This window comes from Lolium rigidum, chromosome 3 (assembly GCF_022539505.1).
Source record: "Lolium rigidum isolate FL_2022 chromosome 3, APGP_CSIRO_Lrig_0.1, whole genome shotgun sequence".
In the NCBI taxonomy this organism is placed as follows: Eukaryota; Viridiplantae; Streptophyta; class Magnoliopsida; order Poales; family Poaceae; genus Lolium; species Lolium rigidum.
The window spans coordinates 368033613-368105311 of record NC_061510.1 but is presented as its reverse complement, the minus strand read 5'-3'; the positions used below and the strand labels follow the sequence as shown (position 1 = coordinate 368105311).

Genomic DNA, 71699 nt, shown 5'->3' with positions numbered 1-71699 from the left:
GCCGTACCGCAAATTCCACAACTCGCTTTCCCATGCCACCAACGACCGCCGGGTGTGGCGTCAGCACATCCAAGCGGCGATAGAGAAGGGGCGGCTAATTTTCAACCAAGTACGCCATGAAGGTCGACACCCAACCCTTCCCCGCCGTTAACATGGTAGGAATCACCTACCCCGAAGGTTGCCAGCCCAGGCCCCTCGTTCAAGCATCAACATGGTAGGGCCCGGAAACCACTCGGCAAAGATAGAGATGAGGGCAGCTGCTCTCACAGCAAGGATACGGATGAGGCCGCCCCATGCGATCGGCTCCGTCATGATGGCAAGCGCTACGTCACAGAGGGAGAGGTGAAGAATATAAGATATCAGCGACCCCTCTCTGATCACCTCCTCAACAAATATGTGAATCAGTATGGTCAACGCCGGCGACCCTATTACAGTGATAGAGAAGATCGTTTGGCTAGAGAAGCCAGAAGATATCGTCGGGAGGATCACGATGAGGAGGAGCATGAGCGCTATGCCACGGAAGCATCAAGGGAGCAAGACGACAACGCCGTGCATTGGGACCGCCCCTTCTTCGTACACTCGCTGGGATTCAGGAATGAGCCGATTGCCCACAATCGGCAATTGCCCGTAATGCAATAAGAAAAAGAAGGAGGCAGCCAACGTGTCCGTGTTCGAGCGCTTAGGGCCTCTCCCACCACAAAGCAAACGTGCTTGAGTCACCTCGTTGGGCAGATCTTGAAGATTCGAAGACGAGGGAGAAGTGGAAGAAGACAGGTACCACCGGCCAAGGTGGTGCCCCGACGGACTCAGCCGTTCCCAGAAGCGCAGGGTTCAGCGATTGCGCGGCCTGGAGGAAGCCGAAAGGTTGTACCTGCATACGCTAAGAAAGGCACGGCCCGATCTGGCTGCAAAGGTTCAGCGAACCCTGGACGAGGAAGGTCAGCCACGAAGAAAAGAGTGGCGCCCCGAACAGAGAAAAGCCGATGATGAAACATCGGCTGGCACAAACATGGTACTCGTCTTGCCGACAGAGCGTAGCGCTCCACGACTCTACGGAGCACACAAGGTGGACGACAGCAGGCGCATCAAGTCAGAGGTTGGGTTGGTTTCATCCAGCCTGACAAAGTAGCAAGATCAAACCAATGGGCAAACCAGGAGAGGCTGATCCTTGTGATCGGCCCCGAAAAATTTACGAAGGGAACTTACAAAACCTTCAACGAACAAGCAACGTGGAGGCCGATTCCAGCAATCGGCCAAAATTATCCTCACCTACCTTTCTGCTCGGGTTCAACATGTTATCCAACGTAGCCGATACCATCAATTTTCTTGACAGAATCGGCTCGGGGGGGCACCCAGGTATATGGAAATATGAGGGTATACAACAGAAGCATCTCATCTTTTGTTGACGGGTATTGAGATATGGGGGCCGATGCACAGGTCGGCTGTAAAAAAAAAAAATTCAAAAAGTGAAAATTCGAAAATTTTCGAACACAGCCGATGCAGCAGGCATCGACTTAAGGACATGAAAGCCGATGCAGGGCCATCGACTCAAGGGAGATTTCTTCAAGAACAATGTCAGGAGCAGCATGGGCGCGTGGATCAGATCAATGATCAGATCAATGTCAGGGAGCCTGTCTGGCCGGCAGGGACTGAAGAAACTCGGGGGGCAGCTCACCTTGAAGGTTCTCCGTTTTTTGGGAAGCCGATGTATACTTAAATCGGCTAGCTCGGCATAAGGAGTTCCCTCAGACATGATCGAGCCTAGGTCCATACAGCTCTCTTTACCCGGGCCGAGACTCGGGGGCAACAAGCCCGGAAGATGCCTTGTTCTTGGGAGCCGATCGGGATTACCTCTGGCCGCGGCCGCATCATGGCCGTCTCGAGCAGGAACCGGGAAGGAAAAGCCGACGCCTAGTACAGGGCTTGGACCGTGGCCGTTGCTCGCAAGAAAGGAAAGAAGTCCGACGCGTTGTCTGTCGGTCTTAGCATGGCAAACGGAGGGAATGAAATTGGAGCAATTAAAGGATAAATGGAAAGAACAATTTCATTAATTCCAAGGAGCGGCTTTACAAGAAAGAGCCGATGGCTCTCAAAAGAGGGATCCGGTGCCTAGTGCACTCGCTACTACTAGTCCTATACTACTAGTCGTCGCTGTCCTCGTCATCGCCGCCGCCGACGTCATCGGCGCTGCTCCCAGGGAGCTCTTCGTCGCTGCTGCCCCAGCCCTTGGCCGGGGCCTCTTCCTCCTCGTCATCATCATCATCCTCGCTGTCCGCCCAGGAGCGGAAGTGCTTGGTCGGCGGGTACCCGATGGAGGAGGAAGAGTCGTCCTCCTCCTCTTCCTCTTCGTCATCATCCTCGTCCTCGCTGTCCGCCCACATGCGGGGCGCTTCTTCGGCGGGAGCTGGGCAGAAGGAGAGGCTTTGGCCTTCGCTGCTTCTCCTTCTTTTTTCTCCTTGTCGGAGGAGAAGGGATTCACTGCGGGGTGGAGACTGCCTTCGGTCTTCTTCTTCGGCGAAGATTGGGGGAAGAGTTTGGAGAAAGAAGAGGAAGAGGAAGACATTGCTACAGGAAGAGGGGGTTTTTGGTGCCGATAGCAGGGATGGAATAGAGGATATGAGAGAGAGCTAACCAGTCGGCGCGGTTAAATAATGATGAATCTGGCGAAGGATTAATGCCATTACAACTTCCAAGGGATCGATGCTAAAGCTGTCAGGATTTTTAGAGAAGCTGAGAAGACAGGGCATAATGATGACGGATGCTGTAACGGCTCTACTCTGCTACGACGTGACCTCTCGAAGGGAAAGCATAATGATTTTGGAAATGTTATTTCCAAAACCAGGGGGGCATGTGTTATCACCAGAATTTGACCAAGTCAGAGGTGGGCCGCGATCGAAGATGGGTGTGAAGAAATATATATAGAAGAAGTATGTGGATCGGCCTTTTTACCAAGTTGGGCTTAATTGCCCGTGTATCTGTAACATATTAGATCGTATCTTAGTTTAGAGATAGAATCTTAGTCGTGCACGGTTTAGTGCACGCCCGCATTAGAAAGTCCCCTGGACTATAAATATGTACCTAGGGTTTATGGAATAAACAACAACTCACGTTCAACCCCAAAAACAAACCAATCTCGGCGCATCGCCAACTCCTTCGTCTCGAGGGTTTCTATCAGGTAGCGACATGCTGCCTAGATCGCATCTTGCGATCTAGGCAGCACAAGCCCCACGTTGTTCATGCGTTGCTCGTATCGAAGCGCTTTTGATGGCGAGCAACGTAGTTATCATTAGATGTGTTAGGGTTAGCATTGTTCTTCGTTTAAGCATGCTTACGTAGTGCAACCCTTGCATATCTAGCCGTCCTCACGCCTATCTCAGGTGTGGGGGCGGCACCCGCTTGATCATTATTTAGTAGATCTGGTCCGTTACGATTGCTCCTTGTTCTACAAGGATTAGTTTAATATCTCGCAATAGTTTGGCCTTACAAAGGGGGGAGGATCCTGTGGCACGTAGGGTGGCGTTCGCAAGTCCTAAACGGGATGTTCCTAGGATCAACTTCATGTTGGTTTTTTGGCCTTGTTTAGGATCGGCTTACGAGCACCGTGCGTGGCCATCCGGCCCAACCCGGAGTAGGATGATCCGATTATGTGGTGAAAACCCTAAATCGTCGTAGATCTCATTAGCTTCATCTTGATCAAGCAGGACCACCAAGTATTCGTACACCCCGTACGGATCATGGGTGGATCGGCTCTTTGAGCCGATTCACAGATAACCTCGAGAGCCGATCGAGGCTCGTATTTAACGTTTACATGTATGCCCCGCAGGAAACTAAGCGAGGCAATCTCATCACCTTCCGACCAGGTATAGGTCAGGTGGCACGCCCTTGCACTTCGCAACGCCGCGTGTGACCAGAAGAGCATTGCGGGCCGTCGCTCGGAGGGGTCTCAGCCAGCCGCAGCTCTAGGCTCCCCCCGGCTCTACAGTGTTGACAAGGCCGCTGCCCGCCGGTGGGTTTTGGCAGTCAACAAAATCTTAAGTTTTGGGATGGAGGTAGTAACAGTTAATCATTATGGATGTAAGTGGGATCCCACCGAAATTCTACTTATAGTTCATTTTGCCATTTGCAGTGCAACTTTTTGTCTTAAAAAGTTGTGCAAGGAATGAAAAAAATAAATTATAAGTGGGATTTAGGTGGGATCACGCTTGACACCTTACAGCTAGTTGATCTTTGCACTAAGAGACCTCAGATGAAGTCATGGCACCTCTCCACTAAAACAATAGACATTGTCAAGAACGGAAAGACATCCCGGAAGACCTTGTGTTTGATCAAGTTAGACCCTAGTTAGAACGAACCAGCCAGGTTCGATTTGTACACCGCATTCAGGTTATCAGGTATTTTTCCATCACCTGTTGTCAATTTCCATTCAAATTATCTTTGCTGGTGGCGGTGCAGAATTCAGAACACAAAACGACTGGTGTGGATGATTTGAACAGCAGCAAACATGATTTGACTGAATTTTACATCATAGTCAGGTCTTTTTTTTTTTTTTTCATATAGACCTCCTCCGCCCCCTCCCTCTGTCGCCGCCACCGGCAGGGGTCATCGGGTGAAGCCCGGGCGACACCGGCGGCGGTGGATCTTCCTCTCCCACGTCACAGAGGAGGGGTCGGGGCCCTTCTTCACTACTAGGGAAAAGCCTATAGGTGGAGGCAAGTTGTGCCGGCGCACCACCTTGTGCATGCGCCGGTGCAAATCATTGCCGGCGCACCACATTTCAGCCGCGCCGGCGATGAAGGGGTACTGCCGGCGCACCTCGGGGAAAGGCTCGCCGGCGCTATTTCCGGCATGGCCCCGCCGATTCGGGCCGGGCCCAAGAATCATTGCCGGCGCACCGGCCCGGTGGTGCGCCGGTGGAAAGTTTGCTATTGCCGGCGCACCCCTGGGCCGGTGCGCCGGCAATGATTCTTGGGCCTGGCCCGGTTGTGATATAGCCGATAGGGGTATATGTTGCCGGCGCATCATGGTCCAGGTGCGCCGGCAATAACCTGGCAGTTATTTCAGCCACCAACCAGCCCACTCACTCACACACTCACTACACTCCACTTCTCCACACAAACCCGAGCCTTCTCCCAACCCAGCTCATTTTTGCCCATTTCTATCCCCAATTTCACCAATTTGACCAAACAAAATCAAAATTTTTGAGCAAATCTTCCCTTCCTACATGCATCTCCCACATCCCCCTATGTAGATCTAGATCTACTATCCCGCATTGACCGCTCAATCTAGATCTAGATCTAGAAAGTCGGCTTCCATACGCCATTGTCGCGGCGCGTCGTCTCGATCTTATCGACGAATATATCAAACAAATAGGTGATTAATGAACAAATTAAGGAATGAAATCGATGTATGTTGGACATTTGAAGAAAAGCTCTCGTGTGTGGCATATATATATGTTGTGCTTGTGCTTGTGTGTGTGTTGGCGTTGAAAATGAGTTGCCAACGTTGCGCCGAAATGTTGATTCTTCAAGTTTCCGTTTCGGCACATTTCGGCGCTCCTATGTCCTACCGTGTAGGAAGGTCATGCCGAAATTTTCCGTGAAAACTACCGACGGATGCATGGTTCTAATGAATTATGTAATCTTACCATGCAGGCGATAATGGTTATCGAGATGAGTGAAAGCATCGTGATGAGATATCTGAAACACGCGATCATCGACATGTATGAAAATAACCGCACGGAGGTATTGTGTCCGTGCCGGAGATGCAAACGAGGGAAATGGTTTGACCCGTATTCAGGCAAGTTGCAGGGGCACCTGCTCACTAATGGTTTCATGCATGGACACACTCAATGGATGAGTGATGATGGCGCGGAGGTCAATGGGGCGACGGCGGCAGTTGGTAAAAATGGCCGGCAAGAAGGAGGGCATCATGATACTGATGACGATGAAGAGTTTGTCGCACATGACGATAACCTTGACGACGACAATAACCTTGACGACGACAATAACCTTGACGACGACGAAGAGGTGCCGCTAGCTTCAGTCGTGCGGGACCCTCATCTTCAAGATCTGCTTCTCGAAAAGACGAAAGGCGCCAAGCGGAAATCAAAGCTTGAGCAACTCGAGATAGACTCGAATACTCCGTTGTACGACTCAGGTCGCGGGTTGGGGGAGTCTCGCTTGAGAGTAGCTCTCGATGTGCTGCAGATGAAGGCGAAACACGGATGGACGGACACAAGCGTCGACGACATCCTGGAATACGTGAAAGATCTCCTTCCTGCCGGGAACACGTGTCCCGGTAGTCTAGCCGAGGCCAAGAGAATCACGTGCCCTCTCGACTTACCCCACGAAAAGTATCACGCCCGCATCAACGACCGTATCATGTATCGCAAGGAGCACATGGACAAGACCAAATGTCCCGTGTGTGAAGCTGAACGGTACAAGAAAGGGAAGAAGAAAGCTCCTCGGAAAGTTGTGTGGTACTTCCCGCTCGCCCCCGGCTTCAACGGTTCTACGCGGACCGCAAGGAAGCAAAGCTCATGCGCCGGCACGCAGAAAGAAAGGAGGCAGTGTTGAATGATAAAGAGCGGATTGAGCACCCGAGTGCCGACGCACCCTTCGGATGCAAGCCGGTGGAAAGCATTAGACAATGAATTCGGAAGTTTTGGGGCAGATCCCGTAAACATCGGGTTGGGTGCGAGCACGGACGGATTCAATCCGTTCGGAAACCGAGAGCAGCACACATAGCACATGGCCCGTGTTTGTATGGATCTACAACCTCCCGCCCTGGCTGTGCATGAAGAGGAAGTACATACGGATGAGTATGCTAATTCAAGGGCCGACACAGCCAGGAAACGATATCAACATGTATCTCGAACTATTAAAGGAGGAGCTTGAAACGTTGTGGGCGGAGGAAGGGGTAGATACATGGGACGCCGTCGCGGAAGAATATTTCCCTTTGAGAGCCGCGTTGATCACGACGGTGCAGGACTACCTCGGATACGGTTACATTTCGTGCCGGTGTGCCATGGACACAAGGCATGTGTCGGGTGCATGGAAGAGACGATGTTTTTGCAGCTTGGTAAGGATGGCTCTTCGAAAACAGCTTACATGGGGCATCGAAGGTGGCTGCGTAAAACTCGACCCGTGGAGAAAGCGTGGAGATCCGTTCGATGGTACAAATGAACCCCGAGGACCTCCACGTAAGAAGAGCGGCGAAGAGATCGATACATTACCGAAAGGTTGGAAGGAGTGCCCTGCGCCGGGAAAGATTCGTCAAAAGCCTGGAGAGAAGAAGAAGAAAAAGGAAACGACGCCGCTCATTGGTGTATGGAAAAGGAGGTCCGTGTTTTGGGACTTGCCGTATCGGAAAATTCTCGATACACCTCACCGCCTTGATGTCATGCATATTACAAAGAACGTGTGCGAGAGCTTGCTTGGCACTCTTCTCAACATGCCGGACCGGACCAAAGATGGGCCGAAAGCAAGACATGACCCGAAAGTTTTGGGCATCGTGGAAGAGCTTCGGATCCCGCCGGCCCAAGAGGGACAATCGGAGGAGGAGGCGGACGGCGGTCGAAGCGCAAAAGGATTAAGCAGCCATGACTATTACTGTCCCCCTCCCCGCTTCACTTTTAGTCCGGCCGAGGTCGATCAATTTTTCAATTGCCTTGTAGGAGTCGGAGTGCCCTTCGGTTACTCCGGGTAATAAGCGGATACATGGACCCCAAGAAACGAAACTTCAGCGGCATGAAGTCTCATGACTGTCACGTGATGATGACGCAGATTCTTCCGGTTGCAATCCGAGGTATAATGGATGACCATGTCCGTGCAACGCTGACCAGGCTCTGTAACTTCTTCGACGTCATAACTCGGAAGTCGATAAGCGTGAAGAAACTCGCAAGGCTCCGAGGAAGAGATCGTGGTGATCCTATGTGAGATGGAGATGTACTTCCCGCCCGCATTCTTTGACGTGATGGTCCATCTCGTTGGTCCATATAATGGATGATATCGTCGGTCTAGGGCCGGCATTCTTACACAACATGATGCCGTTTGAAAGAATGAATGGGGTCATTAAAGGATACGTTCGTAACAGGTCACATCCGGATGGAAGCATCGTACAGGGCTGGCTCACCGAAGAGTGCATCTCTTTCTCGCACGAATTATCTAGACATCGAGGACCCCGTTGGTTTGCCTCAAAACAAGTACCTCCGTAGGTTCGAGGGAGTAGGCCACAAAAATGGAAGGAAGGAACCGCACGTGCACATGTCCGGTCGGAGTTCCGACTTTGACGAGGCCAACTTAGTAGCGCTACAACACATTGACTTGATCGATCCTTGGTTGAAAGAGCACAAAACCATGATAGAGAACAGATGGCAAGCCGATGATGACGGAAGCAGAAATATACAGAGAGCACAACTCCTCTTTTGCGCGCTGGTTCAAAGACCACATTGATGCTAATCCCCCACCAATGGATTCCGACAAGGATAAACTAGTATTGGCCTTGTCACATGGCCCCGCGCCCAACATCATGACTTACCAAGCGTACGATATCAACGGGTACACATTCTACACGGAAGAAAAAGACAAGAACAAGTGTTTACCGTAACTCGGGGGTAACGATGGATTCCTGGACGGGTGACGTAAAGACTAGATACTACGGAAGAATCGAGGAAATCTGGGAGCTTAGCTACGCTGGGGAGAAAGTGCCGATGTTCCGTATCGGATGGGCTAAGAGCGTCGAAAAGAAGACCGGTATTTCACCACCATGTTTCTACCCGAAGCCAACAAATCAAAGTCCACGAACGCCACCGCGTAGAATGAGCCATGGGTACTGCGTGAACACGTGCACCAATGCTTCTTCATAACCGACCCATCCAGTGCCTAGCCGTGTTATCGTGAGGAGAGGCAAGAGGACCATCGTCGGAATGGATGGAGTCGCCAACGAGGAAGACTTCGAAGGACAAGTCGGAGACCCAATGATGGAAGAATCCGAGGACGAAGACACAACATACACCACAAGAAGAAGCAGGACCACGCTACCGAGGTCAGGTCGACCCTTCAAAAGAAGAAGTCACGACACGGGGCTAAATTATTCAACGACGAGCAAGAAAAGCAAGAAGAAAGCGAAACACTCTTCTCAATCAATGATGTAAAAATTTATTTGCAATCTATAACTCATATTTTGTGTAATTCATAACTACTCATATGGTCATGGCCAATATTTTATGTATGACTAATTAATATTGTGTTGGTGAATATTTTGTGTATGTATAACTCATATTTTTTTTGTTTTTGCATACTCATGCATATATATATTGCTTTGTTATTATCTTGAAAAGATAAGAAAATAAAAAAGTATAGCATTAGGGGTAAAATAAAAGAAACATAAAATAAAGAGAAAAGAAATAAAGAAAAAGAATGGAAAAAAGAAAAGGAAATGGGCAGGCTAGCTAGGTGAATTGACATATCCCAGAGTTACATGGTGCCAGGGCTTATTGCCGGCGCACCAGGATTATTAATTCGCCGGGGTATACTTGTCCCCGGCGAACTGGGTATGTGGTGCGCCGGCAATAACCCTGGATCAGCTGTAATTAGGACTTAACCTTTTTTCCCCTTCTTCCTTCTCCCCGCACAGCCACATCGATCTCCAACCCCCACCGTCGAGCGCCGCCGTTCTGTCGCCACCTCAAGTCCCCCTCTCGAGCGCCGCCGTTCTGCGCCCCGCCACCGCCCTCCACCATCCCCTCGACCATCCCCCACCACCTGCCACGTACGCCGCCGCGGAAGACCCGTGGAGAAGGAGGTGCCGCGCGCCATTGGAGAAGGAGGTGCCGCGCGCGAGGGACGTCGGCGCCGCCGTTGGAGAAGAAGGAGCCGCGCGCCATTGGTGAGCTTCCCGCTCCCCTTCCCTCTCCCCTTCCCTCCCCCTTCCCTCTCTGTTCTTCCTCATCTCCGGTGACCCAAGCCGGTTAGGGTTCTTCCTCGTCTCATACCCTGGTTCATTTAATTCGTGTTTAATACCCTGGTTAAATTTGAATGCTAAAATTGGTTTGAAAAGCTAAAATTTGATGTCCAACAAAATTGCCCAAAAAGGAAGTTTGAATGCTAAAATTGGTTTGAAAAGCTAGCAGTATTGTTCTCTCGGTTTTGGTTCTTTATGTTCATAGGAGGTTAATTGCTAGCAGTAGCAAAAAAGGATTGGTTCAAACAAGAAAATGATTTTAGTTGCAGGTATGTTAGTTCTTCATTAAATGAAAATGAAAATGAAAATGAAAATGGTTTTGCTAAATGGTTAAATGAAAATAAAATGCTCATGCTTATGCTACTGCAATCAAGTTGAAAATGAACTTTATATATGTTGGTTTTGCTAAATGGTTAAATGAAAATAAAATGCTCATGCTTTTGCTAAATGGTGTTGCATGCTCATGCTAATAATATGAATGAAATTCATAGGTTAATTTGTTCTCTGGTTTGAAAAAGGAAAATGAATGCTAGCAGTATGTTAGTTCTTGATTAAATGCATTCTCTGGTTTGCTAGGTAAAGAAGCAGCGAGGTTTAGCTCACCAAACCATTTATAAAATGCCCAGAAAATGCTAGCATCTTGACTGGTGTTCTCTGGTTTAAAAATGCTAGCATTTTGGTACTTTATGCTACTTTATGCTACTTTATGATGGTTCTCTAGTTGGCAGTAGCTCACTGTATATATAATGTATTTGGTTTCTCTGTTGGGGGTATATGATTGTGGTGCCCCTGTTTGGATGATTTTATTCATCCACACATATTTTTCTTGCTGTGATAAATTGATGACCCATTTACTTGATGTACATGCTTCTCTGGAAATGAATTGGGGTTTTTTATTATAGTGGAAATGCTACTGGTGGTATTTAAATGCTGATGCTATGCATGCGCTGCTGCTGTGCATATTGCTGTTATGGTTATGGTTATGGTGATGGTTGAGCTAAATGAACATGCTGATTATGGTGATGGTTGAGCTCCGGTGAAAATGAAGTTGTTATATATATGTTTGCATTTCTGTTACAGGGATTGAGTTGCTATTGAGTGCCGGAATGTCGATTCATTTCCGTTCCGGCAATTCTAGCACTCGGCATGACCAATTTTTAGCAAAGGTCATGCCGAATTTTTCCGTGAATTCTAACTCTTTTTCATCTTCTATTAGTGCAAGCCACCATGTCGTCTCAAGAAGAGTTAGAGGAGCACTACAATAGGCACTTCTTTAGGACGGAGGAGGATGCCGAGGCCGCCGGTGTTGGCGGCGACGAGGACCATGAGATGGAGGATGCCGCTGGGGGTAGTGCCGACGAGCCGAGCGGCAACGAGGCAAGCGCCGCCGCCGGGGTAGTACCTACGAGCCTAGCGGCGATGAGGCAGCCGGCGCCGCCGGGGTGGCGGCGAGACAAGCGGCGACGATCCTAGCGCCGCCGCCGGGAGTAGTGGCACCGGGACAAGTGGAGCCAAGAGGCCGCGGAAGGCAAGGCGCCAAAACACGGTCGGCACCGGCAGAGACACAGTCACAGAGGTGGACCCCGCCAGTGGTTTGCCGGTGTTGCCTAAGGATGTTGCCAAGGGGTACGGCAACCAACTTGCATGTATCCTCCGAGAGGTCGTCAATCTCAACGAGACGGACCTCCGAGCTGAGAGCAAAGCGCCTTTGCGAGCCCAGCTCATTGCGAGGTTGCACGCACGATACAAGTTCCTAGGCGACTACGCCTCCGGTCATCAAACCAACAACATTGTGAACTCACAAGCCCTCCCTGAAGTTCACCAAACACCTCAGCAGCTATAAGTACATGGTGCGGAGGCTGATTGCTGAGGGCAAAGGTTTCGAAGAGGTCCACTCCGCCTTTCCGCATGTCACCCGGGCGGACTTTGATGCTTTTGTGGCCAATGAAGAGCTACAAGCAACCAAGAATCGCAAGTTGTGGGGGAAGGAAATGCGGGAGCTTAACATCGGCAACCACAACCTTGGGAGCCGTGGGTACGAGGGAAAGGAGCCCTATTGGGCGAAGGAGGACGAGGCGTATGTAAATGCCGGCATTGAGAACCCCTGGCTCAAGTACAAGGACCCGCTTGAAAGAAGATTCATCAGGTCCCGGTACCATAAGAAGAAACTAACCGGGGAACTTGTCACGGACCCGAAGGTCGTAACCGACATAATTTGGTTCACGAACGACCAGAAGGTCCTGGCGTTGGAGAAAAACCAGAAGCAATTTACCGGTTTTATTAGATCAAGTATCGTTCATATAATAGTAGCAACATTTCTAAATGGTTCGCGTTTCTTCCGCAGGAAGAAGAAAGACAAAGACTTTCTCAAGCCTCCCAAGGTGACGAAGGCTCCTCGTCCCAGGCGTCGACGGGCAGGGTAGCCTGGGACAAGCCTCTCGTACGGGCGCTAAACATCGTTAATGAGCATTCACCGACGAGAAGGCCGCATAGAGGCCGTGTGGCCGGCGCCGGTACAGGCTACAAGCATGGTCACTATGGCTTGTCGTCTGCGGCCGATAAAAATGCGCGTAATGAGAGGAAGCAGCGGGAGGCGGAGGAAATGAGGGAGTCAATCCTAGCCCAAGTCCAAGCTGGTTTGGTACCGCAACCGGTACCGCAACTCAAAGCTACACTCGTACTCGAAGTCAAAGCTGAAGTCGCCGCTGGAGTCCAAGCAGATTTCAACGCTATGCAAGCGTGGTATGAGGGTGGCAAACAAGGCCCCCCCCGAAAATGCAAGTGGTTAGCTTCAACGGCAGCAACTCGATGGTGCCGCCGTCCGCCGGCAATGACAATGTTATAATGGAGACTCCTCCGGCCGCCGGCAATGTCGCTGGTGCTAGGGATTCACCGTCCATGCCGGGTAGCAGCCCCTCCGTCACTTGCACGCCCGCCGCCGCATGTGCTGGCCCGTCGACATTAGCCGAGCTCAACGCCCTCACGGTAATTAACTAATGTGTACATCAAGTTAATATATTAGTTTCGTCATCCTTGCCCTCTCTCTAACGCCATACACATGTTCTCGCGAGCGCTCTCGACGCCATGCACCTTTTTGATGAGAGTAAACGACGAACTCAAAGACGTCGCGAGGGGGTCCATCATTCGGCCCCTGGATAAGAAGTGGCACACACGAGATATGGCGGATGACGTTTACCGGGTTGAAGTGGATCGGGCGTTACCGGGCTATGAGGATTTGTTTCCTCCTAATCAACCGCATGGTGCCGATGACGATAGCCCGTTGAATCTGGCCTCACTGAAGGGTTGGCTACCGCTATGGCCGAAGACCCTAATTCGGATCAACACCTACTCGGGGTCGACGGCAAGCAAAGACAAGCACCTTGCGGCGCCACATGTCGGCCGTCCCTCCACGACAGCCGGCGGCGCCCGTGGTCATCGCCCCACCAGAACGGCCGAGCTGCGCCGAGGTCGGCGCCCCACCACAACAGCCAGCCTGCGCCGGAGGCCGAGGAATATGAACGTGACAACTTCCAATGGGATATTCCTACGTCTTCACAAGTTGTCCATGAGGATGCGCCGGGCTTCAAATATGTGTGCTCCAAGAAGCTGTTCGATTCTCAAGAAACGGCCGATGAGGAGGAAAATCCCGAGGAGGTCGCCACCGCCGCCGTCAAAAATATGTTGAGCCCAAACACACTCCGTGCTACGGCCACTACGGCGATGGATGGTCCAGCACTACAACCCAAGAAGAGGAAGAGGGCAAATAAGAAGGACGCCCAAGACAAGGCGGCGGCGGCCAAATCCAAGGACAAGGTCCCACTCCTTGACAAGTTGCCAAACAATTGGCGACCTCTGCATCACTTGGGTCAACCGATGCTGCCGGAGCATGTCGTGAAGAAACTCACCCCGGATATGAGGAGCTTGCATGAGACTGTCTTGCATGTGGAGAACCTTCTTCTCAAATCAAAAGATCCTGGTTACCCTCTCTTCGTGGCGAAGGTGCCAACTGGCATGAACTTCGTCGAGAAGTACCCCGCGGACTTGTGCTTCATCCGGTTCAACGACATCTTCAGCATCTATCGCATGCAAGCGCTCCACTTTAGTGTGGTTCGCCTAGTTGCTCTTAGCATGTCTTCCCAGATTGTTAAGGAGGGGACGCCGACCATCGCGATCATGGACCCCTTCTATATGCGGGAGAGCATCATCCGCAACCCCGGGGATCGCGCGATTGCCACCCAGCGAGTCGAGGATTTCATGTCGGCGAACATTAAGAAGGGCGCCATTCTCATCCCTTACTTCCCCGAGTAAGTAATCACTCGCTAGTCCCCCATCACCATTCTATCCTATATCTCCATTTGCATTTCCAAAGGTTAATCCGTGTGTTTTCCGCGAGAGACAAGTTCCGCACCCTCATCGTCGTGCACCCGCAACACTCGCATGCGATCTATCTCGACTCGGGTAGGGACCGCAAGAAAGACTACTCCCACATCAGGGCCCTTCTCAATGATGCTCTCACCGGCTTCGCCAACAAGGCAGGCCCCCTCAAAGTAGAGAGGAAATCCCGAGGAGGCTTCGTCTTAACCCACACAACCAACTTCCCCGCCTCGGAGCGATCGACGCCCGACAATGGGATGGACGCGTGGTACGCCATCCTTCGGATGCGGGAGTACATAAAGTACGCAGATGACATGTTGCTGCCGGATAATCTCAGAAACAGGTTTGCAAACATGGCGGATGTCCCCGATAGAGAGATTAGAAAGAAGCGGGGTCGCATCCAGCAGTTCATTTGCACGATAATCCCGCAGGATGTCAACAATAGGTCCGGCGAGTTCTTCTACGGCTATGGTCTACCACCTAATGACGAGATAGACCTCCGCTTGGAGATGTCGCGTGATGAGAGGCCGTTCAACTCGCTTGAGGGCTGCCGTCCATTCCCCCTAGGCGTACAACCTGATCCTACGACGGGAACACTTGCTAAAGCTTGAATGATATGTCCTTGAACTTCCGTACTCGTAATAATTGTTATATATTCCCATAGAATCGAGTAGTTGCTTTTATTTAGTTGTATGAATGTGCATGTGAACATGTGTCTGTAGTTTCATTTACTTTGCTATATATTTCAAGATTATGGCGTACATAGCTTAATAATTATTTGCATTTACTCGACCACTACCTTGCCTCGTATTTGGAGTTCGCCGATGATTAGAATGTTCGGTCAATCGTACACTCGGGGGTGGAGCCAGTGAGCCTTGGTGCGACGGCCACAAGTATCAATCTATTGTGCATCCTACCTAGCCTCACTGACTCCATCCCTGGATGTTAATATTTGTTTCGACCGACAAAGTATGAGGCACGCTATTTAATTCGTACTACTTGTCTTCTATTTGAGTTCGCACTTCTTAATTGCATTGGCCGATGATTAAAATGTTCGGTCACTTGTACACTCCGGGGTGGGGCCAGTGAGGCTTGGTGTGATGGCCACAAATATCAATCTATTGTGCATCCTACCTAGCCTCACCGACCCCATCCCTGTATGTTATTATTTATTTCGACCAACAAAGTATGAGGCACATGCTATTTAGTTCATACTACTTGTCTCTTATTTGAGTTGGCACTTGTTCATTGCATTGGTACTAACGTTTTACTTGTCTTGTGAATGGAGATGCCGACGACATATGTCGTGTACAAGGGGAGGGTTCCTGGAGTCTACGACGACTGGGAGGACTGTCGGAGACAGGTGCACCGTTTCAGCGGCAACAGCTACAAGGGATACCCCACTAGGGTGGAGGCGGAAGGAAGATACGCCCGTTATCTAGCGGGAGAGATGAGGGACATGAGGAGGAACCGGATGAAGACCATGGCCTTCGTGATGATGGTCATGACCATGTTGGTCATGTTCTATGTGATTCTAGTTTAGGTTAGGACCTACATTGTGAGGTGTATGACGATACTTGTGACGACTATGTACCAAGACTTCTAACTTTGTGAAACTTCGCCGTTCGGTGTTGCATATGCACATGTGTGTTGTATGAATCAACACATTCCGAAACGAGACTTGCGTATTTGTGTACCGATACCGAAATGAAACTTGGCTCTCTATGTGCTTCTCATATTGCATGTAATACTGTATAAATATGAACTGCGTTTAAATATATACTGCTGTCAAATATGTATTGTAATATGCTGTCAAAATTGTATTGTAATATGCTGGAAAAAAGTGGAAAAAAGAATTTTCGAATTAATTGCCGGCGCACCTAAATGACACATTGCCGGCGCACGTGGCATTCGCCAATGCTTGGAAGCACTATCGCCGGCGCACCTGATAGTGCGCCGGTGGAATAGATCTTTGCCGGCGAAGCGGGGTGGTGCGCCGGCAGTAGCAGAGATATCGCCGGCGCTCTACCTGGTGCGCCGGCAGTGTCCGTTTATCACCGGCGCGTTCGCACCGGCGGGCTCGTGGTGCGCCGGCAATGGGGGTTTTAGGTGCGCCGGCAATGGGCCTTTCCCTAGTAGTGCTTCCTCCATGGCGGCGGGGCATCATCGGGAGGTCTGGTCCGGCGTGGGTTCCCGTGACGGCCGCAACAAGCGCCGGCGGCGGCTCAACTCTAACTCTCGGCGCCCCGTCTCAGATGGGTTCGACCAGGACTATGGGTTCGAGCGGGTCGGGGCTTTGCTGTGGAAGACTTCCTGATGCTGGCGGTGGTGGTTGCCTTCGGTTGCGGACACTGGCGGCGGTAGAGGTGCAAGGGGATGGGCCGATTTGGTGAAAACCCTAGGTTGCTTCTCCTTGCCCTCTCCGTGATTCCATCTGTCACTGGTGGAGGGCCGGCTGGTTGCAGGGCGTTGCCCAGGAGTGGGTGATCTACGCCTGGTGTCTTCGCATTGCTTCGGCTGGCCTGGGATGGTCGGCGGTGTTGGGGCACGACCTGAATAAAGGTGGTGGTTCTAGGGTTGCTCCTGTGCGAATATGAATACCTGCCTGAGACATGTCCTTCTTGATATGGTTGGAGTGTTGAGTTCCGGAAGGCACCACCGACGAATTTAACAGTGCACATATTGCCTGGAGTTTGCTGGACAGGGTGGTATTCGGTCGTGCGCACCAATACGTTTATTCCGACCGTTTGGTTTCGGGGGGAGCGGCGCGAAGCTCTGTCCTTTTCTTGCCATCTAGCGATATTTTGGTCCAGGGTGAAGTCAGAGGCGGAGAATATCATGATGACGAACTTGGAGTACTAGCAATGGAGGTCTAAGTCTATGCATTGTTGAGGAACTTCCTTGGTGTTCGGGGCTTGCAGCGGCAGTATGAAAGTGGTAGCGGCAGCATTGGTGAAGTTCAGAGACTTGCCTTTCAGGATGAAAATCCAAGGTCTGGCCTTAATTGGTTGTGCTTGACAATGACCTTGTTGAAGGCATTGTTTTGAAAGCTCGGACTATTTTCAGGGAGAAATCCTAAGATCTTTGATCGGGCGACGACGACGCTGGTGCACCGTTCCCTTCTTGGAGGCGTCGCTTTTGAAGAGCCTGAAGATCAGGGGTTGTCCTGGTGGTGGTTGTATTGTTGTTGCTAGGACTGGAATGTTGTGGCGCGACTTTTATTTCTTAGTTTTTTTTAGCTGTGTGCATCTATACTGCTATTAGGGTGTTGCGTTATTGCAGAGGCCAGGTGTAATTGGTATCTTCTGATATTAATATATTTCCTTTTATCGAAAAACATATTGCAATAATAGACGCAACAACTTTCTAAGCCAAGTTCAAAAACCCAACTTGCCCTTTGTCTAGTGTCACTCCTACATCGCCTCCACCCTTCCAAAAGCCACTACTCCATCAGCTTGTGCTTGACAAACACTTGAAACACCAGCTCACTGCCCCTTGCCTATTGAAGCTGCTTCCATTGCTGTAGAAATGCAAGAATGTGGAAAATAAAAATCAATTGGTTGATGAATTTGTTCCGCCTCAATGTACATTTTACTTGCTCTGTTACTCACTGATCACAAGGACCGACAAGTCATACTAACCCAAACACACTAGGAAAATCCAAAAATGCATAGAACTACAGTATAAGAAAAGGAGTGAGACTACTGCCTAAGTGTTTTTTGGAGGGTTAAACTACTGTCAAGCTGCTGTGAAAAAGTTGAACATACATGGTTTTGTGGTGTGCATCTCAATAACGGTAAAACAGAAACGGGAGCGCCACCCTTTGCAATCTCAGTTCGGTTTGGTGGGGGGCGGACACAATACACTCCTGATATACAGTTGCCGAGCAAATGTCATCAGCTCCATGGCTCCCTGTGCATCCACCCTTCCTGGAGCGCCGGCCACACAAAAATATCGCCAGCAGGCCTGTTTGACCTGAGAAGCGGATTTCCGGTGGACATTCAAATAAGCTCTGCTGCATGGCATGCTTTCTCACCATTCTCAAAATGAGAAGCTCAAACTGACTGAGAAGTCTTTGCAAACTGAAAGCACGGAAGCAATAACTTCTTAAACATAGTTCATACACATTGCAAGCACGAAGCACCTTCCTAACTAAGCAAAGTTGCTACATATACAAAGCACGGAAGCAACAACTTCCTACACAAAGTTACATAACTAAGACCAACAACAGTCCTGCGGATCATGAGCCACGCTTGTGCTACTCGTTTGCTGCAGCAACTCACAGACGCAACAACTTTGAGCTTCAGCTGTCCCATCCTTCTAGAAGCTTTGTCAGCTATAGCCATTGGAGATAACTGAACCGACGAAACACTACCTGCAGGAGCTGGTTGGGGACTTTCCCCTGGCAGGAACTGCCTCAGGTGGTGCACGATCTCCTCCAGGTACCTGGTCTGATAGCTGAATTGAATCAACCCATTGACTGATTAAATCTTGTTGTAGTTCAGACCACGCGCACTATGGATTGGCTGCCAAATTCTTGGCGCACTGGAATGAGCAGCCTCTTGTGCAAGGTCGAACGGAGTTCTCACCTTCCTCAGTCTCCCTTTCCTCTGCTTCACCGCGCTGCTGCCTTGGCCTGAATCCAACTGCGAGCCCTCCCACATCGGATCCTCCTCCGATGAACTCGACAGCGCCATCAGCTTGGACAACTTAACGAATTTCTTCGGACCAGGCTTCATCACCTGCGCCTCTGCATGAGGCTCTGCCACAGCTCTGGTTCCATCCGGTGCGCTGGTAGTTGAGAGTAGAGATTTTCGTCACTGATAGCTTCTCGGCTTCTCCCCACCTCCACCCTCGTCCTGCTATGTGAACGATTTTCTCATGCCCTGATTTTTTTTTGAGTTTTAAGCATGCCATGGATTTTCTTCCTATGTATAAATAATCCTCTCTTCTTTGTATAAAACATCTTACCTTACATGTAAATTTAATTAATATGAGGGTAACATTTGCGCACAGTCATACAACCCTCCAACACCGAGTCGAAACAATCCACCGTTGTAACATTCTGACCACCCCAAGCCAGACCTGTTACCCTGACAGCTCTTTAGCCAAGCATGTTTAACCTCAGAGTTTCTTGCGGACGAGCTTCCAAAAAAGAAGTTAAACTTGTTAATATGAGTATCCTATGATCCTATTAAGCCCTGGACCAGGTTGTCGCACTCGAGTTAGAAAGCAAGTTCATATAAAGATGGAAACCAGGGTAGAGCTTTCTCAACAAATACAACATCTCAACAAATGTCAATCTGGATCTTAATCTCCCGTTTGCAAGAGTTCAGTGTGCGTACTTTGTGTGTTGAAAAAATAAAGCCCCACTTTGGCAAAAACAAGTGCCCTACTTTGCAACAGGGTTGAGCTGCTGGCTTTCAGGTAGAAGAATAATGCAACACTAATACTACTATTGAAATATGTATTTGAGCTAAAAAAAAAGTGGTGTCCTATTATTCTTTGATGATTTACGGTGCTCCTGTTTCTAGAGTGGTGCGGAAGAAAAGAAGTAGATTCCATCAGTACACTTCTATATCGATTGCGTTGTCATCATGAAATGAGCACCAGCTCAAATAAGAGTAGATTTAAATATAACTGTACCGGAAATTCAATTTGACTCCTAGATGTATATGCTCCCTCTACCAAAAAATTATACTTCGAAATGTTGAAAAATTTGAAAACAAATTTTACATGCACATCTTCACAATATATGTCTGTTCGTCAAGTTTTGCGAGAAATAAATATTATTTTGGTCTATGTAGAAAAAGTAAAATTTCTCTTCTGAAAACCTTTATTTTTAGCATCGGATTTTATCTTTTTTACACACACCACACAACAAGTCATTTTTTCATGAAACAACTTTTTAAGCGCGTAGCACTTGAAGATTTATGTGCAAATTTTCTTCAATATTTTTAAATTTAAAAATAGGTGTAACATTTTTTAAAAAATAAAGAGAGCATATGCTCCCATGTGCCAAAAAACACGGCTCTCTTGTAAAACCGTCAAACCTTTTTTTAATTGAAAACCGTCAAACCTAGACAACTAAGACAAGAGGCAAAAAAAAAAAAAAAAGGGCAAAAGTGGGAGCCGTTGACACGCGCGCCCACGGAGACGGAAGCTGAAACCCCCCTGCCTGGCTGCCTCCACCACCAGCGGCTCGCCCCCGTTTCCCCTGTTCCGGTGGGCGCCGCGGCGGAATCCCAGTCCAGACTTCAGAGACCGGAGACCTCGCCACCTCCGGCTCCGTCGCCTCTCTATAACCAATACACCGACAGCCCCCGAGCGAGCCATGACCCCGCCGCCGCCCCGCCTCGACCCATCATGCCGCCGTTCCTCCTACTCCTCGCCGCCCTCGCGCTCGCCCCGTGCCTCTGCCAGTCTCACGGTGGCGGCGGATTCTACGACCCGGCACGGGTCACCCAGATCTCCTGGCGCCCCAGGTCACCTCACCTCACCTCACATTCTTACTTCTTTCCTTCCGACCTGCCCCAGGCCACCTGTTTGCCGATTTGCGTCTGTGACAGTGTTTGGTCTGTCTGTCTGTCTGTTTGTGCGCGCAGGGCGTTCCTGTACAGCGGCTTCCTCTCGCACGCCGAGTGCGACCACCTCGTCAAGCTGGTGAGTCGCTGCTCTTCCCATGGCTTCTTAGCGGGTGCCAGCGCACATGACAGAGGTTGAGTTGTGATCTTTGTGTCGTTCTGGGGTTTAGGCCAAGGGGAGACTTGAGAAGTCGATGGTGGCGGACAATGACTCTGGGAAGAGCGTCATGAGCCAGGTGCGCACAAGCTCCGGCACCTTCTTGGCAAAGCGCGAGGTATGGAAATGGAATCACCCTTGTTCATAGTTCTTCAAGAATTTGTTTAGTCATACCGATTAAATCATGTTGCTCGGTCCTTCAAAAATTTGGAGAAAATTTGGAGAATTTAGAGTACAACAGAAAGAGATAAACCGTAATTGATGGTTGTTATTTGTACTTTCTTTCTTGAGATGAAATGAGAGTTAGTATTAGCTGTGCAATTTGCTGGTAGGTAACGAAACCGGTGAATCATTACAGTCCTGAGAATAGCCCTCCTCTTGAATATATGTGACTTACTGAAGTTGCCAATGGTTCTTGCTATTTTTGTGCAAATCAATCTTGACGAGTTAATCATTTTGGAAACTGCAGTTTATATTTTCGACGAAATGGCCGTTAGAAAATATGTTTCTGCTGTTCCTTCTATACCATATGCATCAAACACCTAGAAAGATGTCAAGACCACTAATTTGCTTCATTTTCTTTGGTCAATTCAAGGATGAAATAATCTCTGGAATTGAAAAGCGTGTAGCTGCTTGGACGTTTCTCCCTGAAGGTATGTCGTGCTACCTTACCTGCCTTTCAGTCGGTTCAGGGCTAGAGGGCATTCTCTAACTGGCTAGTCTGTTGCTGGATCAGAAAATGCTGAGTCGGTTCAGGTTCTGCATTATGAAGTTGGTCAGAAGTATGATGCCCACTTCGATTATTTTACTGACAAGATTAACCTGAAGCGTGGTGGTCATCGGGTTGCCACTGTTCTTATGTACCTGACTGATGTCAAGCAGGGTGGAGAGACTGTGTTTCCAAATGCTGAGGTATATCATTATTTCTGAGATTACTTGGAATTTTCTGAGCCAGCAAGTTATATTTATCTGACACATTCTTTCAGGGAGGACATTTACAACTTAAGGATGAAACGTGGTCTGAGTGCGCAAGATCTGGCCTAGCAGGTAGCCTTCAACCTCTTGCATGTCAAAAGTAATGTTTTCCACTTCATTGGCCGCAATTTAACAATATAAGTGTATCCTAAAACAATGGTTTCCTGTTCTTTTGCAGTGAAGCCGAGAAAAGGTGATGCACTACTGTTCTTCAGTCTCCACGTTAATGCGACAACAGATCCAAGCAGTCTCCACGCGAGCTGCCCAGTAGTCGAGGGTGAGAAGTGGTCTGCCACAAAATGGATCCATGTCCGGTCATTCGACAACCCTCCAGATGTAATGACGGACTTGCCATGTTCTGATGACAATGAGATGTGCCCTAGGTGGGCTGCTGTTGGGGAGTGTTTCAAGAATGCAAAATACATGGTGGGCACAAAGGATACCCTTGGATTTTGCCGCAAAAGTTGCGGGGTCTGCGATGCTTGAAACCCCCACCAACCTGAGTTGAATATGTTAGCATAGTGTTAGGCTGTTAGCTGTTTTCACCACCCTTTCTGATTTACAGTTAGTGAGATGTATATTACAAAACCAAGTAAGTTACTTGAAGAATGGCATAAATGTTTACTCTTTTGTATCATGTAGTTTGACCTCAGAGCATCTTAATATAAAAGGGGAAATCAATTTTTTTTGTTTCAAATATAATCTGGTATGACCGGATGCTATCGAGTATTTATCCAGCAATGTACTGTACAAATAAATTGATTTGAGCTCTGATAGGCCGGAGCAAAATGTTGCTGACCCATCTTACAAATTCTGCTCTGCAAAGTCTGGTACTTCGTACTCCATGTCTCAAGGTATTCCTCCATTATTGATTCTGCCAACCTAAAGTGAAAATTGTGAAGTAGCACACAAAAGGTAGCTGAAGTCATGGTTGTTTCTAGCCTTTCTTAGTCATCAACTACAAAACTGAATGTGCTCACATTGGATATGTGCTCCTGTTCTTTGTGTCAAGTCATTGTTACCAGAAATTCACTTGTAACTTAAAAAAAAACCAAGTGATAAAGTAACATAGTAGAGAGCTGCAATTACATGGGCAGCTCTGAGTACTGCTCTCGGAGCAGAAACAAGAGTACACACGCTGGGTGTATGCCAACATAAACTGAAAAGTGGCTATCAACATAAACTGAAAACTGTGCAGTACCACATACTGTCCATGGTACCTGAAGTTAAAAATGTACCCCGTTTTCCTTAGTTGAGGATAAATTTATTACCCCTTTTGATAGTTGATCTTGTAAAGTGGAAGTAGTTCAGTCAAAATTCTCTCCAAATATTTAGGATTCAAGAATGAACTTTGTATTCCTATTTGAGGATATTTTTTGGCTCTGCCTGTTGAATGCCTTTTATCAAAAGACTGAATAGAGGATATGCTCCTGCATGTTTATACCAATGTAGATCAGCTGGATTTTTTTTGTCTCAAGTCATTGTTAGCAGCAATTCACTTGTAACTTACTTAAAAATAAATAAATAAAAACAAGTAACATGTAGTAGCTAGAGCTGCAAGTACATGGGCAGCTCTGTGTCCTGCTCTTGGGACCAGAAACAAGAGTAGAAACGCTGGGCGCATGCCGGGACCCGGAGGGGAGAGAGAGACATTGATCAGAGATGCATATATGTACAAATAGGACACATATCTGTGCTCACATTGCGCTGCACCCTCTTGCACTGAACAAAGCAGTCCATCCATACACTGAGCTACATATCCATTCTAGCACATGGTGCAGTACATCTCGTCTCAAGGACACAACAATGACTGGTCAAGAAGAAGAAACCAGATTTTTAGTCCCCACAGAAACACAGCTCTCATCACAGCCATGCTTTGGAGCTCACTTTAGCTGTTCAAAGCTACTAAGTTACAAGAAAAGAAGTTAAAGAGAGGAGGAGAGGCAATGGGGGGAGGGAGGAATCAGAATGGTGGATCAAAAGCATTGCTTCCTGCTTTGGCAGCGCTGGTGTTCACTATCCTTTCTCTTTGCTACTTTAATCGCTCATCGTGCCTTCGTTTTTCATTATGAGAAATGGTGCCATATCGAATTGAAACGTCACATTGGGTCTAAAGTAGATAAAGAATTACAACAAACCTCACAAGTATCTTAGAAATTTTTGAGGAAAAAATTGAGCATTTGTAATAGGCAAAGCAAAAGCCTCTTTAGTGAGGTGTGATACTTTGATAGATGCTACTGCTGAAGCGGCACTATATTTTCCACATCTCATATGAAGATAAGAACCAAAGCCTAGACAATTGCTGTTGGCCCTTCTTTGCTGGCCTGTTTGTTTCCTCTGTACCAAAACTTATTATATGGTGTTCAAACTCACACTGTGACAAGAGAAAAAGAATGTACTAGTAGTATGTCTAAAGTCACTTCTGCCAAAAAAGAAAGGAGTTCTTGCCCACACCCCCTTTGCCAAGAATCTCTGGTGCTTGTTTCTTGTGAGAGGGAAGCACTGCTTGGTTACTTTACAAAACTGAAACCCCCCACCACTAGAACAGCCTCTGTTTTCGCGAAAAAGCTAAAGCTGTTATGCTTAACACTCTCTTAAATAGCAGTGCTTAGAAGAAGATAGGCCATGCTACCTCCCCCCTAGTTACACCACAACATCCAGCCAGACCCACCATGACATTGTAGCTCTTGTTTTGTTCCTTCTTTGCAATGCAATGAACCATTCCTCTGCTCCACCATATTCAGCCTCGGAAGCTTCTATGCCTCGAGATGCGTGCCCTACGCTCGGCCCGGCGACCTTCCCGACTTGCCAGCCCCCCTGAAGAAAATTAATCAGGTTAGATTGAAAAAGTGCACTGGAACAACATATGCCAGTCTGTGTTTCAGCCAGGTGACCCTACACTCAACCGTTAGACCATCTGTTTGTTGCCCAGATAATTAATCATGTGGGTGTGCTAAGTTTGACTGCTTCCAGGCATATAGAATAATAATTTCAAGTATCATAACTAGTTACTCATGATTGGAATATTTATCTTCAAAAGAAAGGGAGAATAAGACCAATTTTACTTGCTTTTGCTGAAAGAATGGCATATCATCATAGGGGACTGTGGCTGTGGGTGTAAGGAGGAGCATATTTGAGCTCTTTGTTCTTCTCATGCTCTTTACAAAGTTCTCAGTTCTTTGTTCTTCTCATGCTTTATGCTCAAATGAAATCATGCCTTGAAACATTTTTCATGCCTGAGAAAATTCTGCCCGGCCTAAGAAAATTTGAGGAAAACAGAGCATATGAAATGTTGCAGACGGAACTAATGGCCTATCAATTGGAATATTAATCAGCATTAGCTATTACATGGTACATTAAACATGGCATAGACGAAGAACTTCTCCCTTTTAAAAGAATCATCATAACAGTAAGAGTGCATTGTTTTAAATTTGGTCAAAATCTCCAGTCTACGTTCTGCCACCCCTCTGAAAAAAAAAGCTCTGTAACAATGGCACACTTCAATCAAACAAATAGGATGCATTTCAAACTTGAAGAAACCTATGTATGCATGGCCCATAACAAATATGTGAAATTTTCTTATTTGCCAAATCAATGCAGATTTACAGAGTCACATGACCCAGAGACCAACATTCGAACTGAAGGTGCATGAACAAGAAGAGACAGGAAATGAAGAAACCAACTCAAAAATTCAGACACACAATCTGCAGCGCAACACACAGAAAAAGGGAAAGTGAAGTGAAGCACCTGTTGTGGATGGGATCAGGGCCATTGGGCACCTTCCTCTCGCTGTCCTGGAAAGGATCATCGGCGCTGAAATCCTCCAGAGACCTCCTCATCTCACCTTCGTCACCTGCCGCCAGCATCCTCCTCCCTCCGATCGCCACGCCGCCGATCGCCGTCGTAGACGGCTTCTCCACCACCACCACTAATGACATTAAGACAAGAACTCCCAACAATATGGCTGCTGCCGCCGCCGCCCGCCTCCCGGACCCGGCCGGCCTTTTCATAGTGCCAACAGGGTAGGCGCTCTTCGCAGCCGCGCGCCTCTTCCTCCCTCCCTCTCCTCTGCTTCTTCTAATGGAGGTGGACAGGTGGTCCTAGTGGCGGTGGTGGCGCAGCTGGGACGACGACGCTGGCTGCTGCTGCTGCAATGTGGCTGCATATTATAATGTGGGGAAGGGAGTGGAGTAGAAGAAGCAGCAGCACAGGAGGGAGGGGCAGGGATTTGTGTCAGTCGCTGTTGCGGGTGGTAGCATTCCTGCTTCTTGTTTTCTTCTGGGCTTCTTTTGCTTTGGCCTGATTCTGCCTTGCTTTTCAAGGACTGATGCAGAGGAGAAGCAAAGCTAGTGAGCCAGCCAGCCAGCCATGCTTGCTTTCTTTTCTTTTGCCTATGCCATGCATCACTCTGCTTTTTTTTTTCTTTGAGTTGTGCTGTTTTCTTTTTCTTTCCAATCTCTTGTTTGTTCTTGTGAGAAAAAAGACGGTGGGAGAAAGTAAAGTTTTAGGAGCCATTCCTGTCTGAAACTCTGAATCCTGATCCTTAAGGCTGTACTTGGTTCTCCATCTTTTTTTTTTTTTGAACTTGAGGTGCTCCCCATCAAGTACGTAGATTCCTCTCGGGAGGTGAATTCAGGCCGCATGCGTGTAGTAACAAAAGAAACGGGAAAGAATTTCACCTTTGGGTAACTCTAGGAGAGGGTCATGCGTTGCCATGGTAAAAGTCAGGTCCCAAAGCAGCTCCAAAGTGAACAGCACCCTGAAGAAATAACCACCACTTTCAGGCGATGTGTCACGGTGCTTTTTTATTTTGGGGGTTCAGATTACAAGGCGGTGATCTCCTAAAAAATCAGTGTGCTGTGAACCAGATTCTTTGTCAAGTTCCCGTTTGAGATGACATGTGAGCTTGCTTCCTCGAATGAAGTCCATCCATTTAGAACTGGATCGAATCTGTCCGATTGCTTCATGCTGATCACCCCTACATGCGAAATCGATCGAGAGAGAATGCACGCAGGAGCTCAATGCTGTGGCTGAATGATCCATGTTTTATTGTGCACGAGCGAGCAAAACCACTGTAAAATCTTTATTTTGAGCTTCTTTTTCAATCAGCCTCCGCCTCATAACAATTTTTCTACGGTGCAAGCTTGAGGAAGTCAGAGTATTGGGCTCAGGTAGGACCTGGCCCGAACCCAGCATCCGAGCCGGGCTCGCCCCTAACTTATCTGCTGAAGCTGACCTGAAGCCTGAAGATTTTTTTTTTTGTATAAAATAAATGATTCGTATATGTTATATCCAAAAAGTAATATAGTTAATATTTGTAATTCAAAGTAGGCATTTCCCGGCCTCTGGATGGGCTGTACCTGGGCTTGATGTTTTCACCTTTAGCAAGCTCAGCCCAAAACCCGATGTACAGCCTACTAGGGAATTCAAAGTCTTTATATGAAGCAAAGGACCAAACTAGTCGGATATTTCTGAAATAAGCTGGCATAGTTGCTGCCTTAGATGTTCTAAAAACAAAAGTTGCTGCCTTAGAATCCACTGTGACAACGTCGGAAAAAATGAAGCAAGCATGACAATAGAATTTTAGAGCAGAATTAGCCATATGTAGATTACCATTTGGAGTGACAAAGAAAAGTTAGCTAGTAACATGCATAACCATATAGTACACTTGGAAAAAAAATCCACGCAATGTAAGTTCAACGTCGGGAGATGTTAGTACCACCGCATTTTTGGACAAGGCATTTCTGAACCCAGGTGTAGATGCTCCTAGTTCAATAAAAAATTCGGAAAAAATAGCAAAAAAATTCAGAAATATCTGAAATTTTTGGACAATGAACATGAACAAGTGTTCTATCTGCACACAAAAAATATTTGGAAAAAGACATATGTAGTGGTCTGTGAAAAAAAGACAAATCAAAGCGATGTAAGAAACAAATCTATATGTTCCAAACAGCACCGCATTTTGTCTTTTTTGCACAGACCAATACATATGCCTTTTCTCGGAGATTTTTGGTGTGCACTTAGGACACTTGTTTATGTTCATTGTCCAACAAATTCAGATTTTTTGAATTTGTTTACTACTTTTTTTGATTTTTTTATTCAATCAGGAGCATCTACACCAAAGTCCAGAACAGTTTTTTCACACATTTTTTATATAATAAATAGTACTAAAGAGGAGCCAATATTTGTTTTAACGAAAATGAGGAAACACCCATCCTTTGCATCTGTTGATGCACATAACGATATATTGTTCATTTTTTGAAAAAGCCAAACAAAGTCGAAGATGGATGTTGAACAAGTCCAACAAAACAAAGGAAATCACGAAGCTACCAACCTACAACTAACCCCTATGTCAACCGGGGGTGCAGCCCATTGGGCTGACCCTAAGGTCAAGGAATACAGGTCTAGGAAAAATTTAATGCTACTTATAGTGAAAATCGGCCATGTTCATCAGGTTGGGAAAGATGTAGTGCATCAACACCACCACCTCCTTTTCCTTTCTCCATGACTCCGGTGCCACATATGTCGCCTTATAGCGCTAGCCGACCTGATGCCGCCACCTATGACCGCAAGTGCTACAACCCGACCTCAACGCACAGCCTGCCCGAGGGACCTCCCTGCATGTTGTCGCCTCATGGCCCCATCTAACTTCCCCTTCCCCATCTGCGGCAAGGTCCCCGCACCACCCTCTGGAACCCTAATTCGTTAACGCATTTATGCACTCGCAGCCGATCCTCCATGCTGGGTTTCTTCCTCGCCTTACTGGCGATGCCACGACCCAATACACCTTCCCCGGCCGTATCCTACGAAGTCAATATGACATATTTATCTTCTCTGATGCTTCATCCTCTTCCTCCTCAGTTGGTGTCCTCCAGCAAAAAGGCCGAGGGTCATGACGCCCAATCCCCTAACGACACCTGCGCATGAGCATCAACACGCTAACTAAATGTGCATCGAATAGGGGTTTCCCTCCTCACTTATGAGGTGCACATTCTAAAAAATATACTAGGTTTTGCACTTAGGTACACAAAGGTCTTGCAGTTGCTTCTTTTTCGAGGGAAAGCCATAATGGCAATTTTATTGATTCTCAAAGATAGTTACATTGTCAGCCGGTAGTTATTGTTGAAATTGAGCAAAGAATGATGAAAGGGTGCCTCGAGTAGCGTAGTTAACGAGACATAAGTATTTTGCGAGGGAGTGTACGCCGACCTTGAGCGAAGGTCGCCATACACAATGCGAGAGTTAACACAACGATGTGTTTTTATAGGTTCGGTGACCTCGACGGAGTGCAAGCTAGTCCTATGTTAGGAGAGTGTCGTAAGAGGAGGCTATTTGACCGAAACTTGGGTCATCGTGAACTACCCCAATGTGACTCTAAGTGTTCATCTCATTCACGTTGGCCCGAGTCGTTGTGAACTCGACGGGTCCAACACTAGAGCTCCCCTCATGAACTTGGAGCTCTAGTCATCTCCCCTTGACTTTATGCAAGTGAGAGTTAATTAGCATGTGTCTTACATGCTCCCCCATGGGGTCTATTTATACTCCATCCGTTCCTTTCTATAGTGCCTATAGATTTTTGGCATTTCTTTACTATTATATTCCAGTTGGTCGTACGTTATACAACGCGTTTGGTGAAGGAGATTGAGAACATCCCGACCGTTCGGTTAAATCTAACGTCTCTAAGGCAACCAAATATTTTTCCACGTATGCTCTAAGCCAAGCCATAATAATCTTTCCTTTCCCAGTTAACTGAAGTCACGCGCTGCAAATATCTTTCCTTTCCACGTATGCTCTCTTTCCCAGAAAATATTATGGTATCATCAATCACACTATCAATTAGTTAGGAAAGATATATTTCCCTGCCTAAAAGAAAATCTCAATGTCAAGTGCCTCGCGGTAAATAATTAGGATGTGAATCCATCATGGAGTAGAAAGCGCCGTGAGTTTCCTAATCAATCACGGGGCAATGACTATGATCAAATTCTCTCCATCCCGATTAATCACGCCGCATTGGCCCTCTCCCACCCACCTCTCAGGTCACCCTAATCCATCCCACCGTCGGGCGTCGGGAGGGCTTCACACGCTTCCCTTTCGTCCTGCCGACCGCGAGCACCCCACAGACGACGGACGCGTTGGAGCATACGTGCCTGCCGGACGGCCGCCATGCTCGCGCTTGTTCCCGTGGCTTGCCGCGCCACGGCGACCAGCACAGGGGAGTGGGCAAGCGAGCCAAGGCCAGGCTAGGCGGTGGAGCTTCAGGCGTGGCCCTGGTGATCGACGGGGACGACCACGGCGAGGCGATGGTGGCGCTCGGCAAGGGCACGATCGGAAGGAGGTCTGTGCGGCGCAGCAGTGATATCGAGGAGGCAAAAGTGATGAAATGATGGTCGCACAGTCTCCCCACTCGGCCACTCCCCACGGCACCCGCAGCCGCGCTACCTTCCCCGTTCCCCATCTTCGGCTGGTGGAAGTCCGGCCACTACAGGCCTACAGCTGGAACCCTGCCGGCTCATCCACGCCGTCCACCATCCTTGTTTGCCGCCACGGCGCCACCACCACCAGAGCAGCCGCTCGTAGCGCTCTCGCCCACCCGTGCCCCACACGATCCTTGGTCGAGGACAACGGTCAGCAACAAGGAGTATCAGCGTGCCATGCGCGATCCGTCGTCGAGGATGGCGGTTGCCAAACGAGGAGTACCACTACCAGCGACCGGCCCGTCCGAGCTCTACGGCATGTAAATCAAGGTCTGGTAATGCTTGCCCTCCTTCATATAACGAACAGGGAGAAAAAATGGATCCAATCTGGCAGGTGTCTACACCATTCAGATACCTGCACCTGAGAGTCTGAGACGGGCCGGTTGGGAGCATAAACTATGCCGTTTCAGATCAGTGAGTTGCAAATTTACAATGCATGCCAATATGCCATGCGAGAACAGCGCGCTGCTTCTCCTGCCATGCGTGTGCTCGCTCTAGACATACCAGTACATGACTTCATTGACCAAACAGGATGACTCGTGCAGATCCGCCATGCTGGGATTTGTGGAGAGCGGAGTTTGGATTAGCGCACCTTGCTCAAGCAATTGGGTTCAGATGCTCGACGAGCAACCTTCATGGTATGTCTTATTGCACATCTTTTCTGTAGTTATGGAATTGATTGACTTGGCGGTAATATCTGAATAATTCTCTGAACAGGTGATAGTTATACTACCTTTAGTTGATGGCATTTTTGGAGCTTCTATCCCTAAGCTGACTTGGTTAGGGGCCATAGCATTAATTATCGTGGCTGGCCTGCTAGAATGTGGTGGATCTCCTCCTTCTGTAAGTACTAAGTAGCATCCGTCTTGCTTTTTTTCATTTGTTGTCATAATGGAATGCATAATCTATAACGCTTCAAAGACCTATTGTTATGCATAATAAACAACAATGACGCTTTGAATGAATATTCTTCCAATAACAATGGCCAGCCTCCTGGTGTTGATTGCGCCTCCGCGTGGTCAGCGCCAAGATCGTGTGGTAGAAGCTCAGCTCGGGGTTGGCTTGTAGGTGAGGGACCAGGTGTGGCGAGGGTTTTTTTCGGACAAAATCCCAGTGCTCCGGTGCCCATGCCTGCGGGTGTCGTGACCCTCTTGAGGTTGTCGTTGTGGCTATTCTCTCCATATTAGGCATCCGGGTGAAAACCCTAGACCTCGGTGGTCTTGGCAACGGCAGCGCCTTTGGCGTCGTTACCTCCTTGCGAGCTTTGTTGTGGAGCCCAGGTCTCTCTCGTCTCTCGGCGTCTTCGGTGGCAAGCTCGGTGCTTCTTAGTTTTTTTTTATCTCTAATATATTTGTAAGAGGAATTCCTCGTCACTTTGGTTTCGCCGTTTGGTTTTATTTATAAAGCGGGGCGAAAGCCTATTTCGGGGAACAATGGTCATCCACTTCAAAACATTCAATCCTTGTGTTCAGATAAAAAAAAGTTTGTCTTTTCAAATATTTGGATATAATCTCGTGTCTTCACAAGGAACTTGATTTTGATTATGCCTCTTGTTGATTTCAGGTTGGTGAACTAGGGATATGTGGGCGTCAATGTGGAGAACTAGGGGTGCTCGCGTGGTCATCAACTCGCCTTCCTATACGCCAACCATCATTGTGACAGATTGCGCCGACCATCCATGCATCAGGCAAAGCCTTGGAACACAAGGACAATTATCCTCAAAGATTTTATGTGTGCTTTTGAGACCCTTTATTTTATTTTCAGACTATTGCCCACGCTCTACCACTGATGCACCCATTCTATCTAACTATGTAGAGGCCTTGAATTGGGCTGGTTCTGTTGTATTTAATGCTGAAGGATTTTGGCCTATGGGTGATAGAACATGGCATTGGTCAATTCGTGGAACATTGCCTATGTCCAGGGTGAATATTTTCTGACCAGCACCTAAATTGTATGGATTTTCCCTATGGTTATTTCATCATGATTATTCTTTGTACCACTCATAATCACATTTTATCTAATTATGTTGATGCCATGAAATGGGGTTCGTTCTTTGGGATGATAAGGCAGTTGAATTCACTGTTGAAGAACTTTGGGCTACACGTGAATGGGTGATACATAATTTGTCATTATGTATGTGTTGGAGCATTGCGTATGATGGTATCAGAAAAACAGAAACTCCCCGGGACTACATTTGGTATTTTGAACAATAATAATTGGAATGTATTGCTTTCTTACAACTAGAGAGAATGTATCAACAGGGTGGATGGGGCTTCGCTGCTCGAGACGACAAAGGAATTTTGCACGGAGCAGGTGCAGGTCACATGGCTTATGTTGCAAGCGCGCTGCAAGCTGAAGCGATGGCATGTGCTGGAGCGGTGCAGGCAACTGCAAGCTGGGGAATACCAAATGTGAAGGCAATTCAGCTGGAATTGGACTCGCTCACACTGGTGAATGCTTTGTGTGGTTCTGAGTTTGATCGAGCTCCTGAAGGCATTTTATTCCGTGATATTAGGTCGTTTATTCAGTTCAACTTTATTTCATGTGAGGTTTCATTTGCTCCTAGGTCTTGTAATAAAGTAGCTCACGCCATGGCGGAGCTAGGTGCGGGGCAGCTAGATCAGTGTGTGATCTGGTTAGACGATGTCCCTGACATTGTAAGTGTGTTGCTGGCCACTGAGTTGGCTGTGCCAGTTTAATGAAATCAGAGTGTTCCATCTCAAAAAAAGAGAGAATGTTTCTCATGCACAAATAAATATAGGTCTGATTAAGCACCATGTTAGTCATCTTGTCTAAAATGAGAGAACCCCGTGGGTGTACATCAGCAAATTTTTATTTATAAACGGAACCATTTTGCTAAAGTGATATTTGAATCCACCTGTTGGCAATCGAGTGGCTTTTTAAACAAATTTTCAGATTTTCACCATATGTACGCTCATAAAACTTAGGGATCCGTAGCAACGCACGGGCATTCAACTAGTGTTTCATAATATAAGGCTGTAGCTTGGTTTTTTTTCAAACCCCCTCCACCGGTCAACTCCCACACGACATGCATGAAAAAAAATCCATACAAAATAGGAAACAATTAATTGAAATTTCTAATGCATGGCCCCAAGGATTGCTTAGATTTTGGATGCAATGTTTTTCTTTCCTTAATTAAACCTGGCTGCACATATATGGAGAGTCAACCAGATAGATTTGTGGGATTTGTTACGGTAAGTTAGGAAGTTATCGATTTTCCTAATTTTAGTCTGATCTCAAATCGTTCAGCCAGGGGGTCTTGTGTAAAAATACTCTTGCGCTAATTTTCGTGCCAAAAATCTATAGGCACTATAGAAAGAAATGGAGGGAGTATGATAGAGGGGCTTGCCAAATGACCAAAGATTGCCTCCCACCTACCATATGGGAGGGTGGTTAGGGTCATATCTTGCTAAAAGAGTAAGGATGCCCTTCATAGTGGTAGGTAGGAGGGGCACATGGGGAAGCTTGGTCTAGCAGTCCATGGTGGACTAACGAGGGAGTTTTGTGCATAATCCATGGTAGACTAGCTTCCCTAACACCTCATATCAGGTTTTATTGCTCTTTGGTAGTTATCTTTGAATTGTTGACTAGTCTTGGATTGACTTTGATTGAATTTTGTCCAAGTAGGTGCTTAGTAGTATTGAGGGATCCCACAAGGAGGAGGGTTATACCGATTCTTACAAAAGGAGCCTGGCGTGCTGTAGTCACGAGATCTTTCTCTATGGCAGCTGGTCAAAATTCTTGATATTTAAAAGAGCTTTGTCTTCATCGTCGAGCAACAATTATCTATTGCCAGATGGACAGCCCTTTACTCCGAGGCCCTCCTTTAATTCTGAGTAGAGAGGAATTCTTTTGTGGCACATGGTGGCCACGAGGTTAATTTTTTCTACGCGAATTGTGCAAGATCTAGGCCAATCGAGAGGCCATTTTGTAATTGTGCAGACACTTGGGGATCGATTAGAAATATAGGCCAATCAAGGGCCATCTGATAATTTCCAACTAACTTGAGGACCTATTGATGAAATCATGGCAAATCGGGGGCCATTTTTACCGAACACTCGGGGGGGCATTGATGAAATCCTAGCCAATCGAGGGGCATGCGATAATATCCAGATCATCTAGTGACCTAATGTGAAAAATCCTAGCCAATCAAGGGCCATTTGATAAATATACGACCGCTTGGGGTCCTAAGTGTGAGAATCTGAATCATATGACGAATATTTGATAATTGTAGGGTTATTTGGGCCTAAGCATGAATAACCGAGACACGTGAGGGCTATTTTGTAATCACTAGGACAATCATGGGCCTTCCTATGATTTTTGGGTCTATTGGGGCCTTTCTGCATAAATGACTTGACGAGTGTGTTTTTTCATGGATAATAGAGACCCCACGTATCTTCTCGTAAAAACCGACTAATGATCAATGTTTTTGCGAGACACAAAGTCTAGGTGCTTATAAAGCTGTGAGGATAGGGTAACAAATGTAAGGAGTGGGTGGAAACAGAGTCCCTAAGTCCCTCACTACTAGAAAAAAAATCTTATCAGTGATGCACCTATTTCTTTTCTCAACGTAACAACAGTCGCGTGCCACTGGTAGCAATACCACCGGTAGAAATTAAGAATGGTGCACCTGCCCAGTTGTGCACCATGGTGGTGTGCTACAGGTATATTTTTGAAAAGTGGTTTTTGCAATTTTTTAATTTCATTCTGCTACGCATCTTGGTGGCGATGTCATCATACGTGCAAGAAAAAGTGTTGTCGCTGGAGGTTCAGACAGAGGTCACCGGGACGTGGCAGCAGCGGGGCCATGGCGGCGGTGTGGTGGGGGCAGTGCATAGAGAGGGGGAAGGGCGTGGAGGGGAGGGGGAGGTGGCGTGGAGCTAGGCGCTGGGGCTGGCTTTTGCAAGGCCGTGGATTTGAGGCATGGAGGAATGGAGGAAGAGGAAGAGAAGGTAGGGAGGAGGATGCAGGGATGAGGAGGCGAGGAGGAGGTGGTTGAGGCATGGAGGAAGAGAAGGCAAGGAGGAGGATGCATGGAGGAAGAGGTAAATAAAAAGGAGGCATTAAGGAAGGGGAGGATACATGGGTGGATAAGCGATGTTCGAATAGGGATATGGTGGATTTAGTGGGTGTAGGTGGCAGTTCGAAATTTTAAAATTATTAGTGATGCGGTCATTGTTGTTAGTGAGACAACAAATATGTGTCTGTAAGAAGGTAGAAACCACATAGCGAAGAGCACGAGATACAACTAAGAGGGCAAAACTATATTAATGTAGCACATCCTATGTTTCAAGATAGGTGACGTTCTAAAATATTTAACATGTTATCCCGTTCGGAGACTGGAAAACAAAAGGGGGGTAGTTTTCCGGTTGTTGGTCGTCTTTATGCCATTTTTCCTCTTGTACATACTTCTTTTCTAATCGAATGGCAGAGCACCTTTCTTTTATCTTAAAAAGTATGTGACAATTTATTTAAAAAATGTCATAATGATTACTTGCCGGGAATTAAAATGGTTCAAATATTTACCATATATTTGATATTTACCTACTAACATAATATTTGGAGAAGCTATGCGTCTCGTGTATATTAATTACTCCATCAGTTTGTCTCATGGATATATTTCACAAGTAAAAAATGATGCCCTATCGTTTGCGAGGACGACCTTGCTAGTTAAGAAAATAGTTCGGCAGGCGGCAGCAACAGAAATTTCCCTTTACCTCCCTTCTCTAAAATGTATTTAATCTTTCATCCTCAAGAGCATTCTCCATGCATCTAAAAAAAAGAGCATTCACTGAAGCATCTGAAGAAGAACACTCACCATAACAGCATCGGTGTGTCAGCACCCTTCGGTGCCCTGACCATTATAGATGTAAGTGGTCCATCATTATGGTACCTTTACCCTCTTTAATCCAACTAATGAAGTAACTTATCATGGATAAAAGTTAGTTCAATTGTTAGATAAAAAGAGTAAAAGGATACCCTACTTTGCATCACTACTGGCTAGCTTCATTTACATTCTCCACCTGCCCGGTCTCAGCTGTGCTAGTCCACTTCGTTGGCTCGCTCTGCCGTCTATTTAAACCCTGAATTTCACCACGCCACTAGCGGAGCAGTAGAAGCGATCTCACATTCTCAGGCACACAACACATAGGAATACGAGAGAGCAAAAATACATTCAATCTAGCTAGCTGCGCATCCGGCGAGCGGCGGCGTCGGTGGTGCGTCCTGAGTCCTGAGAGCGGCGTGGTAGGGAGCAGTGGATTGCGGCAGCACTAGACTGAGATCGTGGACTCAGGTCGTGCTCGCGAGCCATCAGTCGTGCGGTTGGGTTAGGCCAAGGAAATTACCACAATAGCCCTAATTATGGTAATTTAATTTTTTAATTAACCGGTCAGATCGATCACAATAAATTAGACCGGTAGTACTGGGTAGTACTCGGAAGTACTACCCAATCATCATCACGTAACATAGATGTTTGTTTTCATTTTTTTCAGAATATTTGAACATTTTTGGTATTTTCAAAAAATTGTTCTCATAGATCCTATCTAAAAGTTGATCCTACCCAAATCTTCCTGACGTGAGTAGCTCGTAGTTTGGGATGTAGGGGATGTAGCTCAGGTGGTCACTGTCATGCATACACGTAGCCTAAGGTTATATGCACAATTCTATGCAGACTTATTCTATGCAGACTTAGGCTGGTGCCATTGCAGGCTGGAGGCGGGGCGTTATCGCCCGGCGCGGGGCGAGAGGCAGGCGGGAGAGGGGCGAGACGGGAGTGGCAGGCGACGGCGGGGGCGCCCGGCGCTATCGCCCGCTCCCGCCCGGCTAGCGCCCGCGTTGGAGGCGAGAGCGAGGCGAGAGGGCGGCGGGAGCGAGGCGGCAGCGTTGGCGGGGCGGGGCGAGAGCGGGGCGGGCGAGAGCGGGCGTTAGGCGGGCGGTAGGCGGGCTAGAGGCGGGCGAGAGCGGGCGAGAGAGGGGCGGTAGTGTGTAACGGCTAGCTGACGTGGCGCGCTCTGATTCGTCCACGTCAGCTAGCCGTTGGGTAGCCGTTGCTGGTTCAAAAAACCCTAAAATTTCATCCCCACCCCCTATAAATACCCCCCATATGGTTTCACTCACTCCACACCCATTTCATCTCCATTCATCACCTTCCCTCTCTCAAATCTTCTCCATCATGTCCGGTTGGACTCCACCAGATTGCACCATGTTCACGGATCTGATCCACGACGGGTCACCAATAGACCTCGATGGTGTCTCTCCGACTCATCGTCGCACCAATGTCGGTTCTTTGCCGCTTCCCCGAGTTTTATACTCCTCCGGCACACCACCTCCGGGGCCATATGGCCCATACGCTCCACCTCCGGCGCCATATGGTTCATACCCTCCGCCTCCGTATCCATACCCCTAACCACCTCCAACTGCTCCACCTACAGGTAGCGGGAGTGACACTGTACCTCCGTACCCACCACCTTCGTACGGTTCATACCCTCCACCTCCGTATCCATACGCGCCATATGGTTCGTACCCCCCACCACCTTCTGAAGCTCCCGCTCCAAGCTCCGAGTCCAATGCCGCGGAAACAATCGTACCACCGCGTGCAAAGAGGCTTGACTGGACTGTTGCGGAAGAGGAAAAACTGGTACTTTACTTACCCATCACATATTTATTTCGGGGTTGGTTCTTGCTTGGATTTTTCACTAACAATATCTATTTCGGGGTAGGTTAATGCTTGGCTTTTTAAGTCCAAGGACTCTGTTGCCGGTAATTGCAAGACCGGCACTAGTTTTTGGGGTCAGATAGCTACAACCTTCAACTCTACCTCGGATCCTGCCCGTCATCGGACCTCGAAGCAGCTGAAGGATCATTGGAACGCCTACAACAAGGAGGTGTCCCTGTTCAATGGATACTACATCCAAGAAGAGGGGTTACGTCAGAGTGGAGCAGACGATGATATGGTCATGAAGGCGGCAATGGAGAGGTACGCGAATGACAAAAGAGTGACTCAGCCGTTCAGAAAGCACCACTGGTGGCAAGCTGTTCGCAATGAAGCGAAGTGGAAAGGACAACATAGTACTGGTAGTGGAACCGAGTCCACTTCCAAGAGAAGCCGTCTAGGACTTTCTGGTGAGTACAGCTCTAGTGAGGTGACGACGGAGGAGGAGCGTCCAACGGGCCGCGATAGGGCCAAGGCCGCGGTACGTAAGGGTAGGAGGAAGGGGAAGGACTCCTCATCAAGCAGTGAGGTAGGAAGTAAATCCTTCGCCATGAGGAACATGATGAAGGGTTTAGTGAAGGCTAAGCTATTCAAGCAATGGAACAAAATGAAAGATCGATCAACCGACGACATGACCGAAGCAGAAAAGCGCAAACATGCGAAGGCCATCAAGATGTGCGAAAAAGAGCTTGGTCTCGAAGATGAAGAGGACGAGGAGCACCAGGAAGAAGAGGAAGAGGAGTAGAATTTTTATTTATTATGTAATTTTTAAAATTTATTATGCAATTTTATTAATTATTATGTAATCGGTAACATTTTTAGTTGAATAAAATAATTTTCTTGCATTATTTTGAATGTCTACAAAAAATCGAGTGAAATAACTTAATCTAAAAAAGAAATAGTGATGTGGAGGAGAGAGAAGTGAGAGGTGACACTATAGCCTGTGCACTGGCACCGTGGGGTGAGAGTAGGGTGAGAGTGGGGAAAAAAGCTGACGTGGCGGGTGAGAGTAGGGTGGTGCATTGGCACCAGCCTTACACACGACGGTGTCTTTATACCCTTTTCGAAAGAAAAAAGAGGATACATGTAGATTAGATCTTCATCTCTCCCTATATTTGCATACCTACATGGCTGGACCTTAAAATTGTGTATTGTAGACGAGTATATCTACATCTTCGTACATTAATTTTTGTATTAGGAAAATGTAGATATACTCTTTTAGAAATGTCAAAACAGAACATTTACAGCAAGAAAGTTATGTAAAGCGGCGAGATAGGGCTTCATCTGGAAGAAAGTTTTAAAAAGTCTACAGTGTGCGATGAACTTAACAAAATTCATCAAAAAAATTCTAAATACAAACACAAAAGATGTTTGCATGTTGAAGTGGAAGCGTTCCGGTAAACTGTTTAGCAGACTGCCATTTATTTTTCAGCGGAGGTTATTCTTGCTTAGATACAAGGTGCAAGAGCCAACACATGCGGTTATGAAAATATGCAGCTGATATCGATTGATACTTCATTGGGTTCATTGAGGAGATGCAAGTTCTGATGTGTCTGAAGACTGCCCAACACTATAGCTAGCTCTTAGGGAAGGTGACTGTATGGATTGAATTCATCTTCAGGTTATACAAGTCTATTTGATAGTTGGAACATTTTTGTTTATCTTATGTTCTAAACAATCAAACACAATCATTTATTGGTTATCCTATATTCTAAGGACTAGCAGTGAAGACAGAAGAACCTTTTACATATAAAGCTTCGTGATGTTTGGCAGACTTTCAAGAGCTGTGCCAGCTATTGACTTACTGTAATATTATTGGCCCTATGTAAAACATGTAGTATTTAAATGCTGTTGAGGCTAAACTAAAACATTGTTATTCCACTATTCTAATTTAATGCATATGTTAGTTCATATAGATTTTTGGAAGATAAGTTACTGTTCTTACTGACTATGAGATGCAAATGTCTGCCATTGTGGTATGGTCACTAAAAAATAAAGATATAAAAATTATAATTTTACATTTTTATTTGTTATTTCGTAGCAACGCACGGATATTCAGCTAGTTTTTCGATAATGGATGATTTATTACTTATAAAAGCAAACACACCCAGCCTCTGCATAACTAGGATGCACACACCCGTTTATATGTATCGAGTCGAAAGTCGGAAAACAAAAAACTAGGCGAAATACATATCGAAGCGATGAATCATAAGACGCCTAAGGTGTGGGTGGAGCTTCAATCCGTAGACTATGTTGCAACCCATGTAGGGAAAAAGTATCCCTCACCGCAACCTCCAACCGTGTACAGACCTCCATAAACAGGTCTCGGTTCTCCACTCGCTGAAGAGGTAACCACAAACGAAGAATACCTGTACATACGTACACAACCTGCAAGATAGAGCAATTTTTATTGTTAAAAATCTTGTCATTTCTACTTAGCCAAAGCGCCCAGATAACTGCAAGCGTCCCCACCCTAAGAAGCAACTTGAACCTTGAATCGATACCATGAAGCCAATTGCCAAAAACATTGGTGACACAAGTCGAAGGTGTTGCGGTCAGAAACCCACCGGCGAGCAGCGACGGGCAACACAGTAGAGCCGGGAGGCTCCCAGGACTGCGGCTGGCCCTGGTCCCTCCGAGCGACGGTCCGCAAAGACTCGGCACGCACGTCCGATGCTGGTGCAAGGGCGTGCCACCTGACCTATACCTGGTCAGGAAGGTGATAGATGTGCCTCGCTTAGTTTCCTGCATGGCATACACGTAAACATTAAATACGAGCCTCGATCGGCTCTCAGGTTGTCCTGTGAATCGGCTCAAGGAGCCGATCCACCCATGATCCGTACGAGGTGTACGATCAGATGGTGGTCCTGCTTGATCAAAATAAAGCTAAAACGACCTACTACGATTTAGGGTTTTCACCACATAATCGGAACATCCTACTCGTGATTGAGGCTGGCGGCCACGCACGGTGATCGTAAACCGACCCTAGACAAGGCCTAAAAACCAACATGAAGTTGATCCCCGGAACATCCTGTCTAGGGCTAGCAAACTACACCCTACGCGCCACTGGATCATTCAACCCGTTTGTAAGGCCTAACTATGCAGATATTAAACTAATCCTCGAAGAACAAGGAGCAATCATAACGGATCGGATCTACTAAATAATGATCAAGCGGGGTGCCGCCCTTACCTAAGATAGGTGTAAGGACGGCTAGACGTCTAAGGGTTGCACGGACGAAAGCATATGATACGATGAAGCAATGCTAACCCTAACACATCTATGATAACTACGTTGCTCGCCATCAACAAGGCTTCAGCACGAGCAACGCATGAACAGCGAATAAACGTGTACTGCCTAGATCGCAAGATGCGATCTAGGCAGCATGATGCTTACCCGGAAGAAACCCTCGAGACAAGGGAGTTGGCGATGCGCCTAGATTGGTTTATGGTGAACGTGATTGTTGTTTATTTCATAAACCCTAGATACATATTTATAGTCCGTAGACTTTCTAACGTGGGAATAACCCCAACCGGGCACGAGCCAAACTCTATCTAATCGACACGTATCCTACTATATTACAGATACACGGGCAAACTAGCCCAAACTTTGCATATAAGGCCGATTCATGTATTCCTTCCATGTATATTCTTCAAGCCCATCTCCAATCGCGGCCCACCTCTGATCCGGTCAAATTCTGGTGATAACACATGCCGCCCTGGTTTTGGAAATGACAATTCCAAAATCACTCTGCTTTTCCTTCGTCGGGTCATGTCGTGGCAGAGCAGAACCGTCGCAGTATCTATCATCATGATGCCTTGCCTCCTCCGCTTCTCCGCGTGACCTGGCAAAATTTTTTTTTCTTTCGGGCACCACTTCCTCGGAAACTGCTATGGCATTGAATCTCCACCATATCCCTTTTTATTTAACCGCATCGAGCAACTCGCTTCTCTATCCCCTCCTCATCCTCTGTTCCTCCGTAGTACTCGAAAACCCTCCTCCCACCATGGACTCTTCCTCCTCTTCCTCCTCCGGTCTTTCCTACCGGTCTTCCTCCTCCCGCGAGCCGACGCCGGAGGACATACGCGCACCAGAGAAGTGGGACCAGGAGGACCACGCCTCCTCCGTCTGGTCCGAGGACGACAAGTCTTTGACCAGCGGAGATGAAGATCTCCAGTTCCTTGCTGATGGGGAACTGGAATCGGAAAGCGAGGATGACTTGTTCCCCTGGGACGGTTACACCTCCTCTGAGGAAGAGGAGGAGGAATGTCGTGGATGTGGCCACGGCAGATGCTACAGGGGGTAGCACTTCGTTGATGCGAGGGGAAGGGAACATCGCCATCTACGGGTCGAGGTGCAAGAGACGCAAGGGTTTTACCCAGGTTCAGCCCCTCAGGAGAGTAAAAGGCCTACGTCCTGCTAGATCTTTATTGCTCGGTGGAGAATTACAATGGGGGGCTCAGTCGGCGGCTACGCCGTGAGCTTACAAGGGGAGATTAGATCTCGAATCAAGTGCCCCCTAGGGTTTAAGCTCGGGGTTTATATAGACACCCCCGATCTAGGGTTACATGGCGATAACTCCGAATCGTATCTGTTGCTACTAATCCGGGATTCGTTAACCCTCTTGCAAGTAATCTTCTAATCCAGTCGCACAGATCTCCTCCTTAGGATCACGGCCCAGTCGCCTTTGGGCCCAGTCGCTTGGGCGACTGGCGGTCCGCCTGGGCCTCCGTCTTCACGGCGAGTGGGACTGGCGACCCACCCCCTATGGGCATATCCCCATCAGTAGTCCCCGAGCGCGGTGGTGATGAAGCGCGGATCTATGGCAAGCCTTGGAGAGGCGCAGTCATGGATCAAGTTGAATCGCCTCCGGGCTCCCAAAGATAAAGTTGCGGGTTCGGTGCCAGTCTCCAATCGCCAGACCTTGGTCAGGCAGTCGGCGTATGACAGTCGGTGTTAACCAGTCGTCGTTGGCCAGTCGGCGTATGACAGTCGGCGTTAGCCAGTCGTCGTTGGCCAGTCGGCGCGCATTCACCACAGAGACACGTGGAGGAGCCAACGGCTGGATTTCACGTTGACCGAGGCGTGAACCGTTTGCATGTTGTTGACCGTTGGACCTGACATGACCGCTAACGGCTAGTTTAACGGCTATTCAGCCTGAACCGGCGCAGATCTTGACCGTTGATTGCGGGGCGGCGATTCCGGGACGAATTAACGAACGGATTTCATCCTTAATGCGGGCGAGTGCGGGCGGTATAAAGGGTCGCCCCGGGATTAGGGTTCACCACTCCTCCGCATTCTTCTCCCATCTTCTCCCCATCTCATCTTCATTCCAAGCTTCACACGCATCCATGGCGACGAAAGGCTGGGGCAAGTCGAAGGTCACGCGAGAGTCTCTCCTCCCGTACGTCGCTTCCGGGGTCATCCCAGAGTTCAACAAAGAGCGATGGCGAGTTCCGCCGGCGAACGAGGTGGAGCCCCTCCCGCGGCCCGGGGAGTTCGTGCTCTTCCTGAGCTTCCTCGATCGCGGGTTCGCTCTCCCCACCTCCGATTTCCTCCGGCAGCTGCTAGCCTTCTACAGCATCAAGGTCTCCGACCTCGGGCCGCACAGCGTCCAACAGATTTCTCGTTCGTGGCGTTGTGCGAATGCTACTTGGGCTGTCCGCCCTACTTCCCGCTGTGGGTGTCCATCTTCCACGGGCGGGCGACTCGGGCCAGCAAGAACAGCGAAGCGCTCATCCCGAACGGTGGGATCACCTTCCAGGTGAAGTCCGGGGAAAGCTTCATCGACATGGCGCTCCCCAAGAAGGCGCAGTCGCTGTGGCGCCGCTTCTGGTTTTATGCCAAGGAGTACACTCCCCCCGGCGAGGTCTGCATTCCCCAGTACAGCCCCGAGCCAAGCGTCCCGCGGCGCCTCAATGTCCGGTCGCTGCCGCGCGAGCAGGAGGAGGTGGTGAAGGAGATGCGCCAAGCGATCCAGGCGCCGAAGGATAGCGGCTCGACGGCGGTCGATATGTACAAGCGGTTGGCTTGGCCGGCGGCTGATCCCCTGCGGTGCCGAGCTCACCCCATGTTGGAATACCGGGGGCAAAACGACTGCACCCGGTCGACAGCGACTGAGTGGGACGAGAGCGAGTACCGGAAGGCGCTCGCCAAGATCACCACGGCCACCTTTACCTCCTTCGAGGACGGCCTGCAGCCCTATTCCGAAGAAACCCCGGCGCCCCAGGTAATATTTAGTACAGTGACTCCGCACGGCTTGGCCGCGTCTCTTCTTTTCTGACTCGTTTCCTTGATTCAAATGTAGCGCTGGCAGAAGATCGCTGACCACCTTCCCCCCCTTGCCGGGAAGGAGCCACCAGAAATGACTGAAGGCGAAGAGGAAGAGGTCGACGACGAGGAGGAGCGCACCGAGTCGGACTCCGAGGCGCGAGACTTCATCAGACTCCCGCGCGGGACGAAGAGGAGTGCCGGTCCTCGTCCCAGGGCGCGGTTGAGGAGGAGGCGACCTCTCGCCCGGAGGGCGAGGCGGAGCCTTCCAAGGAAGGGGCCGAGCCGCTGTCGAAGCGCCTGCGCCCCACTCTCCTGGAGGGTTCCATGAGGCTTCAGCGCCCCTTGAAGGACGCGATCGATGCGGGAGCTCGAGCCGGCCCCGGCGTAAAAGCAATCCCCACCGTGAAGTAAGTGCTCCTTGTCAAACTTGTTCTCCTTGTGGCGGGATTGGGTGTCGACTCACCTTGCCTCCCTGTAGGTCCAAGAAGAAGACCTTGGTGAAGCCGGCCGTGGCTGGGGTGGCGGCCACGAGGGCGGCTGAGGCGAAGAAGAAAGCCGCAGAGAGGAAAGCGGCGCCGTCCGATCTTGGGGGCGCGGGGTCGGCTCCGGAAGAGCCCGCCACCGCGAGCCAAGCTGAGAAGGTGGGCGCCAGCCACGCCGAGCCCACCGCCAAGGTCTTTCCTCTACCCAGCATGGCTCACGGGGGTATGGCGAGTGCAGCGACCGGACCGGACGTCGTTCCACCCATGGTGGAGAAGGGGACGGCGGTCGTTGGGTCGACCGAGGGGCAGAAGGCGCCCGAGGTCGAGGATAACGTCGTCGAGAAGGGCGGCCTCTCGGAGCCACTGAAGGAGCGCCGGTCCAAGGCTGCCAGGGACCGAGCCCCGCCCAATGACGCCGACACGCGGGCGGGCGAGGCGCCGTCGACTGAGGCGGTGACGCAGGCGGGAGAGGCGGCCGGGTCGCGCCATCCGCCGCCTTCTTCCTTGACCTTCGCTGAGCTCCACACGGCGCTTGGTGAAGCACACGCGGTGAGTGTCTCTGAACTCGTAGTCTAGTCGCCCCCAGTCCCCGAGGGTCGACTTGGTCTGAAGGGGCGAGTCGAGTCTCCTTTTGTCCGTCTGGTTTTCCTTTGTTGACCTTTGGCATTGTTTTTGGATTTTTGCGAGGCGGAGGTTAAGCGATTGACCGCGCTCGTGGAGGAGGCGGCTCAAAAGAACCGGAAGTTGATTGCTCCGGGCGGTAAGTCACGCCCGCTCGCCTTCCTCTTTCGGTATCACTAGCCACTGACTGAACTTTCGTTCTCACCATCTTCTATTTTTTGCAGCAGAGGCGCAGGCAAAGGCTCTTGCCGAGGCTCGGGAAGGATTCGTCAAGGAATCTTTCTACCGCGAAGCCGACTTCCGGGCGCAGCAAGCCGAAGAGGCCCGGAAAAGGGCGAAGGCGGAGGTGGCGGATCTGACGAAGGTCCTGGAGCAGAAGGGCCGGGAACTGGAAGACGTCATCACCGAGTACAAGGGAAAGTTGGCGGCCGCGACTGAAGCGCGGGACTCCGCGCGTGGGGCTGCCGCGTCTCTGCGGGAGGAGGTTGCGGCCTTGAAGCAGCAGCACGCCAAGGAGCTTGCTGCGGAAAAGGAGGCGTCCGAGGGCATCGTCCTGGCGGTGCAGGCCGAGAAGACCAACTTCGAGGCGTTCGTCAGAGAGATGTCGCGGCAGATTCTTGGTAAGTTCCTGTCTTCGCGCTTGCTGTTTATTTGCCGGGGATTCGAGCATCCGATCGTGGCGAGCCGGCCTCGGGGGCCAGTCCTCGAGCGTGGCGAGTCGGCCTCGGGGGTCAGTCCCCGAGTGTGGCGAGTCGGCTTCGAGGGCCAGTCCCCGAGCGCGGCGAGTCGGCTTCGGGGCCGGTCCCCAAGCATGGCGAATCGGCTTCGGGGCCAGTCCCCGAGCATGGCGAGTCGACTTCGGGGGCCAGTCCCCGAGCATGGCGAGTCGGCTTCGGGGGCCAGTCCCCGAGCATGGCGAGTCGACTTCGGGGGCCAGTCCCCGAGCATGGCGAGTCGGCGTTGAAGGGGAGTTCTCATTTTTTCCTTTGTGTTGTTGATTGCAGGTACGTGCGACTTCGTGGAGACGGCGACTCCGCGGGAATGCCTGTCGACCGCGACCGCGCGTATCATCGCCTGTGCGGGGGAGATACTGGCCGCGCTCCAGTACCTGAGTCCGCGGGAGGTGATTCCGCGGGACACGCCGTCCGTCTTCAAGGCCGTGTCCAACATTCCGGCTGTTGTTGACTGGCTTCGCCGCTCCTCCTGCCGCGTTGGCATTACCATGGCTCTGAGCATGGTGCTGGCGCACTACTCTGAGGGGTTCGACGTGGAGGAGGTCACCGCTGGCTTCCCCTCGGAGACTGGCGAGTTCGATGTTGCCGAAGTGCTGCGGCTGATGGATGCGGTACGCCCCTTTGCCGACCGAGTACTGGCGACTGCGGACTTGGAGACTCACATCCCCAGCCAAGCGGCGCCTGGGGACGCGGAGAAGGAGCCAGGCCCGGTGGACTACCCCGCGGAGCGCCTCTTCCATGCCGCGGCCGCCGGCTCGTTGTCGACATATCCGGTCGTGCTGTACACGCCGAAGTTTCGTCACGGCGATGGTGGCGTCGAGCCTGTCGTAGAGGGGGCTCCGGGGTCGTCCTCGTAGTTTCTTGAGTCCCTGTGTAAGAAGTAGCTTGGATTCCCGCGAGCGGGTGTCAGTTGTAAATACAGTGATAACTTTTGCTTAAATATAATTTGGTGGTTGCTTTTGAATTTGCGTTATTTGTGGCGGCGATGCGTTGGAGTTGGTTCCGACTATCCATGGCCTTCGGGCCAGTCGCCTTGCGACCCCGATGAAGGCTATTGACTTGACTGTTTTCCTTTTCGAGCTGGGCGTCCCCAGTCGCAAGTACGTAGTCATTATAGTACGAATAGCAGCCTCATGGGTGGAGTAGCGGTGAGTTGTAGTTTGCGCTGTTCGGGTGTAGCGCGCCACTCGTCGTGGCTCGCGTGAGCCGGTCGCTAGGCGACTCCAAAGGGGGTCATTGCGGGCGTATTTTCCTTGGCGAGCCGCGGGTCCGTTTTGCGGGGTCCCTAGTCGAAGTACTTAGCCACGCAATTCGCCAGCCTAAGGTAGAGGAGGGCATTGGTGTGCTGTATATCGTAGCACAAGACGGTCGCCGTGGCCCGTGGGGCTGGCCGAGCATGCGGCCCTGCTGTGGGTTCCAGTCGCCGTTTTCACCCGACGGTGTAAGGGGTGGTGGGTGGCCGGACCTGGTGTTGCGCCCGGTCACGCCATCATGCTCTTGTTAGCTCGGCTACTTGGCCGATCGTGGACTTCGCTCTTCCAGCAGCGGCGACCGGAGGTCTCTCAGTACCTAGTCGCTTATCGCGGCGACTGGGCCGGTATGTACCGGGATGAGAGATGGGGATATCTGGCGGGTGAGGGAGGGGCAGTCGAAGCTGGAGATCAAAATGGTCGGCGATTTTTATTAACCTCTGAATTTTCGGGCTACATTTTTGTCCTTAGGTATAAAACCGTCGGAGGAGGTTGATGTTCCAGGGACGCTCCACCTCTTTGGTGAGTGGCTCGCCTTTGTCGTCCTTGCGGACGTCGATGAGGTAGTAGGAGTCGTTGCCGAGTACGCGGCTGACGGCGAACGGTCCTTCCCAGGGCGGGGACAGCTTGTGCATCCCTTTCTTGTCCTGGATTAGCCGGAGTACCAGGTCGCCGACTTGGAAGGAGCGACTCCGAACACGGCGACTGTGGTAGCGACGGAGGTCCTGCTGGTAGATGGCGGTTCTGGAGAGTGCGAGGTCTCTGGCCTCGTCGAGGATATCGACGTCATCTTGGCGAGCTCGCTCGTTGTCTTCTTCGGCGTAGTTGGCGACCCGAGGCGAGTCGTAGGCGATGTCCGTAGGCATAACGGCCTCGGCGCCATACACCAGGAAGAAAGGCGTGAAGCCGGTTGACCTGTTAGGCGTTGTGCGGATGCCCCATAGTGCGAAGAGAGCTCCTCCGCCGGCAACCGGCTGCGTGCTCTAGGGGCACGACCGGGCGCGGTTTGAGTCCGTGAAGGATGCTCTGGTTTGCCCTTTACGCTTGGCCGTTCGACTCGGGGTGGGCGGCGAGGCGAGATCGAGTCGGATGCCCTTCTCTTCGCGAAGTCAGCCATTTCCCCTTTAGCGAAGTTGGTGCCATTGTCGGTTATGATACTGTGAGGGTAGCCATACCGATAGATAAGCTCGCGTAGGAACTTTGTGGCTGTCTTCCCGTCGCACTTCTTTATGGGCTTTGCTTCTACCCATTTGGTGAACTTGTCCACCGCCACCGGGAGGTGAGTATATCCGCCGGGGCCGTTTTGAATTTTCCCACCATGTCCATGCCCCCGGACGGCGAAGGGCCAGGTGAGGGGGATGGTCTTCAATGCCGACCCTGGCATGTGCGACTGGCTTGCATACTTTTGGCACCCGGCGCACGAACGGACGAGGGCGATTGCATCTTCGTGGGCTGTTGGCCAGTAGAAGCCGTGACGAAAGGCCTTGGCGACGATTGAACGCGCGCCTGCATGGTGGCCGCAGTCCCCTGCGTGGATGTCGCGCAGGATGTTGCGCCCTTCCGCCGTAGCGACGCATCGTTGGAACACTCCCGAGACACTGCGCTTGTATAGCTCATTGTTGATAATGGTGAAGGACTTGCATCTGCGCACGATGGCCCGTGCTTTGGCTTCATCCATTGGCAGTGCCTGGCGCTCAAGGTAGCTTATGTATGGCTCGGTCCAATCGATGCTGTCGGCGGCGAGTGCGACTAAGGTGGAGTCGGGAGCAGGTGGCTCGGCAATGTCCAGCTCGCGTGGTGCGCGCACCGAGGGGTGGCTGAGGATGTCCAGGACGACGCCCGGAGGAGGTTGGAGTCGCTTGGACCCGATTCGGGCTAACGCATCGGCTTCTTCGTTCTTGCGCCTGTCCACCCATTCGACGACGTGGCCGGCGAAGCCAGCGCCGGCTTGGTCGACGGCGCGCTTGTACGCGATCATGTTGGCGTCGGTGGCGTCGCGAGTGCCGGAGGTCTGGCTGGCGACTAGGTCGGAATCGCCGAGGCAGCGCAGCCGTGTTGCGCCCATCTCTTTTGCGACTCGCATGCCGTGTAGGAGCGCCTCGTACTCGGCCATGTTGTTAGTGCAGGGCTCGAATCTAAGTTGCAGGACGTACTTCACTATGTCGCCCTTTGGAGATGTGAGGACGACTCCTGCGCCCGCCCCTTCGAGATTTTTAGAACCGTCGAAGTGCAGTGTCCAGTGTTTAAGGTCCGCGGGGGAGCTTGGCTGCTGGGCCTCTTCCCAATCGGCGAGGAAGTCGGCGAGTGCCTGAGATTTGATGGCATGGCGCGACTCGTAGGTGATGTTGTGGACGCCGAGCTCGACTGCCCACTTGGCGATCCGGCCGGTTGCGTCGCGGTTGCGGATGATGTCGGCGAGTGGTGTTGAGGCGACTACCTTGATGGGGTGCTCGTGGAAGTAAGGGGCCAGTCGCCGCTGGGCCCTGAGGACTGCGTACACCAGCTTTTGGTAGTGTGGATACCGCTGCTTGGATTCGATTAAGGCTTCGCTGATGTAGTAGACCGGGCGTTGTACCAGTTGCTCCCTTCCTTCTTCCTTCCGTTCGACGACCATGACCGCGCTTATAGCGCGGTTCGACGCGGCGACGTATAGGAGCATGGTTTCTTTTGGCAGCGGGGCCGCGAGGATAGGGGCATTCGAGAGAGCTTGCTGGAGTTCTTCCAGGGCTCGCTGCGCCTCGTCTGTCCACCTGAATGATTCCGACTTCTTGAGCAAGCGGTAGAGTGGCATGGCCTTATCTCCGAGCCGGGGTATGAAGCGACTGAGGGCGGCGACTCGACCGGCGAGTTTTTGCGCGTCGACTAGGCAAGTCGGCTGCTTGGTGCGCATGACCGCCAGTGTCTTCTCCGGGTTGGGCTCGATGCCTCGCTTGGAGACGACGTAGCCTAGCAGTTGTCCTGATGGAACCCCGAAGGTGCATTTCAAAGGGTTGAGCTTGATCTTGTACCGCCGTAAGTTGGCGAATGTTTCGGCGAGGTCGCTGACGAGGTCGGTCTGTCGAGTCGATTTGACCACCACGTCGTCGATGTAGACATGCACATTGCGGCCGATCTGGCTTTCCAGGCAGCTGTTCATGCACCGCTGGTATGTTGCTCCGGCGTTCTTGAGGCCGAAGGTCATGGACGTGTAGCAGTAGGCGCCCAGGGGCGTGATGAATGCTGTCTTCTCTTGGTCTTCCTTGGCCATCTTTATTTGATTGTACCCGGAGTACGCATCAAGGAAGCATAGCGACTCGGACCCGGCGACCGCATCGATAATTTGGTCGATTCGCGGTAGGACGAATGGGTCCTTGGGACACGCGCTGTTGAGGCTTGTGTAGTCGATACACATTCGCCACGTCTTGTTTTTATTTAGCACTAGGACTGGGTTTGCCAGCCATTTTGGGTGCTTGATTTCTATGATGAAGCCGGCAGCGAGTAGCGGGTTTACTTCTTCGGCGATTGCGCGTCGCCGTTCTTCTCCCACAGGGCGCATTGCCTGCCTAACGGGTCGCGCGGTGGGATCGACGTGTAATTTTTGCTCAGCAAGTTCTCTCGGGACACCTGGCATGTCAGACGGTTTCCATGCAAAGATATCTCGATTCTCACGGAGGAACTTGATGAGCGCGCTTTCCTATTGGGCGGACAGGACCGTCCCAATGGTAACTTGCCTACTTGGATCGTTTTCTACAAGATCTACTTGGCGAGTGCCTGCTGCGGCCTTGAAGGTTGTTGCGGACGAGTCGAGCTCGGTTGGCTTCTCCAGGATGGCGGGGTCGTTGCGGTCGGCTGGGTACTTGGCGAGCTCGGCGGAGTTGTCTTGTTCGTCGGCGATGACGGCGTCGGCGAGCTTGGCGCTGTCATCCTCGCATTCCAACGCCATCTCCGGATCGCCGTGGACGGTGATGATGCCTCGAGGCCCTGGCATCTTCATCATGTTGTATGCGTAGTGTGGGGTCGCCATGAAGCGGGCGAACGCCTGCCGGCCGAGTACGCAGTGGTAGGAGCTGCGGAAGTTCACCACCTCGAACGTTATCCGCTCGGTACGGTAGTTCACGGGCGTGCCGAAGGTGACTGGCAACGTCACTTTGCCGATCGGGAAGGCCTTCCGCCCAGGGACGATGCCGTGGAACGTAACCTTGGTGTTCTCGAGGCGTGAGTCTGGTAGGCCAAGCCGCTGGAAGGTTTCGTAGTACATAATGTTGATGGAGCTTCCCCGTCCATCAGGGTTTTTGGTAGCCAGTAGTCGGCGACCTTAGGCCTGACGACTAGCGCCACTCGCCCGGGGTACTCGATGCGGGGGGCGTGGTCTTCGCGGCTCCAGGTGATGCTTTGCTCGGACCAGTTAAGCCACCGGGGCACGTCAGAAAGTATGACTGCGTGTACCGCCACAGCCCTTGCGAGGACCTTCCTGTCCCGCCGGTCGCCGACCCCGGTGAAGGTGTGGAGCGAGCCGGCGCTGCGACCGAAGCCCTCTCCCTTGTGCTGGTCTTGGTCTTTGGCACGGTCTTTATGCTGGTTACCGCCGTCATTTTCCTTGGCGCGGCGGGCTCTTCCTATCTGCTTCAGGGAGTAGCAATTTCCCGTCATGTGATTGGCGGGCTTGCCCTCCTTGCTGTGATAGATGCATGGTGCGTCTAGGAGGCTGCGGGCGTCGAAGCGCTTGGGTTGGGGCCGATCCTCCCGAGGTGCGCGAGTGTCGCGCCGGAATGATTTTGGCTCGCGCTGCTCGTAATCGGTGGTGGCGACCAGCTCGTTGTGTCCTCCCTCTCCGCGGCGCTTGCCGTTGTTAGACCGGCCGGCGAATCGGTAGTCGCCACGCCGGGGCTCCGTGTGCGCAGGGCGGCGATTGCGTCGTTGACCGTACTCGTCGTCCGAGTCGACTGTAGGGTCTTCGTCGGCGTAGCGGGTGGCGATGTCGAAGAGTTCGGAGATTGAGATATTATCCCTGCTGACGCGACGGAGCTTGGCGCTTAGTGGTTCATACCGGCAGCAGCGTCGGAAGCAGTAGATTGCCGTGTCCGTGCTGATGCCGCTGGAGGTCGTCCACATGTCCTGCCAGCGCTGCACCCACCGGCGGGTCGACTCGCGCGGGCCTTGGACGCAGCGATCCAGGTCTTCTATGGTTGTGGCACGGGTGTACGCGCTGGCGAAGTGCTTGGATGAATGCGGCGCGGGCTTCTTCCCGGGAGTCGATGCCGTTGACGGTGAGGGTGTTGAACCGAGTGGCGATTGACGCCGTCCATCATGAGAGGCAGGTAGCGTGCTGCGAGTAGCTCGGAGTGGCCCCGGATCCCCATTGCCATGGCGTACGAGTCGATCCGGACGGTAGGGTCGATGTGTGTGTCGTACTTCTCGATGTCGCGGGGTCCTTTGAACCCCACAGGGTACGGCTCGCCTCTGATCATCGGCCCGAAGCAAGCGGGGCCGATTCGGGTGAACGCGCTCTGGCGCGGGGCTTCATCGGCGTGGCGGTCGTTCAATCGGTTGCGCGCCCGCCATTCTTGATCATTGACGATGTGGGTTCGGGCGTCGACGGGCTGCCCGTTGGCGGCGACCATCACCCGCGCGGGGCGCGGCTCGACTCGGTTGTTAGACGAGTGGGCCGCGCGCGGTGCTGGGGGCGGGCCGTTGTTGGCGTTGACGATTGCGCGGTTTGCCGCGTCTGACGACGCCGCGCGACTGACGGATGTACGCGAATAGAGTCGCCCTTGCGAGTCGGCTGCGGCGTGTTGCTGCTCCAATGCCTTGGCTACCAAAGCCTTGGCGTGCTGGACGAGGATTGCACCGTCTCCCGTTTCGGGGATTCTTGCGAGGACGGCCTGTGCAGCTGCACACGTTGTCGGCTGGAGACGAGTGCAGTGGTAGGCCGTTGGCGTCGACTTCTGCCCGAGGAACTTCGGGTGGTGGTGGTGGGGGTGGCGGAGGTGCTCCGCGCGCCGCTCTATCTGCAGCAGCCCGACTTCCTTCCGGGATGTCAGGGTTTTGGATTCGGGCGACCCGGATTTCTCCGTCTGGGTCGTCGAAGTTAAGGCGTGCGCTGGGAAAGTCGTTCGCACGGGCGCGCTCCCTGCGCCGGCGGTTTCGCTGCTGACGATAGTGGGATACGGCCCTCACTTCATCTTGCTCGAGGCGAAATTTCTGCCTTTCGGCGAGCTCCTTTTCCTCTCGCTCCTCGAGGGCCGCCCGGTGCGCCTCGATCTCGGTTGCGGTGGCGGTTGCAGGGAGGGGAGTGGTGAAGGCGTCGACTGGGTGCTCTTCTTCACCCCCTGCCATGAAGACTGCGGTCGGGTAGCGGTAGCGCGGGGCCTCGACGGAGTCCGAGTCGGAGTCGCTGCCGAAGAGGGAGAGGATGGAGTCGTCCTCGAAGCCACCTTCGAAGTCGCTCGGGTGGGAGACTAGGGAGATAGAGTCCTTGGTTGACGCTGTGGCGACGGAGCGAGCAGTCGGGGACGCAGCGGTGGATCCTGCAACCGACGTTATAGCGATGATGTCGGTGAAGTCGGCGTCGATCGCGGCGATGACGGAGTCGATGACTGGGATGGTGTCGGTGGAGTCGGCGGCTGGAGCGGTGTCGGCGGAGTCGGCGGCTGCCGAGGCAATGGTGGAGTTGGCGGTTGGTGCCACGACCGCCGACTCGGCATCGTCTTCCAGGGCCGCCTCAGCCTCCGCGTATACCTCGCCGGTGACCGGGCGAGTAGCAGTGAGGAGCTTCCCGGCGCGAAGGGGTCGTGCGAGCGGCCGGGGCGAGGCTCGGAGGGGTCGCTAACGCCGGCGAGCCCAACGAAGAGGTTGATGGAGCCGATCGGCACCATCCAGGCGTGCTTGAGAGGCGACGAGGCGGGCCGGTAGGTGCTCGGCTGGATGTGGAAGAAATTGCCGGTGGCGATCATCCTGCCGGAAGCAACCGGCCGTCGCACGGGCGAGTAGGGCCTCGCCGTAGCTCGGAGGCTTGATGTCCCATGCCCCACGGTGGGCGCCACTGTCGTGGATGTGGCCACGGCAGATGCTACGGGGGTAGCACTTCGTTGATGCGAGGGAAGGGAACATCGCCATCTACGGGTCGAGGTGCAAGAGACGCAAGGGTTTTACCCAGGTTCAGCCCCTCCGGAGAGTAAAAGGCCTACGTCCTGCTAGATCTTTATTGCTCAGTGGAGAATTACAATGGGGGGGCTCAGTCGGCGGCTACGCCGAGAGCTTACAATGGGAGATTAGATCTCGAATCAGGTCCCCTCTAGGGTTTAAGCTCGGGGGTTTATATAGACACCCCCGATCTAGGGTTACATGGCGATAACTCCGAATCGTATCTGTTGCTACTAATCCGGGATTCGTTAACCCTCTTGCAAGTAATCTTCTAATCCAGTCGCACAGATCTCCTCCTTAGGATCACGGCCCAGTCGCCTTTGGGCCCAGTCGCTTGGGCGACTGGCGGTCCGCCTGGGCCTCCGTCTTCACGGCGAGTGGGACTGGCGACCCACCCCCTATGGGCATATCCCCATCAAGGAAGACGACGACGACGACTCCCTCTAGGGTTACCCGCCGGCGAAACGCCTCTGCACCTGGTGGGATGACGACGACAGCGACGATGACGAGGAGGATGAAGCTCCCGTAGAGGGCTACGGGAGCAGTGACGAGGAGCCCACCGGCAGCAGTGCCGATGAGAGCTCCGAGGACGACGACGAGGGCAGCGACGGCCCGTAGACTAGGATCTACTAGTGTAGGCCTAGTAGTAGTAGATTGGTCAACACACCCTTCTTTTGTTCTTCCTTCCTTGAGCAATCGGCTCTTTCTTGTAAGAAATCCCACTATTAATGAAGAAAATATTCCCCAATTAATTTTGCTTTCTTGTCAACTTTGCCGATCGTCGAACGAAGTCGCTGTACAGAGAGCCGATGGCCGGGCATCGGCTTGCACTATAAACGCGATTTGAGGCCAAGCAGTTGCCTATTCGCACGGTCAAACAGGTCCAGCTCACGTCCAAACCATCCTCCAACCTTAAACGCGCAGACTGAACTCCTCAGCAAATCCACTAGGAGATTCATCTCAAATATCATGATCTCTGATCTGAAACCGATCTGTTAACCTGCTCAATTGAGCTTGTTCCTCTAGAGTCGATAGCAATGCATCGGCTTTTATTATTCTGAAGTCGATGTCCGTGCATCGGCTGTACTCGCATACTCTTCGCATGTTTTCTCAAGTCGATGTCTGTGCATCGGCTGTGATTTTTTTTTTACTGGCCGATTTAAAATCGGCCTCCATATCTCACTGCCCATCATCCCACATGCTTGGGAAATACTTCTTGAGATGTTGGCCATTGACGGCCACTGGGAACTTCACACCATCCAACTGTTCAAGCATGTAGGCATTGCCCTTCAGAACCTGGATGACTTTGTAAGGACCGTGCCAATTAGGAGACCATTTGCCATATGCTTTATCCCTGGTTCCTAGTGGCAGCACGGCTTCCCATACTAGATCACCAACTTGAAACTCCTTTGGTCTCACCTTCTTATTGTATGCACGAGCTACCCTGGCTTTGTTCTCTTTAATCTTCTCCAACGACCAAAGTCTAAGTTCCGTTGCATCCTCAATAGTGTCGCTCATCAGAGTTGCATATTCTTCAGGTGTCAGGTCATTCTGAAACGTGACACGCCTCGATCCAGCCGTAATTTCCCAAGGTAATACGGCTTCCTGCCCATAGACAAGCTGGTACGGCGAAGTCTTTATAGCTCCATGACATGACATGCGATAGGCCCACAAAGCTTCTGACAACGTCTCATGCCACACCCTAGGGTTCTCGTCAATCTTCCTTTTAATCAGCTTGATCAGGCTTTGATTGGATGCTTCGGCTTGCCCGTTGGCTTGAGCATAGTATGGGGATGATCGGATTAGCTTAATCCCCATGTCATCGCAGAACTTTCTGAATTCTTTAGAGACAAAAATCGAACCTCCATCGGTCGTGATGGTTTGGGGAATCCCGAACCTATGAATGACATGTTCTTTGACAAATTGGATAACATCTTCCGATTTTACCTTCTTCATGGGAACGGCCTCCACCCATTTGGTGAAATAATCTGTAATAGCCAGAATCCACTCGTGGTTTTTTCTCGACGGAGGATGGATTTTGCCGATCATATCCATGCCCCAACCTCGAAATGGCCAAGGTTTGATGATGGGGTTCATCGCTGATGCGGGTACCATCTGAATTTTTCCGAACATCTGACACGCTTGGCATCCCTTGTAGTACTTGAAGCAGTCCTCAAGCATGGTAGGCCAATAAAACCCTGATCGCCTAATTAACCACTTCATCTTATGAGCCGATTGGTGAGTTCCACAAGCGCCTTCATGCACCTCATGTAAGAGCCGATTAGACTCAGTTGGTCCCAGGCATTTGAGTAGTAACCCTTCCAACGTCCTGTAGAACATGTCATCTCCTATAAGGACATATTTCATAGCCTTGTATCTTATCCGTTTAGGTGCCCCCCGAGCCGAATCCTTCAAATAATTGAAGTTATCGGCTCTCCAATCATCCTGTTCCAGGAACTGCACCTGAACTTCTGACCCGTCTGGTATGTCCTTGTATCCTGACGCCATCTGTGCGAGATCATTGGCGTCGGTATTCTGAGACCTTGGGACCCAATTGAAATTGATGTACCGAAAATGTGTCATCAGCTCACAACATTCCATCCAATATGGAAAAAGTGATTCACTCTCGCACTTGTATTCGTCCGTGAGTTGGGAGATCACCAACTTCGAGTCTCCAAAAAGCTCCACTGCCTCTGCCCCGGCTTCCAAAAGCAACTCCATTCCCTTGCGCACTGCCTCGTACTCAACAACATTGTTGGTGCAAGGGGTAGATAGCCTGATGGAGAAAGAATATGTTGCCCCCCGAGGCGACACGAGCAGAATGCCGATGCCACAACCATCGTCACAAGCCGATCCATCGAAGAACATAGCCCATGCACGTACAGATAGTGCTGCTATATTAGTATTAATCCGTTCAGCTATAAGATCGGCCAACGCTTGTCCCTTGGATCGCTTTCGCAGGCTGATACCGAAGATCGAACTCCGACAACGCAAACATCCACTTACCAAGTCGGCCTTTCAAAACAGGGGCCGACAGTATGTGCTTGACAACGTCTGACTTGCATACGACGACGATTTCTGCCGTCAAAAGGATATGATGAAGCTTGGTGCAGGTGAAGAACAGGCAAAGGCAAAGCTTCTCGACCTCAGGATACCTTGTCTCCGCGTCCAACATCCTTCTGCTGAGGTAGAAAACGACCTTTTCAACACCTTCATAGAGTTGCACCACCACCGAAGCGATGGACGTGTCAGCTACTGATAAGTAGATGTAGAACGGCCTGTCTTGTTGGGGCGGAACTAGCACAGGCGGCGTTGTCAGATAACGCTTAATCTCGTCAAACGCCCGCTGCTGTTCTGCCCCCCAGTGAAACTCGTCATCAGATTTAATTTTCACCAATGCTATGAACGGCTCGATTCGTCCTGACAGGTTAGAGATGAATCGTCGGACGAAATTGATCTTGCCGATAAGAGGTGGTAGGCGGCTGCATGGTACGCACTGCCTCTTGACTTTTCAGGCCGATCTCAATTCCCCGTTCATGAACCAGAAAACCTAGGAACTGACCGGCCGTCACACCAAAAGCACACTTCTTTGGATTCATTCTCAGTCCGAACTTCCGAGTTCGGTCTAGGATGCGTCGCAAATCATCCAAGTGTCCCTCCATGGAGACAGACTTGACCACCACATCATCGATGTAGATTTCCACCAACTTGCCGATCAGATCGTGAAATATATAATTCATGGCTCTTTGGTACGTTGCACCAGCATTCTTCAACCCAAAGGTCATGACTACATATTCAAACAAGCCTACTGACCCTGGTACTCTGAATGCGGTCTTGTGTATATCTTCTGGAGCCATGAAGATTTGGTTATAGCCGGCGTTGCCATCCATGAAGCTCAACACCTTGTGGCCAGCAGCTGCATTGATCAACGTTTCTGCCACCGGCATCGGATATTCATCTTTGGGGTGGCTCTGTTGAGATCTCGGAAATCTATGGCCACACGCCATCGGCCGTCTTTCTTCTCTACAGGTACGATACTGGAGATCCATTCAGCATACCTGCATGGCCTGATGAACCCAGCGGCCAACATCTTCTCGATCTCTTTCTTGACCTCTTCCAGAATTTCGGCCTTCATCTGACGTGCTCGTTGTTGGAACGGCCGAAATCCTTTCTTAAGGGGGAGCCGATGTTCAATGATACTCCTGTCTAACCCAGGCATCTCTGTGTAATCCCATGCAAAGCAATCTGGGTATTCTTTTAACAGAGCTATCATCTGACTCCTAAGATGTGGATCTAACTTCTTGCTGATAAAAGTTGGTCGCGGCTTATCCCCAGGACCGATGTCGACTTCTTCTAGCTCATCAGCCGATGTAAACCCATACCCTAGCTTTCCGTCACCTGTGAGGTCGACACCGAACACAGGGAGAACGTGTGGTGAGGATAATACGGGCCGATTGCTGGAATCGGCCTTCATTTTGATTGTAACCAGGATTTTTGGGAAGTGCCGGAACCGATCGCGTGGAACGGCTTCCTCTTGGTCCTCGTTATGAGAGCAGCTGCCCTCGTCTCTGTCCTTACCAGGGTGGTGCTCAAGTCCTACCATGTTGATGTTGAACGAGAATCTTGGCTGACACCTCCCAGGGTACGTGCACTCCACCATGTCAACGGTGTATGCCGGTGAATTCGGCACTTCTGGTGCTGCCAACGCGAATGGCAGCGGTGGTCGGGACTGGAGTGGCATTTCTCCTGGGTGAGTCCCTAGAGCTAATCCAGACGGAGAGTACTGATGCCTCATGATTTCCTGGATCACGCGAAGAGCGACACGCTCCAAAGTGTTCACCAGGCTCTCAGAATGGCGGTGCAGCGAATGAGCTACCATGAAGTTAATCTCCTGACGCAGAGACCTGGTGCGTTCTTCTGACGGGGCGGACAGGTCCACTCCATCGAGCGCGCTTTCAGGTGAGAACCCTTTCCACCTAATGCCATGTGAGCGGGTTCTGTGAAAAGAGCCGATGAGGTCGGCTTCGAGGATTCCTTTGACCTCGTCATACTTCTTCTTGAGCTCCTCGGTCAGATCCTCGTACGTGACTGGAGTGCCTTCCGCCATCTCAGATGTAGATGGCGATGCGGTTGATGTCGAAGACCGTCCCACCGGGCGTGCCGAGAATGTGTTGCGGTCGAAACCCACCGGCGAGCAGCGACGGGCAACACGATAGAGCCGGAAGGCTCCCGGGACTGCGGCTGACCCTGGTCCCTCCGAGCGACGGCCCGCAAAGACTCGGCACGCACGTCCGATGCTGGTGCAGGGCGTGCCACCTGACCTATACCTGGTCAGGAAGGTGATGGATGTGCCTCGCTTAGTTTCCTGCATGGCATACACGTAAACATTAAATACGAGCCTCGATCGGCTCTCAGGTTGTCCTGTGAATCGGATCAAGGAGCCGATCCACCCATGATCTGTACGAGGTGTACGATCAGATGGTGGTCCTGCTTGATCAAAATAAAGCTAAAACGACCTACTACGATTTAGGGTTTTCACCACATAATCGGAACATCCTACTCGTGATTGAGCCTGGCGGCCACGCACGGTGATCGTAAACCGACCCTAGACAAGGCCTAAAAACCAACATGAAGTTGATCCCCGGAACATCCTGTCTAGGGCTAGCAAACTACACCCTACGCGCCACTAGGATCCTTCAACCCGTTTGTAAGGCCTAACTATGCAGATATTAAACTAATCCTCGAAGAACAAGGAGCAATCATAACGGATCGGATCTACTAAATAATGATCAAGCGGGGTGCCGCCCTTACACCTAAGATAGGTGTAAGGACGGCTAGACGTCTAAGGGTTGCACGGACGAAAGCATATGATACGATGAAGCAATGCTAACCCTAACACATCTATGATAACTACGTTGCTCGCCATCAACAGGGCTTCATCACGAGCAACACATGAACAGCGAATAAACGTGTACTGCCTAGATCGCAAGATGCGATCTAGGCAGCATGATGCTTACCCGGAAGAAACCCTCGAGACAAGGGAGTTGGCGATGCGCCTAGATTGGTTTGTGGTGAACGTGATTGTTGTTTATTTCATAAACCCTAGATACATATTTATAGTCCGTAGACTTTCTAACGTGGGAATAATCCCAACTGGGCACGAGCCAAACTCTATCTAATCGACACGTATCCTACTATATTACAGATACACGGGCAAACTAGCCCAAACTTTGCATATAAGGCCGATTCATGTATTCCTTCCATGTATATTCTTCAAGCCCATCTCCAATCGCGGCCCACCTCTGATCCGGTCAAATTCTGGTGATAACAGAAGGATATAGGCTAGACACTACTTGGATGATTGACCATACAGATTTCGTAAATTGGCACTGGAAGAAAAGGTGTTTAATAGTTTCGTCATGTTGACAGAACACACACCTAGTACTTCCATGCCAGTTTCGCTTAACAAGATTGTCCTTGGTGAGGATAACCCCCCGACAAAGATACCATCCAAATATCTTTATTTTTAGTGGTATTTTCATCTTCCAAAATTCCTTATTATTATCAACTGGTATGTCAGAATGAAGTATGTCATTGTATAGTAATTTTACCGAGAAAGTGCCATCTACATGTAGATTCCACCTAAATTCGTCCGGTTCAGGCGATAGGTGTATATCTCCCAGCCGGTGAATTAGGGAATTCCATATCAATAGCCTTTGCCCAAGCAAGACTCATCTGAACGTCACATTCAGAGGTGATGTAGACATTACCGTGGCAATGGTATCACTTTTGCGACGAACAATACTATACAGGACAGGATACTGTTCACATATGGGTGCATTGCCTAACCAAATATCTTCCCAGAACTGTATCTGTGCTCCATTCTTAATTGAGAAAGTGCCATGGCGGAAAAAGAATTTCTTTGTCGCCATGAGAACTGCCCAGAAGTGTGAATCCCATGGTTTCCAAATCACTTGGGGTAACGTCTTCGAGCCGATATACTTTCTCCTAAGAATAGTTTGCCAAATCCCATCCTCGGTAAGGAGCTTGAACAACCATTTACCTAGCAGGGCTGAATTCTTGACTTCCAAGTCACATCTTTGGGACTACAAACTATACTCCATTTAACCAGTTGATATTTATTTTTCTCGTTGTCCCCTTGTCAAAAGAATCTGGATCGACAGTAATCGAGTTTATTCAGTATTCCTTTTGGTATAAGGAAGAAGGATAGCATATACAATATCATATTAGTCAGTACCGAATTGATGAGTACCAATCTTCCTTCCAAGGATAACAATTTCCCTTTCCAGCTGCTAAGGCGTTTTTGTAATCTTTTTTCCACTATTTTTTATTCAACTATTGTTTTCTCCGATAATGAATTGGAATAGCAAAATAGCGAATAGGAAATTCAACTAGTGGTAGTACAGATGCACGTAGCTAAAAAAGAGAAAAAAAACTAAAAAATAAAACTCCCGCAGCAACCATAGAAGAATCGGTAGGTCAGCACCCACGGTGTCCTGGGCTCTGGCCAGCCTCATTTACAAGCTTCACCTTCCCGGTCTCTGTTCCACTTCGTTGGCTCGCTCCGCCCCGCCGTCTACTTAAACCACGATCTCGATCCACCACAACACTAGTGGAGCAGTAGCAATGATCTCATGCACACAGCACAAACGAATACGAGAGAGCAAACGTACAATCAATACAGCTAGCTGGTAAACTGTAGAGTCGTGGCGAAGAGCATCGCCGCCGTACGTCCTTCTGTGATCCGCGCTTTAAGCGCACGCCGTGGTGGCAGCCAGGACCGTTGCTTCTGCAGATGGCGAGAACGTTCAACACCTCTTCGTGGGCGTGGGAGGCATGGGGAACCTACCGGGCATCAGCGATGGCTACCGCAACAACGGCCCCTATGCCTTCTCCGGCATCGCGGGCATCTATGTCAGCATCACTCATCAGTGCCGGCGTTAGGATTGAAGAAGACGAGCATAGCGCTGGTTGTACCGGCGACTTCCTTATCGAAGGGTATGCCGGCGGCTTCGCGCCGTTCGGCTCGCTTGGAGACCTGGTATGGCGGCAGAACTGGCGCCCGCAGTATCACGCCATGGATTGGAGAACTACCGTACTGGCGTGTACCTGCTCGCTGCTGCCGCGTCTTGCTCGACTGGCGTTACTGCAAGTGTCCGTCGCACTTGCGTACTTACACGTACGCGTGCCTAGGTGCAAATGCATGGTTAGCGTCATGCAAGTGTGTACTCACATGAGTAACTGTGCAACCATAGGGGTCCATATAACGTTGGAAGCGGCTGGTCTGGTGGGAGTATATGTCACTAAAACATGGGGGTTTCTGCCGGTTTTGTGTGCCCTAGTAGTGGTATCATCACCGTTAACACTTTGAGCTGACATTCGATCTCCACGAAGCATAGGGCAAACAGTTTGTCCACTCAAAATGCATGCCACGATGTTCTCAAACCGATGGAGTGTTGGAGATGGAAGAAAGATCAGTGTGTTGACTGATAGCTGGATACCGGACGTCAAGCCTGGGTCGTTTACTCCCCTAACGCCGATCCCTGATGGCGCAACGGTCGAATTTCTGTTGTCTGAAGATCGCCGTTCTTGGGATGCAGAGGTTGTGCATACCGTTTTTGAAGAGGAGATAGCGACCAAGGTTCTTCAAATTCCTATCAGTCGAAGAGGCGGGGACGATTTCGTTTCCTAGCCTGCCACTCGTTTTGGCGACTACACTGTGGCATCGGCTTATAATCTTGCAAGAACTGAAAAATTCTTTCTAGACCGCAGCAGACAGGGTGGTGGTGCCAGCTCGGAAACTGAAGCAGAGATGGTTCTGTGGAAGAAGCTCTGGGCCATTAAAGCTCCCGGCAAGATGAAGATTAATTTGTGGCGTTTTGCACATGATTGTCTGCCATCGGGAGTTCAACTTTGTAGAAGACACATTCCAGCCGCAAGCTCCTGTGTCTACTGCAATCGTGAAGAGAGTATCGAACATGTATTCCTCTTCTGCCAGTTTGCCACGGAAGTCTGGCAAGAAATCAAACCTATCTATGGCATCAAATTAAGGAGGAAGACGGTCACTAGTCCAAAAACCTGGCTGCATGATTTTCTGCTCAGGACTACGGACAGTGAGAAAATGGTACTCGCTGTGGTTGTGTGGCATCTTTGGACTTCTAGGAACGGAGCCAGAAATAGCGAACTAATGAGAAGCCCACACTCTGTTTCTGAACAAATCAGAGCTTATGCTGGACTAATTGAGCTGCATCTTTTCAAACCTGACCCTTCTATTAGGCATGACTCCATAACTTCTGTTGCACGATGGAATCCGCCGCCTGAAGACAAGGTTCATGTCAATGTTGATGCAACCCTTTTCCCTTTATCTGGTAAGATGGGAGTTGGCGTCGTAATCCGGAACCACCTCGGTATGTGCTTAGCTGGCTGCAGCGAGCTTCTTGATGGGGTTACGGCGCCTGAGTTAGCAGAAGCGTTGGCGATGCGCCGCGCTGTCTCCTTAGCTACCGATGAAGGTTTCAGCAAGATTCAGGTAGTTTCAGACTGCCTTTCGTTTCCAACGCATTAATTCTCAGGTGCAGGACAGGAGCTACGTAGGCGTGGTCGTGCAAGACATCAAGACCATCGCTACTGGTTTTAATGAGTTCTCTGTTTCTCATGTTCGTCGTCAGTGTAATGAGTCGGCACACATATTAGCACGTTCTGCGGAGCTTTTTATTTCTTCTGTTTTCAGAAACTTTGCTCCGGATTGTATCCGGAAGACTCTGTGTAATGATTTGTTGTGATCAATAAAGTGCCAACTTTTTCTCAAAAAAAAAACCGGTTGGGTGCTTGATTCATTGCTACTATATATGCACTTTCACGCACCTCCTATTTCTTCTAGGCCAATTCATTATTTACCAAGTCCCTCGTTTAAAATATAACTACAATCCACGCCAAGATTCAAAAAGTAACTACAAGGCCATCAAGATTATATTCCGGAAACAAAATGTTACATTTTGACCAAACATTATGTAGCTTGACAAGTCAAGCTTAAAAATTTCAATTATTTTGAATAAAATGGGATCTACAAAAGATATACAGACATTTAGGTAAAACGTTGTTGTACTATTTTTCATGAAATATAATTTCATAATACCATGCACTTTTTAAATGTTGTAATCAATTGCTGAGTATAATGAGGGATCGAAACTCAAAAGAGTTGGTTCTTGAAAGTGTCCTTTTGTGCCGCCTCTTAAGAGGGTTTGGAGCAAACTTTGTACAACTTCTTTTTATAGTACATTTCGAGCAAACTTTAGATTTTTCTCCAAACTTTCTACAACTTCTCCTTAAGCTCCCAAAGGCGGTGTGGCGACCTTTTCGAAATTGAGTACTCTTCGCCCTACCTTAAGATCTAAGAATGAAGTCACTATAAAAGTAGGTGATGTACGTGTTTGTTTAATTCTCAAACGCTAAATTCTGAAACTTCTAAAATGCTGTATGTTTTTTAATCCGTTTTTTTACAGCAATGTCTGGTAACCTTAGTTTGTAGAAGTGTCTTCCTGTTACTGCTTAAACCAAAATTATATGGTTCAAGATCTGATCAAGCTAACAAGTTATAGAGCTTTTCATAGGGTTTTTTTTTTTTTTTGATGTAACCATATATTTCATTAGATAATCTGTTTACAGAGATTACACATATGGTCACCACACAAGACAAACATTTGCATCAAGCAACTTTGCACAAGAAAACTCACAAGAAGTAAAACTACAAGTTCACCCTTGGAGAAAACTGTGCCTCGCCGAAACATCGTCCATCTTTCTCCACTGCCACCATGGTAGCGCTGGAAAAAAAGACGAACAACCACCACACCTAGATCTGGGAGAGCACCATCGCATTCAATGATGCTTTTTGAGCCGATGAACTGGGTCGTCGCAGAGGACGAGCCCGAGACTTTGTGGCACGTCGGCCGGGGATCTTCCCCATGGTCAGCAGATCCCAACACCGTCATCATCTCCAGACTCAGTCGAAGAAGACAAACGCTGCCGCCTGCCGTCATCCTCACACCCAACTGCAAGACGCCAGACATAACTGCAGCAGCCAACGCAACCGTCACCCGCGAGAGTGCCGAACGCCAACCGCCAGACACGAATCTTACCAGATCCGAAGACCGGCAAGAAGACCAGGCCACCTGCCCTCCGACGTCACCGGTTAGAGCGACGCCGAGATGGAGAAAGAGCAGAGGCAAATTATTCCGACGCGACGCAATCTTCTCCATAGAACGGTGCCCCAAGAAAACACTTGCCAATAACTACTGGCCGAAGCCGATACTCCGGGGTCCCCACCCCCTCCTGTTGCCGGAACGGCCGACGGAGAAGGCAGGGACCAGCGGCTGGCCGGTGTAGTTTGCCGGCAGATCGCCCCGTCGGAGCGGTTCCTGTTTCGTGGGAGCGGTTCCTCTCGCGGGGCAAAATGCAGTGATTAGCTTTTCATAGGGTTAAGGTGAGACCTGGCCCGTATGTAGAATATGTGTGCATTCCACAGTGGTCCAATTTAGGGTAGTTGAGCGATGACGATTCAACATACCCTATTTAATAGCCTAATCCATATGCTGTATTTTCTCTGGATCATATCTGCATCATCCACAACTTCAGCATGTTCCTATCCTCTCAAGATTTCTATTTTGTGACTTGGATTACTCTGATTCTCACTCCAAACTTTTCTCATGTCTCAGTAGTTCAGCGGGGAAAGCATATATAGGCTCTTTACTACTTTTCTCTTTGTCTGAGTACCAATCAGCTAGTAACGAACCTATGTAAATGCAAATCCGATTGCCATCTGATGGTAAAAGGTTTCTCGAAAGGAGCATTAAAGGAGTCAGTTATACTGGTATTGAACTTAGCATACACAATGGCACAAGAAACTATTAGGGCATCTCCAACGGGTCGACCTATCGGGTCCTGGCCTTTCCGACACGGTCCGCACGGACATGCGGACCGGCCGCGCATTCTCCAGCGGAGCGACCCAAACAGACCAACCCATCTGCCACAGCCCACCCGCCCACCAAAAATAGGGAAACCGATGCGTCGACAGAGCAGGTGTCCTCACGTGTCCGCCCGCGCGGAACGAGGGCCCGCATGGCAGCGGCCCAAAGACCTTCTTCCTCTAGGCATCGACAGAAGTAGGCTGACCCTAAATTAAGTTGTCCACGCCGCCCGACGCCTGCGCTCCTGCTATGGCCGCCCCACCTGACGCCCGCCTTCACCAATGTCGTCGTTTCAGCCTACGCGCCAACATCCAATGCCCATGGCCTTTTTAAGCAGGACATCGACGGCCATTTTCTCCACAACATCTTCTTCCATTCCCCACCACCACCACATACATCTCAGCAGCAATGGCTGGCGGAATAGGCTCGAGGACGGCCTTTGGGCCCTGGTCGAGGCCGAGGTCGCTGAGGAAGGCATAGTGGGAGAGGCCAGAATCAGCCACCACCGTCCCGTCACCACCGCCGTCCCCACCATCATCGCCCGGCCCCATCACCATCAACCTTGATCTCCGGTTTCGAGTTTGACATCACCATCCACCTGGGCATGGACCGGGACAGGTGCCCCAGAGGTGCGCGTCAATGGTCAATGGGCAAGAGCCCCACGATGTCGTACTGCATGTTTCCAGTGGCGCGACCGTCCTTTGGTCCATGGAGGTGCTGGTCGACGGCCAAGGGAAGTTGCTCCTCCACAACGGCTGGCGGCACTTCACCCACGTGCACTCCATTGAAGTCGGGCACTTCGTTGTCTTCAAGTACGAAGGCCACGACATGGTCACCGTCAGGTTCTTCGATGAGATCATGTGCCACTGCCACTACCACGCCGACGGAGATGACTAGGGGAGGGCAAGATCAAGACGACGTAGTCTTCTGTTATGTTTTTATTACTTTCTAGTTTACTGTACCAATTCGCTTTAAGAAAATTTATCTCCAAATATGTATGCAATTTCTATGCAATTTCCCTACACCGGATCGAATGGGTGAGCCACAGGGCGCACTGGCTTGGCTGGCTGAACCGTGACACACAATCTATCTGCGGAGCGACCCAAATGGACCAAAATGGACCGTATGGGTCGCCGTTTTTGGTCACCCCGCTGGAGATGTCTTAGAAATTAAGCCTTTAGTAACCTAGGCTTTGACCTTCTCAAATCCTGAACTCTGAAACAAGTCTTTCGAAACACTAGCAAGGTATATATGCTCCATTTGGGTTTCCTCACTTGTTCGCCACTTATCCAACCCCTCCTCCTGCACCCTGAAAAAAAACATTCACTACATCATCTGAAGCCCAAAGCACACACTGACACTATGTTGCTGGTTGTGTCTGATAATCATGTACAAACCCCATCCCCAATCCACTAGGTAGGGGTAGAGTATTGGGGATTGAAAAAATTACACTAAAATTTGAGGAAAAAGTGAGGATAAGTGGGAATAAGTGGGGATTAAACTCTCTCATACTCTAGCACCAAACATGCATTGGAGATAAGTGGGGATTTAAAGTTTGGAGCGGATTATCCCTGCTAATTCCCACTAAAACTCTAGTACCAAACAAGGCCTAAGTGTAATTCCCGTCACATCATAATCCCATGCGGCTTGCTGTTTTGTTTCCATGAGAGAGTGGCATCTAGGTTATCAAATATTGGCTCGTGATCAGTCGTCATTCACTATAGGATCAAATTAAGCAAGGCTAAGAAGCTCTCTAGTAAAACCCCTATTTGCATATAAATATCTACTACATATAGCTAACATTTTGGACATGCACATGTCACTTATATAATTACCATGGTGAGTTCCAAATTTATTTGTTGGATGGTTGTTCATCATCATTATTCATGAACAACTACGTTTGATGCAAACTTACTCGGATGCACATTGGCATAGTACATTAATTACCTTGCTCCAAAGTAGCTTGGAGGCATAGTTTGCTCGTTATCTACTACTTAGAGCAACATCTTTAATTGCGTCATATCTTAGTGTAGAGGTAGTGCATATGCACATTACCCATACACATTTCATGGCATGTTGCTAGAAGTACGGCAAGATCGACAACCGTATCTTTTTTCCTTTAGGTATATTTATGTGCACATCGTCTAAGATATTGCTAAGAGGTTCATGTTTGTGTTGCATTATTCTAGGGATGGAGATATTTCTTCATTTGAAGCAAATAAATAGGCATCCATTTCAGATGTCCATCAAGCAACCTCTTGATCAAGATTGATAGGACAAATATGTTGGGCATGCTAAGTGAAAATTTGTAATTGGGAACATGCCATAATTTCCATAGAATTTCTTGATTAGGGATATTCGGGGCCAATTTCTCAAAATGGTATTGATTCTAGTGAACCAAAGTGGAATGCTTAAAGGTCTGGTCGAACTATCTAGTGTATATCTCTCAGAATGATGCCTACAATATTTGTGTAATTTTTAATAGTGTTGTTGGGCTTACAAAAGTGAGTAAGTTTCAAAATATTCAACTGAAATTCCTAATTTATACCCATGGTTTCGTCTTATTTTCACTCCAAAGTCACTCATTGGATCTAATAATCTAAATATGAAGATTTAGGAGATATGGATTTGCAAACTTATTAAATTTTCCGTGGTCCAAGTGTATGATTTTTAAACTTATGATTTGAGATCCCTGTGGCCCATGACATAGAAGCTACAACTGGGAACATTAAAACACGGCAATGATGCGCCAATGATCAGTGTGATGAGGTGGGGTGGGGTGCGCAAGGAAATTACAGCATCAGGGTTCCCCGCTTCATTCCAATGATTTCCTCGAGTTCATCAACTCCTACTCATGAGTCATGACCCATGAATAAAAATTCACTACACCATCAAGGAAATCACACAACACTTGACATACCTATCTTGTTGGGGACGGCTGATTATCACGGAGAAACATTAAGTTTAATTACCGATACCTCCAAATCCCCTTTGGTTCTGGTGTGAGGGTGTCATCTGTTTGTTTGATCTAATATTGGTTGGTGACCGATCGGTCCCTGTTCGCTAGAGGACCAAATTAACCCAAACCAAGAGCTTGATTTCTAAACCTTTTCAGCGCAACATATATGTATCTATCATGTATGGTAGGCAATGTACACATGCATCAAATATTTTTGTTGTGTGGTTGGTAATCTTCATTATTCATGAACAAACTATCCTCGTGCAAACGTACATCTAGTTCACATGAAATTTTCCGTTCATGACCACCTAAATCTAATTTACATGGATGGAATCCATTCAACAATGCTTCTTGGTAGATTAAAGCCATTATTTGCTTGTTTAGTTCATATCAAATTTGATAGCATACTAATCAGATGTTAATTGTGACAAAATTCAGAGTATATACCATCTTTAAATCATGTTAGAATTTAGTGTATTGGAGGCACTAACAAATATCATCCTAACGCCATGCACCACATATTTCAAAAAAATAAAATATTTTGGAACGTACGACATCCATATGCTATTCTCTTTTAGGTGAATCAACGTGTAGATTGTCTAAACGAGAGATAGGAGGCTCATGTCAATGTCCCGAAAGCATATATCACTTAAGTCAGCAAAAACATGAGACTACCAAGGGTAAGGAGTTCGTGGATGTCCATGCGTACTGGATTTCGATCCATATTAAGATAACCAATTTCTCTTCTAAATAAATCAACATATGTGTTATAGTAAAAAAATCATAGTACTTGGGGAGCAAACAAATAGACATGCACTTCAAATCTTCATGAAGCAACTAGTAGAAGAACCACCATACGACAAACTATATTGGGTATTCCAAGTTAAGAATTTGTATGCTGTAGTGTGTCATAATTCGCTGGAATTGTTTGATAAGTGAAGTTTTGGATCAATTTCTAAAAGTGCAATATATAGATTCTAGTTGCTGAATCCAAGGTTGCATCGTTCAAGCTCTGGTCTAACTAACTAGGTGCGGAGATATCACCTTGACCCCTACAGTATTTGTGTAAATCCTATTAGTGCTATTTCCAAGTAGATGAGCGATTAAGGTTCAAAATAATTCCAATTGACTGGTCGTGAATTCCAGATATTTTAGGACATCCAACAATCTATATATATACATGCATCACGAAGTTTCGCTCCGGGCATTTTATAGACTACAGTTTTGAGGCTCTCAAGCTCGGAATTCGCACTTGGTTGCCTCGATGTAGCTCCACTCTTTCGAAATTTGCTTGATCTACTCCTGATTTCCTTAACCAAAATTCACTGCAGTAGCAGCACCCGACACCACCTTTGTCATTTACACGCTCGGACCCTCCCCACCTGCCCCAGTCACTATGTCGTACTTCTCCTCGTCGCAGCCCATTTAAACCACGAACTCCACCGCACCTCACCACACATAAAAACTGCATGAGCAGGAGCATCTCACACGGACACAACACAATGCTACACAAAAGCTCCGGTCCTCCTTGCTCCTGCTCTACCTCGCGTTGGTGGACGTGGAACACGCCGTTGTGCTGGCGCGGTGGAGGTCTCACTTCCGGCCGGCGCCACAGAGAGCAACGCTTATTGGTGAGAGTGGGAGGGATGGGGAACATGACGGACCTCCCGGACGTGATCAGCCTCTTCGGCTGGGACTTCAGTGACAACGGCGCCGAGGTCTTCGCTAGAATCATTCATCAGGAAAGTGGTGTTTGGGACGGCGTCGGGACGGCCGAGGTCACCCATGGTGTCCCGTTCAGAGGATTCACCCAGGACAATGGACCGTCTCGCGGGCTCGAAGGCGGGTACCGCAGCTAGAGCTAAGAAGGCGGCGTCACGCCATGAGGCACAGTACTAGCTGCTGGGGCGTTTTGACCGGCCTTGGTTTAGAGCTTTACGTCCTGGTCCCGTGCAGGTGCCAATAGTGAATCTGGTGCGTCGAATTTGTTAAGTGGATCAACCAGAGGGGGTAG

At 49.8% G+C, this 71699-nt stretch overlaps 2 protein-coding genes across 2 annotated transcripts; one reads left to right on the top strand and one right to left on the bottom strand.

Moving 5' to 3' along the window:
* The first annotated feature begins 20703 nt into the window (after positions 1–20703).
* LOC124700495 (probable prolyl 4-hydroxylase 6) lies at positions 20704–22600 on the top strand. Its single transcript, XM_047232619.1, has 7 exons — positions 20704–20822; positions 20943–21000; positions 21092–21196; positions 21674–21731; positions 21815–21990; positions 22065–22125; positions 22232–22600. Exons 1-7 carry the CDS (start codon positions 20704–20706, stop codon positions 22537–22539), a joined length of 885 nt encoding a protein of 294 aa, XP_047088575.1. The 3' UTR covers positions 22540–22600.
* A 2230-nt stretch (positions 22601–24830) lies between these two features.
* Positions 24831–26063, bottom strand: LOC124700494 (CLAVATA3/ESR (CLE)-related protein 25-like). Its single transcript, XM_047232618.1, has 2 exons — positions 25801–26063; positions 24831–24870 (listed from the first exon to the last, which is right to left on the bottom strand). The coding sequence occupies exons 1-2, from the start codon at positions 26061–26063 to the stop codon at positions 24831–24833; spliced, it is 303 nt and encodes a 100-aa protein (XP_047088574.1).
* Positions 26064–71699: the final 45636 nt, after the last annotated feature.

Bases quoted from the DNA above. Each gene is read 5' to 3' on its own strand.
- LOC124700495 (XM_047232619.1), top strand. From the start codon at position 20,704: ATGCCGCCGTTCCTCCTACTCCTCGCCGCCCTCGCGCTCGCCCCGTGC. The intron at 21,732-21,814 runs GTATGTCGTGCT...TTGCTGGATCAG, and splicing joins TTGGACGTTTCTCCCTGAAG to AAAATGCTGAGTCGGTTCAG. The intron at 22,126-22,231 runs GTAGCCTTCAAC...GTTCTTTTGCAG, and splicing joins CGCAAGATCTGGCCTAGCAG to TGAAGCCGAGAAAAGGTGAT.
- LOC124700494 (XM_047232618.1), bottom strand. From the start codon at position 26,063: ATGAAAAGGCCGGCCGGGTCCGGGAGGCGGGCGGCGGCGGCAGCAGCC. The intron at 24,871-25,800 runs GTGCTTCACTTC...AATTTTCTTCAG, and splicing joins CCTGATCCCATCCACAACAG to GGGGGCTGGCAAGTCGGGAA.